Source organism: Mastacembelus armatus, chromosome 13 (genome assembly GCF_900324485.2).
Source record: "Mastacembelus armatus chromosome 13, fMasArm1.2, whole genome shotgun sequence".
NCBI lineage: Eukaryota > Metazoa > Chordata > Actinopteri > Synbranchiformes > Mastacembelidae > Mastacembelus > Mastacembelus armatus.
In genome coordinates this window covers 24,683,681-24,737,098 of record NC_046645.1, presented here as the reverse complement: position 1 = coordinate 24,737,098, position 53,418 = coordinate 24,683,681, and the positions used below count along the sequence as shown (strand labels likewise).

Below are 53,418 nucleotides of genomic sequence, written 5' to 3'. Positions count from 1 at the left end.
TTATTTATACAGGTTTTTGCACCATCACCAACCATGCCATCAGCCCCTGTTGATGATCTTGTAAGAAGTTTCAGTTCCAAAGTTATGACTGTTATTGATTCCATTGCCCCAATTAGGACCAAGGTATTGTCAGCAAGAAAAAAGTCAAAGTCACCTTGGAGAAAAGCCACAGTGGTTAAAATTCAGAAAAGAATATGCAGACAAGCAGAACGCAAGTGGCGAAAAACCAAACTCCAGGTTCATTTCGACTTGTACAAAGAGAGTCTTCACAACTATAACCAAAAACTAAAAAATGCAAGGCAATCATTTTTCCCAGAGGTTATCAATAGAAACAGCAATAATGCCCGCACATTGTTTTCTGTTGTAGACAGACTCACAAACCCAGCACCCTCTCTTCCTTCTGAACTGCTGTCCAAAAAGTCATGCAATGATTTTGCAGCTTTTTTCACAGACAAAATATCAAAGATAAGACAAACTATCTCTAGCTGCAGTCCTAGGAACACGACAATATCACCTGTGCCTCCTTGTTCTCCAGTGAATCTAGAACATTTTGATCTCCTTGATCACAGAGCTCTGGCAGAAACGCTTCTACAATTAAAATCTACATCATGCTGCCTTGATATTTTACCAACAAATTTTTTTAAAAATGTTTTTAACAGCTTAGCTCCAGATGTATTGCAGATTGTGAATAGTTCTCTTCAGTCAGGGCAGTTTCCCCAGGCCTTAAAAACTGCTGTTATAAAACCTCTTCTTAAAAAGCCTAATCTAGATGCTTCAGCAGTAAGTAACTACAGGCCAATATCAAATCTTCCATTTCTGGGGAAAATAATTGAAAAAGTAGTTTCTCAACAAATTCACAGATTTATGGTGCAAAACAATCTTTTTAATGCACTTCAGTCTGGATTTCGCACACACCACAGCACCGAGACTGCACTTATTAAAATTTTAAATGATTTACATTTAAATAATGATGAATCCAAACCCTCTGTTTTAGTACTACTGGATCTCAGTGCTGCATTTGACACAGTTGATCATGATGTGCTGCTTGATAGACTAGAAGCGTGGGTGGGAGTTACTGGCTCAGTGTTAAATTGGCTAAAATCTTACAAGATAGAGACTATTTTGTCTCACTTGGTAACTATGAGTCTGAGCGAACAATAATGAAATGTGGGGTTCCTCAGGGGTCGATTCTTGGTCCTCTCTTATTCAATATCTACAAGCTGCCCCTTGCTCAGATTATGGAATACCACAACATTGACTACCATACCTATGCAGATGACACCCAACTTTATATATCAGTATCATCTCATGATTATAGTCCTCTAATTTCATTATGTGAGTGTATTAATCAAGTCAAAGAATGGATGCGCCAGAATTTTCTCCAGCTCAATACAGACAAGACAGAAGTGATTGTTTTTGGCCCCAAAAATGAAAGGTCAAAGGTCATTGCTCACCTTGACTCCATGTCATTGAAAGCTACAAATCAAGCCAGAAACCTTGGTGTAATCATTGACTCAGACCTGAATTTTAACAACCACATAAAATCCATCACTAAATCTTCCTATTACCACCTGAAAAACATTGCTAGAATAAAAGGTTTTCTGTCTAAACAAGATGCAGAAAAACTTGTTCACGCATTTATTTTCAGTAGGTTAGATTATTGTAATGGCTTGTTCACAGGTCTTAGCAAAAAGTCAATCAGGCAGCTGCAGCTAATCCAGAATGCTGCTGCCAGAGTCCTTACAAACACCAAGAAACTGGACCATATCACACCAGTTCTTAGATCACTACACTGGCTTCCCGTTAGTCAAAGGATAGATTTTAAAATCTTATTGCTAGTTTATAAAGCACTAAATGGTTGTAGACCAAAATATATCCAAGATATATTGGTTCCCTATGAGGTTTCCAGACCCCTCAGGTCATCTGGGACAGGTCTACTGTGTGTTCCCAGAACCAGAACCAAACAAAGTGAAGCAGCATTCAGTCACTATGCTCCTCACTTGTGGAACAAACTTCCTGAACACCTGAGGTCTGCTCAAACTGTCAGCTCATTCAAATCAGGACTGAAAACACTGTTGTTTACTGCTGCCTTCGAATAACTGTTCATCCTTGTTTTCTTAATGTGCTTTTATGTTTTATTTTAATTTACTTTACTTGATTTAAATTTATTTTATGTTAAATGTCTTTATTTTTAAATGCTCTTTTCAATGCTTTTAATGTAATTATATGCCTTGTAAAGCACTTTGAATTGCGTAGTGTATGAAAGGTGCTATACAAATAAATTTGCCTTTGCCTTTATAAGAGTTCATTCAGGGGTGTCCGATAGTCCACCACCAGCTCCTCAGTCTACTCTGCATTGCTCTAGAGATGGTTGTATAGGCACCAGTCCAAAAAGTCCTGGATCAGTCCTCTGGAATCCCCGTTATCCTGGTCTGGGTTGCAGAGTCATCAGAGAACTTTTGCAGTAAAAAGTTCACATTTAAACAGATTTCGCTTCCTGCAGCCTGACAGTCCGACCTCAGGGCTGAGAGGACACGGAAGCGATGACGTCATTAGATTGTGATCGTTAATACGAATGCGGTGTTCCTTGCGTCACGATAGGACTCCGTTTCCCATGAAGCCCTGCGCCGTTACTGCTGCAGCCTCAGGGAGGAGGAGCTGTTTACGGAGAACAGCGAACCTGAAGGAAGACAGGGAGGACGGTGCAGCTACCGTCACAGCGCAGACAGACGGACGGTCAGACACACAGGTGAGACACAGGTGAGCAGGTCACCGACCCTGCTGCAGTTCGCTGCTTTTATTTTCTGATGGTCCGAGGGCAACGCGTCCAATAACAGCACGTGCTTTTATTGTGAAGGACTCACATCCTCAGTTATCTTTTATTCTGGAAGGTTCTTTTATTTTGCAGGGTTTTTCTTTCTGCCTCTGTACTACTAATACTGTCTTTGTAGTATTACTTTGTAGTTGCATTATTTTACAGTGACGTGACATTACTGTCTCTGATCCCGTTTATTGATATGTTCACGTTTTTTATAAAATACTGTTTTACTGCATTATTACATGGTATTACTGTAGTACCCTGTGCAGTAACATCAGCCTTGTTTAGAGTAAAGTACTGGAGAAATGATTGTGTAGCTTTTTTGTACTAGTACATGTTTCCTGCAGTAACATGATGACAGGCTGTGTCTGTCATATTCCTTCAGATAGTGATTGTGTTTTTTAATCAGGACTTTTGTGTATATGTTTATGTACATATAGTCATGTTTCTTTCCATTTGTGTTTCTCTTTATAGTACTCTCCGTAGCTGTCACCTCAGTAGTACTGACAGGAACAATACCTTTAATACTCCTCATATTTGTATGTTAACACTATGTTTACTGATATTTTGTATGTAGTATTATGATTATTAAATGTATCAGTATTAGTATTTGTATTAGTAAAGTATGTGTTTTGTTAGTACTTGGGTAGTATTCCTACTCTACTTGTTGTCAGTATTTTCATACTTTTTTAGAGCTTTTTTATGTACTTCATTGTACTCTAATGTACTAAATAATACTGTAATACAATTCTGCTGTTTGCTGCAGTGGCAGTATTCTGGTGCAGGCTGTAAAATACAGCAGCTGCACTTCTGCACAGGATTTCTATGATGTACCTGTAATATTACTACATTTTCATCTCGTGATCTTATAAATGAACTTTTCACATGTGAAATATCTGAAACCACGTGCTCCTCCGTCATGTGACTGTATCACATGATAAATTCACTGCTTCAGGGACCTGATGTGTTGCTTCAGTTTCTATCTGCACTAATACTTCTAATTTTACTGCGTGAAGTAAAATGCAGGTAAAAATTGATCCTGTTGCTCTGGTGTGTGATGCCCTGATGTCTGTGTCAGTTTGCAGTGAGGGGTCTGAGGTCACAGCTCCATGTGGTCTGATAGAAAATGAGAGAACATGACTTTGGACGAAGCGAGCCGGGGTCTCTCCAACCCCACTGTGTCGCTCCTCTGGGGTCAGAGGTCAAACTGCACCAGGTGAGAGTAGCATCGGCAGCCGGGTGTTTCCACTCAGGTCACATGACTGTGTGACACGTACTTTATGCTGAACAAACACTGTAAAACAATGTTTGAAGAGTAAAAACTATGAGGTGAATTCATACAAGAACTAAAAGCTGGTGAAAATGTGTTAAGTCAATACAGTGAAGAAAAAACAGTATGTTCCTGTTTCAGTGCACAAACATGGTGAGTTCATCAGGGTTCAGGATAAAAGAAAGAAGGAAGTGAGACTTGAAAGCTGAAACTGAAATCATGGAAGAAGCTGCAGCCTCCTCTCACCACATCTTTGTTTACATAATGAAGACCCGCCTTCACTGATGCTGAAGGGATCCAGCCATCTGATTGGCTGAGGTTGAGAAGATGCATGGCACCTGATTGGCTGATGCTTTGAGAAAGTATGGGGATGTGTGTGAGCAACGTGAGCTCTGCACATGCTCAGTAACAGAGGGAACTGAGAGGAGGCTGTAAACACACATGGACCCTCGTTAATATGCAGATGGTGACAGTGAACTGAAAAACTCATTATAAGTGTCTGTTCACTTCATAGTGCTGTTGATGATGTTATTAATCATTTATTTTTCATATTTTGAATTCGTCGTTACATTAGTATAGTTCACTAAACTTTAGCTGGAAGATACCAATCACTTTGTCTTTCTGCACTCCACCCTCACCTGAGATGGTATCTTCCAGCTTCTGATTGACTGAACACACCTGATCCAGGTGATAAGCAGTAAGTAGGGCAGGGATAGCTGAAAAACAGGCAGAGCAGTCACCCTGGAACAGGCCCACACCTGGTTTATAGGATAGTAATTTTATTACTGCTGAATTTTATAACAGGATTACAGTAATGACTGTCAGAATGTTTGTGTTAGTGGTATCGTGGTTTAAATACATTTAAATAAGGAGATGATGACGATTTGTTGTGTGTGTGTGTGTGTGTGTGTGTGTGTGTGGTCAGGGTGCACTGGGTCTGTGTGAGGACAGATCAGCTGGTTGCCGTGGTAAAGAGTTGAAGGAGTTGGAGGATGGAAACCCAAGCAAACCAGATGGAGACACCAACAGGTAACACACAGGCACAAACTCAGATGTCCACAGGTGTGATTGTAGGTCCTCAGGTGTGATTGTGTGTCCACAGCTGTGATTGTGTGCCCTTAGGTGTGTTTGTTTGTTCTCAGGTGTAATTGTGTGCCCTCAGGCGTGTTTGTTTGTTCTCAGGTGTGTTTGTGTGTCCACAGGTGTGATTGTGTGTCTTCAGGTGTGATTGTGTGCCCTTAGGTGTGTTTGTTTGTTCTCAGGTGTAATTGTGTGTCCTCAGGCGTGTTTGTTTGTTCTCAGGTGTGTTTGTGTGTCCTCAGGTGCGATTGTGCATCCTCAGGTGTGATTGTGTGTCCACAGCTGTGATTGTGTGCCCTTAGGTGTGTTTGTTTGTTCTCAGGTGTAATTGTGTGTCCTCAGGCGTGTTTGTTTGTTCTCAGGTGTGTTTGTGTGTCCACAGGTGTGATTGTGTGTCTTCAGGTGTGATTGTGTGTCCTCAGGTGTGATCATCCGGTCGACAGCGCAGGTCTTTTCTCCTTCATGACATTTCATTGGCTGACTCCTTTGGCCACACATGCCCGCAGCAAAGGACAGCTCCTGTTGGATGACATTTGGCCCGTGTCGCAGAAGGAGTGTTGCTATGAGAACAGCCGGAGGTAGGTGGAGCTAATAAAGTTAAACTGTTTACACTAACGCACAATCAGTGTGTTTGTCTGTTAACTGCAAACACACTGATAAAACGTTTTGTTCGGCATGTTTATGTGTTTAGAAACAAGAATTAAGCTGAATCTCACCTGTTCTACATGCATGCTTATTTACATACTGACACGCCCACCCATCCAAATATGGTCATATCATTTCCTCTGATGGCCCCACAGGCCTAATGCAGAGTACCAGAGTCCAAAACAAGCAAAACATCATCAAAAAGGTTCAGCTCCTGCAGCCTACTTACAGTTTTGGAGTCTTATGGACCTCAGGCCACAGAGTGCAGGGCACACTAACATGATGTGTGGATACTGATATGTTTCATCTTTCTCCAACAATACAACAATACAACAAGCGGGAGGCTGCATAAAGCTGATAAATTATGAAATCCAAGTCTTTTTCCTGATTTTTGTGTGATTTCTGTGATAATACGCTAAGAGGCCATCAAATTACCAGGCTAAGAACTTAATCTTCTGTCCCAATTGTCCTCTGTCTGATTCCGGTGCATGAACAAAACGCTGACACTCCAGTCTCTTCGGTGTACAGGGTTCAGTCAGTCAGTCCCTAACTGCTGTGATCCTTCTGTCTGGACTCAGGAGGCCTGAATATGACCATGTCCGCTGTGGTCCTGTCACTGTGTTAGCACAGACTCTGTGTGTCGGAGTGTTTTACTGTAGAATCAGTCTCTTAGTTCTGCTTCATGTGGTCCTCAGGCTGGCATCTCTCTGGGACGAGGAACAGAAGACAAAGGGCAGCAAGGCGTCTTTGTGTTCGGTGGTCTGGTCTTTCTGTCAGACTCGACTCCTACTGTCCATCCTCTGTCTCACTGTCACACAACTGGCTGGATTCAGTGGGCCGGTGAGTCAGGACCGCTGACATTGCTGTGATCAGAAACTAGTACCTGAATGATTACTGTGATTCAGCTGGCCCCCATGAGTCAGACCAGTTAGACCAGAAGATCAGGGAGACCAAGATTAGAATGATCAGTATGACTTGAGTGGTTACAGCAACAATACTCTGACTCCAATCCAGAAAGACCAGTATGACCAGTGAAACCAGTTATATTGAGACTACTAAGACCGGTATGACTAAACCCATGTGATCATGATCACTATGACTGGTAAGATTATTTTGACGGAGACAATTAGTTTAACTAGTAAGAACAGTGTGATCTGTACAACCAGTATCACTACAATGACAGTATGATCAGGAAGACCAGTTCAACCAATAAAGCCACTGTCACCAGCAAGTCCAGTATAGCATTAAGGCCAGCATGACAATAAGGCCCAGTGCAACCAGTGGGACTATAATGACCAGTATACCCAGTAGTAAACCAGTGCTGTCCTCATCCAGGCGTTTGTGGTGAAGCGTCTGCTGGAGTACACCCAGCAGGAGGAGTCTGACCTGGGCTACGGTCTGCTGCTGGTACTAGGTCTCCTTACCACAGAGCTGATCCGGTCCTGGTCTCTGGCTCTGACCTGGGCTTTGAACTACAGGACTGGGTCCCGGCTGAGGGGGGCTATACTCAGTCTGGCCTTTAACAAGATCCTCCGGCTCCGCAGCGTCAGGGACAAATCCATGGGACAGGTACTGGGCTCCTTCAAGGTGTTGGGTTGTTTTTGTTTGTTTTCATGGTGTTTGTTTTATTTGATTGTTATTGTTTGTTTTGCTTCTTTTTTGCTCCTTTTATTTCTTCTTTCACCTCTGTCCTTCCTTATTCCTTTTCTTTCCTCTTTCTTTCTTTCGTTCTTGCCTGCATCCACTCCAGTCTAGTCTTTATTCCTTCCTTCTGTAAGAAAGAAAAGATGGACTTATTTCTGTCTTATTCAGTCTGGGATTACTGTTAGTATGAACTGTACACATTGTAGTACTTTACTAGTAGTTTCTTGTGCCCTCCAGCTGGTGAACATGTGCTCCAGTGATGGTCAAAGGATGTTTGAAGCAGCAGCAGTGGGCAGTCTGTTAGCAGGAGGCCCCCTGGTGGCCGTGCTCGGCGTTGCCTACAACCTTTTTGTACTGGGACCAACTTCTCTACTGGGATCGGCCGTCTTCATCCTCTTCTACCCAACTATGGTCAGTTCCTTTCTCACTGAACATCAGTTGTATGAACAGTCTGCAACGTCTATTAGTTTAATATTTAGTATTAGTTAAAAACAACATTTCTTTAAAGTGAGTCTGGTATGGAGTTTTTTTTTTTCATGGTACATCTATAATGAGAGGACCTACCCGTAGACCAGATTAGGTGCATTGATCATGTTTTCTGATCAGATGTTCAGCTCCAGACTGACGGCGTACTTCAGGAGGAAGGGAGTGGCCGTCACTGACAAGCGAGTGCAGAAGATGAATGAGATCCTCAGCTACATCAAGGTCATCAAAATGTACGCCTGGGTCAAAGCCTTCTCCCAGGATGTTCGCCGTATGTACTCACCTGACACACACTCACCTGGTGGGCCAGTTAGTAACAGGCAGATGGTCTTGATGAGCCCTGTGTTTTCCCTCAGGTATTCGTGAGGAGGAGCGCAGGATCCTGGAACTCACAGGTTACTGTCAGAGCATCACAGTGGGCGTGGCTCCCATTGTAGTTGTGATTGCCAGCGTGGCCACGTTCTCCACCCACATGTTACTAGGATACGACCTCACAGCCGCACAGGTACTTCACCTGTTTTAGGTTTTTACTCTGGTCGTGACTTTTTAATGTTTCTAATGCTGGGAATGGTCCTGTGGGGTTTGTGTTTGTTTTTTGTAAAGTGCCTTGAGATAATTGAACTGGGATTTGGTGCTATACAAATAAAACAACTTGAATTGCATTGAAATAAATAGAAACTAAAAGAGCATATTTTTGTGGATGAATTCTATGTGTCACCTGTTATAGATCACCTGTTATCATCATCTGTTAGCCAGTTAGTCTTGCTACACTTATTTATTGCACTTAGCATTGTGGCTAACTGGCAACTAGCCATATAGCAGGCAGTTGCTAACTGGCTAGCCTAGTATAAGTTTCCTTTGTGTCCGTTCACATTGAAACATCTTGACAGACCCCTGGCTGATCTTTCTATAAATGTTTTCCTTATGCCTGGAAATGTTATGGCAGGTTAACAGCTAACATGACATTAAGACTTCTTTCATAGTTTCTATCTTTAACTGCATTTCAGCCTCTCCTGCGTTTCTTTATGTATTCATCTTTAACAGTGGCCCTCTCTGTAATTATCTACGTATGCTAACAGAGTTTGTTTCCCGTATGTGTCTCCAGGCCTTCACTGTGGTGACGGTGTTTAACGCCATGACTTTTGCCCTGAAGGTCACTCCGTTTTCTGTCAAGTCTCTGTCTGAAGCTTCAGTGGCCATGGAGCGATTCAAGGTCTGATTTCTGACTGCAGTCTCCCCCTGAATATCCAACCACATCCTGACTTCCCATCTTCAGTACATACCCCGTTATCTACCCGCCTGCATACCAACTCTTTACCTACACAAATAGCTACTTTTCTATATACATACTTCCCTTCCTACCCTTTTCATATCTACTTGCCTTTCTTCTTTCTGACTGAGTCTATTTACATATTTACCTTGGTCCTGTTTGTGGTGTTGGGAGTTTGGAGTGCTCAACTGTTCTCCAGCCGCCTGTTGGACAGATGGATAAACAGTTGGATGAGTCAGCCAAACCAAACTCAAATCAAACTCTAACCTCAGTAAAATTAAAGGGCTCTGCCACCAGTTTGATCTGGTTTGATCTGATCTGTCTCTTCAGAGTCTTTTCCTGTTGCCGGAGGTCGACAGTGTTCGTGCGTTACCTGGAGATCCTCAGGCTGCCGTGGAGATGTGTGGGGTCAGCCTGGCATGGGAGGGGGGCGGACAGAGCGCACAGCCCAGCCCATGTGTCCGAACATCCAGCAGAGTCCGACACAGGGACAGGTAAACAGCAGGAAACAGTCAGCAGGAATATGGGTGTTGTACTGGACCTCTGGGTGAAGAGAGTGCTGACCCAGTTAACTTTTAACAGTTGGCCTTTGTTCCAATAGTCATGACAGAAAGAATGACTTTTGAAATACAAATGACTGAAATCCTCAGCTTAAACTGACCAAACGTCTACACCTGCACAGTTTGTGGAGTTTTTTAAAGTTAGGATCTAGAAACCTGCCCGGGTTCCAGACCCCTGAATTAGTGCCCATGTGTATGATTTGTCCGTGCATGTGGAATAGAGTGAAAGCAAATGTCTGATTGTTAGTTCCCTGGTTCCTCTGACATGCTGCTAGTCAAAGGCAACAATCAGTGTTCCCAGTTCATGGCATATGTGCAGCTCTGTGAGAGTCTCCACAAACATCACACCTCCTGTCCTTCCTGGACTGTATCTGGGGCAAGAACTGAACTGTGTGCGATGATTTCCAGAGACAGAGCTCCCGTTCTGCAGGAAGAGGAGGACGAGGAGCAGGAGGAGGTGACTGGCTCTCTGCTGAGAGGAGGCGGAGGAGCTGTAGCCTCAAACCCAGAGGAAGAAGAGGAGGATGAGGGGGAGGATGACACCTCCCCTCCCCTCCTGTCTGTCCCCCACGTTGCCCCACGTCTTCAGAGCACCTTGCACTGCATCAACCTGAGCATTCAACAGGTAAACCCATGATTCAGGTCTCACAGCTGCAACACAGCAAAGTCTAAATATGAGTCTCTGAGTTTACTGTGTCACTAATACCTGTCTGACTGTGTCTGACTGACTGTCTCTGTCCATCTGTTCAGGGGAAGCTGGTCGGTGTCTGTGGCAGTGTCGGCAGTGGGAAAACATCCCTGATGTCTGCCATCTTAGGACAGGTGATGTTATCTTCACCTGTGGTGCCACATTAAGCTGTAGCATTGGTTCTCCTTGGTCACCCCTACATCCTGCAGTCACCTTGAAGTTACTGATTGTTGTTTTATGCACTGACAGATGACAGTGTTAGAAGGCACTGTGGCTGTCAGAGGAAGGCTGGCCTACGTCGCTCAGCAGTCCTGGATCCTGAACGCAACACTGAGAGACAATATCCTGTTTGGACAGGAGTACGAGGAGGACAGGTGAGAGAGGAGCACCTGCTCATGCTCACTAAGACCTGTGACCGTAGCCCTGGAGGAAAGTCTGCTGTTTCCTCTGGTGTACCTCTGAAATGGTGACTGACTCATTGACTTGTGTTGTTCTGTGTGTGCAGATATCAGTCCGTGCTGAGCGCCTGCTGTCTGAGACCAGACCTCGCCCTGCTGCCCAACATGGACCTCACAGAGGTGACATCACTTCCTGTTTGTATCTTAGTATAGACAGTGCTCTGTAGGTAGAGGTATGGGCCTCCACACAGCGCCATCACTTCTACATGTTGCTCTTTTAAAAAATGCACTTTGCCCGTGCTCTTGGTATGTTTGTGCCCTGTGCAGCAAAGATGCGAGGAGAGACACAACAAGATGGAAGTACCATGAAAATCACATAGCACAAAATGAGGTGAGGTGTTGATATTTTACTGACCAATGAGAAGAGACGTCGAAGGAAAAGATCTGTTTCATGCTGGTAATAGTTTAGAGTCCATCAGGAGGCAGATATCTGCAGGAATCATGTAGAGCTATTGATTATTCTACTGCTACAAAGCTACCATTAAAGCACCAGGAACAGACATGCTACCAGTTGCCTTTGATAAAATTAGTATAGATGAGGTGCAAAGCTTGTTAATGAACTCACTGATTCCCTTTTCCACTGCAGGAACTTACCAACCTGTAACCTGGTTCTCCCCTGAACCTCAACCTTGTAAGAACTGTGTGAGTCTTGGTATAAACTTCTTGTGTTTCCACTGTATTGTACAATCCTGAAAAGTGCCTATAAAAGTCAGTAAAAAGGCTGTCATGTTTTCAGCACTGCTCTCTGCCTGGGCTTGCACGAATCCATTGGTGGTCCAAAACTGGATTTGGCACAGTGAACTGCTTCATAATTTTTTTGATTACCTGATTTTTTTTTTTTGACTGCAGCATTGTGTTCCTTTGTTTTTCTATAATCTTCTCCCCTCTCTGTATTGGTTGCACTGTCTTTGTTGGTCTGCTCCAACAATTGGGGCACAACATTATTTAGTTTCCTTTGAGAAAAACAAGGCCAGGTACCAAAACTTGGATTCAGGAGCAACATGACGGATTCTGTTCTGGTTTTGGTACCGTGGACTGTTTGTTTAAACCTGCCCATCTAGTCTACGTGTGTTTTATGTACTTGACAGTCTTTCCAGAAATGACTGTTACTACATGCCATTTGAGTGTTCAGTATAGTGGCCTCAATGAAGGAGTCAATGAAGGAGTTCAGACACCTTGGGGTGTTGTTCATCATTGAGGGAAAGATGAACCCTGCAATCCACAGTGGGATTAGTTTGGATTACAAGTCATGTCAAAGCTGTATCACACTGTTGTGCTGAAGTGGAGCTGAACATGAAGCCTTTGATTGGTTGATCTACTTTTGTTCGGTTTCTGAACAGATCTGGAAATGCCTCAAGATCCTCCAGGAAGACCTGGACAATGTGGCATGTACTTATGGATATGTTTTGCTATATGTTGTGTCTCAAATTCTCCCAGAGGTGGAAAATATTACTGGTCCATCCTTTGATTTCTACCTGAAGGATCTCCTCTCCACATACTACCTTGTCGTAATCCTCATCTTCAAACAATCAGGATCGACAACTCCACCTTCATCCATTGAACTTGAACTTTGATATAGTATCGGCGACTAAACTGAGACATTAATGCAGTGGAGAACAGTGTAACAGAAGCAGAGCCAGAGACAACAGATGCATGTTACACTATGTTTTGAAAAAGTTCTGCAGTGGGAAAGCGCTCGTACTTCATTAACATAACACCTTGTTCTGATCCAAAGATCACCAAGACTTCTGAGCTCATTTTAAATCCTCAAACCCTGATCTTCGCTCTGGCTCCACCACCTACACACCTCCGAAAATCAAGCAGAGTAGTTGAGGGGCTGTATGCGAGGCTTAGCTCAGTAGCACCCCAAGCTGCCTTCATTACCATTATAAGGAATAAATGAAAAACTGATACTGTTGTTTGAGTTCCGGGACAAAAAACTTTTTTGCCACAAAAAACCTTTTTTGCCCCAAGTATAGCATCGAATGAGGCAGGCTCAAATTTTGAATGGTGATCACCTTTCCAAACCAGGAGAGGTTGTCTTGTCCGAGCCTTTACTCTAGAAAACAGCATTTAGTGTTTTTATCTGAATAACTGACTTTAGTTCTTTAGCTAAACTGTTGATACATGACAGTGTGTTAACATCTCAGCAGAATTGCAGCTTACTGAAGAAGTCCATGTGTCCGTCCCATCAGATTGGAGAACGTGGTGCCAACCTCAGTGGCGGGCAGCGTCAACGAATCAGCTTGGCCCGTGCCCTTTACAGTGACCGTGACATTTACATCCTGGATGACCCGCTCAGTGCCCTCGACGCTCATGTGGCCAATCACATCTTCCGCAACGCCATCAGAAAGCAGCTCCGCGACAAGACCGTCATCTTTGTCACCCATAAGTTGCAGGTAAAGCTTCTGACAGCTGCAGCGAGGCTTTCCTGCAAATGGCTACCATGGAGATAACCTGTCAGTGTTTGTATGCAGTACCTGGTGGACTGTGATGATGTCATCCTGATGAGAGATGGGAGTATAGTGGAGCAGGGTAACCATGACAACCTGATGAAACTAAATGGAGACTATGCTGCCATGTTCAACCACTTCCAGCTGGGAGATACTCCACATGTAGAGGTACCTGTCTGACCGTCTGTCTGACCTTCTGTTTGACTGTCTGACTGTCTGTCCGACTGTCTTTCTGACAGTCCGTCTGTGTCTGTCTGTCTGTCTGACCGTCTGAATAATTATCTGTCTGTCTGACTGTCTGACAGTCCAACTGTCTGTGTCTGTCTGACTCTCTAACTGTCTATCCGACGGTCTGACTGTCTGTCTGACCATCTGTTTGACTGTCCAAATGTCTGACTGTCCGACTGTCTGTCTGACTGTCTGTCTGTCCGACTGTCTCTGTCTGTCTGACTGTCCAACTGTCTGTCTGTCCGACTGTCTCTGTCTGTCTGACTGTCCAACTGTCTGTCTAACTGTCTGTCAGTCTGTCTCTCTGTCTGTATGACAGTCCAACTGTCTGTCAGACCGATTGACTAACAGTCTGTTTCAGGCTCCGAGCCGGAAGAAGGGTGGCTCTCAGAGAAAAGCAGCAGACAGTAAACCCGGATCAGTGAAGAAGAAGGCACCAGCCATCAAGGACAACGGTAACCAACCACCCTGCTCTTTGATCTTGTTCTGTTTTGTATTGTATTGTTTTTCACTGTATTTGATCATGTGACATTAAAGGGGAGGAGCAGCAGTGCGGGGGCGTGGCCTGGCCTGTGTTTCGGCTGTACATGGCAGCATGCGGTGGCTTGGCATCCTGCCTGCTGATCCTGCTTCTGTTCATTTTGAATGTGGGAAGCTCGGCCTTCTGCCAGTGGTGGCTAAGCTACTGGATTAACCAAGGCAGCGGGGTAAGATGCTGTTCCTCATCACCTCTTTCCTCCTTCCTCCTCCACTCACCCCTACAGCTCTCCTTTCGTTTTTGTCTTCACTACACTGCTCCTGACTCCTCTTTTCTTCTCTTCCTGTTCCTTGTTTTCCAGAACACCACAGTGGTCCGGGGGAACAGCTCAGAGGTGAGCGTCAGCATGAAGGACAATCCCATGATGCAACACTATGCCACTATCTACGCCTCCTCCATGGGAGTCATGTTGCTCTTCAAAATCATCAGAGGCATCGCTTTCGTCAAGGTCAGGACACGACGAGCGTCACAGTGGCTTTCTCTGTGCACAGGAATTATGGAAATGTACCACCAAATGCATTTGATGTATTTTATTTGTTTCTGCTCCTTACTTCACTTCCTGTTTGACATGGTGGTTCTGATGTGACAATAGAGGAACTAAGTCCTAAATCAGATCTGAGTCCTGTAATATTGAGTGTGTGCTGGTTAATTCAAGCTAAAGGATCTTTGGCTGAGTACAGACAGAATAAACAGTTAGTTTGATTGGCTGTTATTATCCACAGCAGTGCTGCAGCTGAGCTTACAAGCAAAGACAGGATTATTTTTGGCTTATCCAGTAAATTCTTTGTGATACTTTGTCAGGTCAAAATTACAACTTTGCATATGACTTGTCTGGAGTGTGTCATGAGTTAAAGGCCCTCAGTGCGGAGCTGTGCTGAATCTCTGTCTGCTGGTCTTTGCAGGGAACTCTACGAGCCTCCTCTAAGCTGCATGACGAGCTCTTCTACAAGATCCTCCGGTGTCCCATGAAGTTCTTTGACACCACACCCACGGGACGAATCCTCAACCGCTTCTCCAAAGACATGGACGAAGGTGAAAGGCCAACATCACTGTCTGAAAAGTATCTCACTCACTGATGGGGCTTTTTGGAAACTTTGGTGATAACTTCTTCTGTATTTCCTTATAGTTGACACTCGTCTGCCCTTCCAGGCTGAGATGTTCATCCAGAATGTGATTCTGGTCTTCTTCTCCCTTGGCATCATCAGCAGTGTTTTCCCATGGTTTCTGGTGGCTGTGGGTCCTCTCTTTCTACTCTTCGCAGCTCTCCACAGTGTCTCCAGGGTCTTCATCCGAGAATTGAAGCGTTTGGACAATGTGACAATGTCGCCCTTGATGTCCCACATCACCTCGAGCATCCAGGGCCTGGCCACACTGCAGGCCTACGACAGGGGCCAGGACTTTCTCAACAGGTCTGTGTTGGAACCACAAAATATACAGAGTAGAGAAACTATCTTTATATTCAGGCTACGATCCAGCACCTGAAGACCACATCCAGACAGAGTATGTTGTTGTTTATAGGTACCAGGCCCTGCTGGACCAGAACCAGGCTCCATTCTATCTGTTCAGCTGTGCGATGCGCTGGCTGGCAGTGCGTCTGGATGTCATCAGTGTGGCTCTGATTAGCATCACTGCCTTGATGATGGTCCTCATGCATGGACAGATCCCACCCGCCTATGCCGGACTTGCCATCTCCTACGCCGTGCAGGTGAGTTAGTACAAGGCACCTGTAGGTTACCTGTGAGAAACCTTCCAAGACTGTGATATGACGGTGTCGGTCCCTCCTTCAGCTGACAGGGTTGTTCCAGTTCACGGTCCGCTTGGCCTCTGAGACTGAAGCTCGCTTCACCTCTGTGGAGAGAATCCACCACTATATCCAGGTACTGGGAACACACTCATTTCCTGGTGGTTACACTGGTTTTTGATGGTTTCTAACTGGGTCTGGCTGCAGGCTGTTGGAAAATAAAACAGAGGGCAAGTTTTTGTTTATTTTAGTGAAACATCTCATCTTTAAGGACGTGGTTTGTTCACTTTGTGTTTTAGACGTTTTTTAGATTTAAAATAGCTGCTGCACTAACGTCAGTTCTGTCCCAGAATGGAGAACACTATTTCACTAATCACTGCTTGTGATGTTCTATTGGGTCTCAGTCCCTGTCCCAGGAGGCCGCAGCCCGGCTCAAAGATCGGACTCCTCCAGCTGACTGGCCCCATCAGGGAGAGTTAGTGTTCAAGGAAGTGGAGATGAGGTACCAGGAGAACCTGCCTCTGGTCCTGAGCAGGATCTCCTGCACCATCCGGCCCAAAGAGAAGGTCGGGATTGTGGGGAGGACCGGGTCAGGTAGGACGGGGTTCTGGGTCTGCAGAGGTGAAAGTCTGCATTGAAGAAGAGTTTGAGAGATCGTGTTGCTCTCTACCTGTCTTACTCTCTGTATGTGTGTGCAGGGAAGTCGTCTCTGGGCGTGGTTTTGTTCAGGCTGGTTGAACGTTGTGGAGGATCCATCCTGATTGATGGCGTGGACATCAGTGACATTGGACTGGCTGACCTCCGCAGCAAACTGTCAATCATCCCACAGGACCCGGTCCTGTTCAGTGGGACAGTCAGGTAGGTAGCAACACCTGACAACACCTGTTATTTACCACATTTGCTGAAACCACATCGGATCACATCAGTTTAATATTTGGTTTCAGGTCTAATTTGGACCCCTTTAAACAATACAGCGAGGAACAGATCTGGGACGCTCTGGAGAGAAGTCACATGAAGGAGTGTGTGAGTACAAAGACAGATGTTCGCAGTGCCAGAACCGACTTTACACCTGTCCAACTGACATGTCACCTGTCTGACCGACATCTCATCTCACAAACTGACTTTATCTGTCCCACTAACCACCCAGCTGTCCAACTGGCAACTCACTTGTCTGACCAATCTCTCCCCTGTATGACAACCATCTCACCTGTCTGATGGCTTGCTCACCTGTTCAACAGATCAACCACCTATCTTGACTAACTTCCTGTATGTCTATCAGGTATCCCAGCTGCCCCTGAAGTTGGAGTCAGATGTGGTGGAGAACGGAGAAAATTTCTCAGTGGGAGAGAGACAACTGTTGTGTGTCGCCAGAGCCCTGCTGAGGCAATGCAAGGTGAGAGACAGACAGGGAAACTCTGAGGGACAGACAGGTAAATTCAGAGAGATAGATATGTAAACTCTGAGAGACAGAAAGGTAAACTCTGAGAGACAGAAAGGTTAAACTCTGAGACAGACAGGTAAACTCTGAGACAGACATGTAGACTCTGAGAGACAGACAGGTAAACTCTGAGACAGACATGCAAACTCAGAGAGGCAGACAGGTAAACTGAGAGACATACAGGTAAACTTAGAGGTAAACTCTGAGACAGACAGGTAAACTCTGAGACAGACGGGTAAACTCAGAGAGACAGAGGTAAACTCTGAGACAGACATGTAAACTCTGAGACAGACAGGTAAACTGAGAGACAGACGGATAAACTCAGAGAGACAGAGGTAAACTCTGAGATAGACATGTAAACTGAGAGACAGACGGATAAACTCAGAGAGACAGAGGTAAACTCTGAGATAGACATGCAAACTCTGAGAGACAGACATGTAAACTCAGAGAGACAGACAGGTAAACTCAGAGAGACAGACAGGTAAACTCTGAGAAGACAGGTAAACTGAGAAACAGACGGGGAAACTCAGACAGACAGACAGGTAAACTGAGACAGACAGCTAAACTCTGAGAGACAGACATGTAAACTGAGACAGATGTAAACTCTGAGACAGACAGGGAAACTCAGAGAGACATACAGGTAAACTGAGAAACAGACAGGTAAACTCTGAGACATATAAACTCAGAGGCAGACAGAAACTCTGAGGCAGGTAAATTCAGAACTCACTCAAGGAGACAAGCTGGTTCTTGTTTCCCACGCCCCTGGATCCTGACATCTGATTGGCTGGTTCTGTCTCAGGTGTTGATCCTGGACGAGGCCACGGCAGCCATGGACCCGGAGATGGACGCTTTGATCCAGGAGACAATCAGAACTTCATTTCAGGACTGCACTACCCTGACCATCGCCCACCGCCTCCACACTGTGCTTGCCTCAGACCGCATCATGGTGCTCAACCAGGGAAAGGTACTCTCCCCTCTGACCAATCAAATCTCAGCACCTGTACATGGCCATGACTTAATCAGTTACAGCACTTCCAGTTTTATGTTTTTTATTAGTTTTGTCACCACAGACACTTTCCACTTTTGAAAACATAATATTTATTATTATAACAGAGTTACTGCAGACGAAGTGCAGGTAAACAAACATTCCTCTGATGTGATTGATCCAGGTTGTGGAGTTTGACGAGCCATCTAAGCTGCTGGCCAATGAGAACTCTCGGCTGTGCTCAATGCTGGCCGCTGGGGAAAACAAGATCTCTGTCCGAGGATGAGGATGAAGAAGGACGCAGTAGGGTGGAACTGGGTCCTCTTTCCCAGTTGTGCCACTGAAACCAGTATAAACTTCAGCTGAAGAACACTTAGAGAAAGGTGCTGTTCCTGTACTGTTCATGTTGAAGACACAAACTGATCTCGGAGCTGCTCTGGAATCTCTGTGTCATCATCATCTCACTGATCTACTGTTGCTTTTTTGCGACATGAAATCGTTTTTGTTTTTGTGACCTGATATGAAGCAGGTCGTGGTTCTGGTTTTGGTTGTGATAAACAAGTCATGAGATAGTGTGGTCACACCTTTGACGTTTGGAAAAATGAGGCTTAAAGAACGATTAAAACTTAAATCTAATATCTGCTTCTTTAGTCTGAGATTAGAAGATTTTAACCTGATTCAGCTTATCGGTCTGTGCCGTAGACCTCCATTGTTGTCCAAAAACTATTAAAAACACAGCAGGGAGCCACACCGCTGCACTGGCTCACATGGTTCTTCCTCATCAACAATGGGAGGTCCATCTTTTTACAAAAACCAGCTCCAGACACTGAGAGCAAAGGTTACTTTTTACAGTCTCTTTCTGTTGCAGCTTCTCTCTGCTCACAGCAACATCTGGACATGGTTTTTGAAAAAAAGACCGGCCTCCCATGTGAAACCAGCTGTGTGACGCTGCCACACTAGTGGCAGCAGCGAATGTTAACCATCACAACATTGCTGAAAGACACTGTACAGGTGCATTGTGGGAAATGTAGGATCTAGTCTAAGAGTATAACCTCTTGACTTCAGTATCCAGTTAGTTACCAGCTCGCTTTACTTTAAGCTGCAGTCAGAGGTCTCGTTAGTTTTTGGTTCACACAGTTTAGTTTAAAGGTCACGTGACCTAATACGACCTCACTACTGGTATCGTATTTTACGTTCAGCGATAGCTCTGTATACTGTTAGCGTAGCTTAATGTTTCCATGGTGACAAACTGAGACGTGTCAGTGCAGTGATGCAGGATAAAAGCTGAGGGTCTGAACAAAACCTGCAGGTTTCTGCTTTGTTCGGCCGAACGCTAAGTTTAAAATACCACTTTGTGCATACTGTATCATATTATTTTGTAGATAATCTAATTCTGAATGTTTAGCGTGTTCCACAGACCCATGTGACGGAAAGTGGACTGTGTGAAGGTCACTGTGAGAAACAACAGCAGCTGATCCCAGGGTCTGTGTGGACGCTCACTGACCTCATGTCTGTCAGACTCTGCAACAGGAAACTGACAGAAATAAACAGGTTTCATCGGGTTTTCTCTACAATCTGCTCAGTTCATCTGCAGATTAGCTGTTTTACAGTTTAGAGTGTGCGTCAGTGGTTTCAGTCAGAATCTGATGGTCGCAGCTAAAATCTTTTTGATTGAAGTCCCCAAGGAGAACAGTGAAATCTTTTACTCTAAATGTGATGCTTTCTCTCAATCACTGTGTAAACTGCTGTTTGTTGGTTTTAGTTTGTTTGCTGCTGTTCCCTTGTAAAAAAAAAACAAAACAGTGACATTACCTTTTATGTGTTTAAGTAGTTTAAGTAAACACAGATCAGTTTCTGCTCTTGTCAGGATGTTTGGCTTTGATTGTCTTCACAATTTGATGGATGGAGGTTCGGACTCATTTGTCCTTGTGTCCCTGCAGCCTCACCACCAAAATAAAAGCCTGCTTGTAAAGGACGAAGAGTTTTCCTTTGAGAAAAACTGAATGAGGGTCAACACGTGAAAGTTAGTTTGATTGTCACATGAAAACCTCTTTTTTTTTTTTTTTTTTTTTCTCACTGATCATTTAACAAACAGCCTTGTAAGAAACTGTGTTTGCTGTGTTTTCCTAACAGCCTTATAGCATGACTGATAACTGCCTTGTTCATGGTGTGGGGGTGGGGGTATGTCAATAAAACTATTTTAAGATGAAAAACTTGTCACTTCCTGTTGCTTCTGCTCACTGAACTGTGGGATTTTAGCATTTCAAATGTTTCAGTGGGATGAGACACACTTCAAAATGCCCTAAAATTCATTTCCTCCTTTAATTGTTTTTTTAATTTCACTTAGAAGAAACAAATGAGTGATAGATTAAAAACATGACTCCACTTCTTTGGTCAGTACTCAGCTTTAAAAACCTCCTTTCAGACTCTACAGTGAGAAGTTTTTCATAAGGTGTCCATACATCTGCAGGTCCTTTTATTTGTTGAATCAATAAACGCATGTTAACATGGTCTGTTTATTGCCCCTGGGCCGGGGGAGATAACTTGTTAGTGAAATGCATGACCTTTGACCTGCCGGCAGCTCCGCAGCGCCCCCTCCGGCAGACACAAACTTTTCTGGTCTTGGGACTTCCTGTTTGTCCGGAGCTGATTCTCCTCTGTCCCCCCAGGTCTCCTTCGCTTTCTTGGGTCTCTCTCGGATTAAACTCCCCCGTTTCTCCTGGTCTGTCCTCCGCACTCCCACTCTTATCACCATCATTTCACTGTAAACACACCGGGATGACCTGAGCTCAGTGACCGGGACTCAGAGCAGGGAGCCGGGCTGATTCCACCGGAGGAGCCGGCGTTGGTCTGGTTCTTGTGCTCCGGGTCCTGATGGATTTTACTTAAACTGTTTATCCTTTAAACGACCAGTAATGCGCTCTCTGGTGCTAATGCTAATTAGACTACCTGCTAATTAGCCGGCTGTGCTAACCGAGCTAGTTCCATTAGTGAACGCTGTTGACCTGCGAGTGTTAAAGTGCCTGATTTTTAAAGCGACTGGTCCTAAAGCTAAAGGTGCTAATTCACGGAGCAGCTAGCCCCGGCTAAAGCCGGGTTTAAATGTAGTCCGAGTTTGGTTAAAGCGAGTTTTTAGTGGGCTAAAACTGGGGCCCAAGCTGAGAGTCTGGGGAGTTAAACTCGGTTTTTGACTTAAGTGACTTCTTTTTAGGGTTTGATTCAGGTTTTGTGCTCAGTTGAACTTTTGTGAAATTTTGAATGCAGTTTGGCCTGTTTTGCACAGAGTGGGATCCAGTGTGTGGTTCACAACTGGGACTGAATGTGGATACATTTGGTAAATGTGCTAAAACTGGGCTTTAAATGCGGCTCCTGTGCTAAATTAGCGATTAAATGTAATTAATAGTACCAGGTTTAAGTTTAGTTCTGGGTGCCAAGTGTCCTTATGGGTGTTAATTTACCATTAGAAGTTAAATTAGACTTTTGTTTAATGGAGTTTTGAATTTAGCTTTACCTGACAAAGGGCTAAATTTAGTCAGGTTTAATTGTAGTTGAGGTTTAGTTATATAGAGTTTAAATTAAGCCCTGGGCTTAAACTTTGTGTTGTGTGTTAAACTGGGTTATAAACGTGTTGTCTGCTGGGTTTACTGGGAGTCCGGAAGAACATAGTCCCAGATTAAACCCCACTTACCAAGTGTCCTTACTGGTGTTTACTACTGGTTTTAAGTTCAATTAGACTTTTATTTAACAGTGTTTTGAATGTAGTTGGACCTGGTTATTTCTAATTTAAATTAAGTCTAAAGTCAAAACTAGTCTAGTGTTAAACTGGGTTATAAATTAGTCTTTACTTGGTTTGTTCTGGATCACGTGTGTCTTCCTTTTGTTAGACTGTAAATGGGACTTGAAGGCCAGAGCAGCACAGTTTAGAGTGTTTGAATATGGTCTGACCTGGTCTTGTCGATCCCTGTAAAGACAGTGTCGGGTCTGAGGTTTAAAAAGTCCTCAACTGGTTCTTGTTAGATGCAGTTAGTCCAGGTCTAAGTGGGATTTAGTCCCAGGTTCAGCTTGTGATGGCAGAGCTCCATCAGACTCCGGCCTCTCTGTGCTGCTGCCGTAAATCCCTGCCTGTCTCTGGTGCACGGTGTGTCGGGGACTCTAGCCAGCCCTCAGCATGTCCAGGTCCTGGGGCCCCACGGTGTCCCCTCATCGATGTGGCCTCAGCATCCAACTTCCGGTGCTTCCAGCTGAGACACTTCCACCTGGACCTGCGACTTAACTTTGCTGTGAAGGAGATGAGTGGCTGGCTGGTCCTGGACCTGGTCTCAGTCCAGCCCGGAATCCATACCTTGATCCTGGACTCCCACTCCTCCCTGCTAATCCACTCCATAGACTGTAAAGTTCCTGGGTCTGGACAGGAGGAGCCTGTCTCCCTCACGTACCGGGTCGACCCATTCACAGATTACGGATCAACGCTCAACATCAGCCTGCCAACATCTGCTGTGAAACCGGGACAGCTGATCCAGATCACAGTCCGCTATACCACTACAGATGGACCGGCGGTAAGAGGACCCCAGGATACACCTGCTCCTTTAGATGTTTCCATTATTGATTAATCTGCTGATGGGTTCCATAGTGATTGATCAGTTGTTTAGTTCACAAAATGTGAAAAATGTGATTTTCCGTTTCCTGAACACAAGAGTCCAAATCCCAGAGACCTGCTGCTGCAGTCTGTTCTTGGACTCAAGGAGAAACACAGCAAACGCTCCAAAGGAACAGACGGTTTCTGTTTTTGTTTGAAAGTGAACTGAAATGATTATTGATTACAGCTCCACATAAATCACACGTCTGCCAAACACCCACGATATCACGTCTACAGTCCGTTCTCGACTCTCATCCAGGGTTTAAGGGTCACGTTTCACTAATCTGCCAATTCTCTTCTCAGATGATTAATAGTTGAACTGTAAAGTGTCGGTGAACTGTGGAAATCATCCAAAGTGACGTCTGCAAATGTCTGAGTCCACAAACCACAAAATCTGCAGATTTCCTGTGACAGAAGAGAGTCACTGTTGAATAATGATTATGATGATGATGATGATGATGATGGTAATACTGACGATGCTCCTCTGTGTGTCTGTAGATCTGGTGGTTGGACTCAGAGCTCACCTGCGGTCAGTCCCGACCTCTGGTCTTCACTCAGGGTCACTCGGTGTGTAATCGCTCCTTCTTCCCCTGCTTCGACACACCTGCCGTCAAGAGCACATACAGCGCTACTGTCCGGGTGGGTCATGACCTCAGACCTGTAATCCTCACAAGCCCTCTGTCACCTGGACTGTTTTTCTTTCCCTCTTTTGTTTGTACTTTCAAATGTTCACACCCTCATCAATCAGCTCGGGTTTGAAAAATGAGGGAGGATTTGAGCTGTGGCAGGTTAACGAGAAACTCTCCTCCTCTTCGCCTGCAGGTCCCAGATGGAGTGACGGTCCTGATGAGCGCGTCTCGGAGCTCCTACTCTAAACAGGACCGGGTCTTTCAGTTCTCCATGGAGTTTCCTGTTCCATCCTACCTGGTGGCGCTGGTGGCCGGTGAGCTGCAGCATGTAGACGTTGGCCCGAGGTCGGTGCATTATGGGAAATGCAGTATACAACATTGAACACAGCCTAAATGTCAGGATGTGTCTGGTCTGCCTGATGTGACCTTTGACCTCTGCTTTTTTGCAGGAGTCGGTTGTGGGCAGAGCCGTGTCTGTTGTCGTGTGCGGTGAAGAAGCTGGGGGGCAGCGTGGAGCGTTGGCTGGGCGTGGCCGAGGAGCTGTTTGGACCGTACCTGTGGGGCAGGTGAGTCAGCATGCTGTGCTGTTCATGCTGTGAGGATTAAAACCCACCTGCCCATCTGACTCACCTGTCTGTCAGGTGTGACATCGTCTTCCTCCCCCCCTCCTTCCCCATCGTTGCCATGGAGAACCCTTGCCTCACCTTCATCATTGCCTCCATCCTGGAGAGCAGCGAGTTCCTGCTGATCGACGTCATCCACGAGATCGCACACGGCTGGTTCGGAAACGCCGTCACCAATGCCACCTGGGAGGAGATGTGGCTGAGCGAAGGCCTGGCAACCTATGCCCAGAGGAGAATTACTACAGAGGCCTACGGTAAGAGTACTGCAGACAGTACCACATGCTACTCAGCCCTGCAGCAAGAGTACTACAGGAGGTAGTACTGTCAGTGAGAGAATTTATTCAGTTTTATTTGCAATAGATTCAGAAGTATTTATAGTATTAGTACAATTTCATTAAAACACCCCATAAAAAACCTTAATTCATTCATATCTATAATTAGGAGGCACACGAGCAGCGCTCTGTCCACATGCTTTGAATGTATCAGTGTAACGTATATGTGTCTGAACAAGCAGTTACTCAGTAGTACTACCGTAATTTTCTCCTCCTCCTCCTGCAGGTGAGACGTTCACCTGCCTGGAAACTGTTGTCCGATTGGATGCCCTCCACAGACAGCTGCGTCTCCTTGGAGACAACAACCCTGTGAGCAAGTTACAGGTCAAGTTTGAGCCAGGTACCCCATCAACACACACACCAACACCAACACCAACACCAACACCAACACCAACACCAACACCAACACCAACACCAACACCAACACCAACACCAACACCAACACCAACACACACACACACACACACACACACACACACACACACACACACACACACACAGGTGTGGTCACAGCAACACAGGTGTGTTTACATCAGTGTTCCCTCCTCCAGGTGTGAACCCCAGCACTCTGATGAACCTGTTCACCTATGAGAAAGGTTTCTGCTTTGTGTCGTACCTGTCACAGGTGTGTGGAGACTACAGGCGCTTCGATGGTTTCCTACGAGTACGTAAACACACACACACACGCTAGCAAGGCTCCGTCCTGTCACATGTAAATTTATTTGAATGAGTCTCACACACACTCATCATGTTTTACATAAACGTCACAAACCTGGAGTGTGAGCAGGTGGATGTGCTGATCACACCCAGTTCCACCTGATGAAAATGTCATTTCCTCCTGTGTAATCCTGTGCAGCTCTGAAACTAAAACACGCTCCTCACATTTTCTTTTCATCCAGACCTTTGGTTCTTCATCGCAGAATCAGCAGTAGAAATAAATACCTGCAGAAACAGTTTTTATTCTTCACACACAGCCTTTTCAAAGTGACTCGGGTCAGAGCTTAGTGTGACAGTCTCTGTCTGCTGTGGTTTCAGGATTACATTGCACAGTTTAAATTTAAGAGCGTGGTGGCCCAGGACCTCATCGACTACTTCCTCTGTTATTTCCCGGAGCTGAAGGACGCTGCAGTGGCTCAGAGAGAAGGTGACCACACCTACAGGAAAACTACAGTACTGCAGTACATCCAGTACACATGTATACACTCAGTGTCATAGTTAGGTACACCTGTACACCACTGCACCAGTACACCTGAATGGGATCCAGCATGTAACATCTGTCAGCAGACCTGTTTGTGACAATGCTGTTTTGTTGACACCCCCCCCCCCCACTTCCGGTCCTGGTCTCAGGTCTGGAGTTCGAACGCTGGCTCAATGGCTGTGGACCTCCTCTGTGTGAACCGGATCTGTCAGCAGGAGGCGCTCTGATCCAGCCAGTCCAGGATCTGTGTGACCTGTGGAGGACTGGAACCCCTCCAGACCTGCAGTCCTTGATGTCCTTTGACCTCTCAGCCTGGAGCACCTTCCAGATTGTCCTGTTCCTGGATCGTATGTTGGACCACTCGCCACTTCCGCACGGTCAGTACTACTGCTACTGCCACACAGTACTCCATTATAGTACTACTAATATTAATAATACTATACACAAACCCGGTACAGAGTATGAAAAGACTGATGGAGACAGCTGTTAACTTTAAATGATTAGAAAACAGTAAAACTTTAATTCCAAAAGTATTGTAAGATACATGAGACTAAATATTTGTAGTTTTTGTGACTGAAACTGAAAAAAGTCTAATTTGATGAAAACAGACTGAATCCAGTTCCTCTATGACCACAGGTGTGACCAGCTGTGACTCTGAGCAGATTCACCTGGTGATGTGTGTTTACCTGTGGAGTACTTCCTGACTTTTCCTTCTGTCCACACCTTTCTAGATGTGATGTTGAGTCTGTCTAGCTGTTACTCGTCTCTGTTTGACGGTCTGAATGCTGAGATTCAGATCCGTTGGCTGCAGATGGTGGTGAGGAACACGTTCCACCCCGACCTTCCCCGAGTCCGAGCCTTCCTGCACAAACACGTGAGAAATGAACTCGTACTGCTGCCAGTGTTGCTGCTACTACTGCTGGCTGTGGCATCTTTCTCTCAACGAAATTTAACCATTTCCTGTCCACAGACATCCAGGATGTACACGGTCCCACTGTACGAGGACCTGGTTGCCGGAGTGATGAAGTGTGTTGCCGTGGAGATTTTCTACCAGACACAGCGTCGCCTGCATCCAAACCTCAGACGGACATTACAGCAGATCCTGTTTCAGACTACCGCCACCCCAACCAATCAGAATGGCTTGACACTCTCCGTCATGCCCCCCTCCCCCTCCTCCTCACCTTCTACCTCTGCACAGGTGCCTCCACCTGCTACCACAGCAACCGCCTCCACTGCTGCTGCCACCAGCGCCGGGACAACCGCTGCCATTGCTCTGAGGGATGTCAACGTCTCTGCGTGATGCCCACCTGTGCTGTCACATGATTAGTTGGCTGGTGACAGCAGCAGCTGGGTGAAGCCTACTGATGCAGAAAGTTGAAACTCTACTTCCTCTTAACAGGAAGTTCACTCCAAGGACGTTTAAAGTCCGAGCTATGGCAGGAAGAGCCTGGAGAGATTGGGAATAATGAGGACAAGGGGTCAAAGGTCACGAGTCAGATCCACCACTTCATCACATGACTCTTTTTAAGATGTTCACCTGGAGCCTGGACTTCCTGTTTGGACCACAGCATTTGTTGTCCTTTAAACCCACTTGCTGTTCAAGCTGCGTCTGGCGGCCCTATCACGGGCCTTTCACGATCGGGTGAATTTACACATTTTTACTCCTCAGTGCAATTTAACTGATAACTTGAAATCAGGTGTTTTATTTTATTGGTCTCATCTGCAATTTTTCTCTTCGTCTCTATGAACTGAAATTTTCACCGAGTAGCTGCAGTTGACTGGAGGCTTCTCTTTTGGTTCTGCTGCTCTGGTGTATCTGTGAGCTGTGGCCATGTTGCCTGTGGAGATTTATCAAAGCACATTAAGCCCCACCTGCACATGGCACAGTCCAGTTTATTGGTGACCTGTTGGTCCCTGTTCTACCAGTCTCTGTTAGCCCTGAAAGTCCTGTATGTTGTGAGATGGAGCTGCCGTGGATGCAGCACATCCCACATGCCCTGGCGTGGGGAGTTTAGAGACCAGAGCAGCACTTTGAAGTCTTCATCATGTCCCTCAAACACTTCCTTAATGGCAAGACGTTTCATCTAGCTCGGGCCATGAAGGGTGCACCTGTTCTGGAACAGAGCATCAGATTGCATCCTGGTTCCACAACAAGATAACACCACACACTTACCTGAAGGTCCACAACAAGGAAAACAGGATTTACTGGACGACATGATGACATGATGAGTGTAGGAGCCGTCACCAGGGGGCAGGTTTTAGTATGCACTGGTCTGTGGTCTGTACTTCCTTAGAGCCCTGTCAGTAGGTCCTGACCTTGCCCCCCACAAGTCTCTTGTTCTTTGGTCTTTGTCAGTATGGCTCAGGTTTTCAAAGCTGCCCCTCTCTCGAGTGCGGTGCTACGGTTGGTCAGTAACTGTGATGGTGAGATCATATCAGTAACAGAGCAGTGACGTGTGAGGAGCTGTTTCCTGTTTCTCGTAGTTCAGTGATCGTCTCCTGAAACTACAAAACATGAACTGTGACAGAGAACATCTAACCCATTAACCTGAGGACACAACTATAACTACAACTCCAACTCCCATGGTGCATTTCACACAGCTGCCATTAGCTCTGTTTAACACTTCATTGACCTACAGCAGCTAAGGCTTGTGGGTAATGAGGTATTCAAAGACATTTCTGTTGTGGAGCTGTCAGATGAGCTCGTTTAAACTTTCATCATCCTATCCTGGAAACTAGCTGCTGTTCCCATGACAAACTGGAGGAAGTCTGTTTTCCTGGAAACATCCTGGTAATTTACACCTGAACTGCACCTGGATTTTGGAAAAGGTGAACGTTTCTGGGCAGAAAGTCTTCAGGCTGGTGAGGCCTTCCTGTCCGTTGACTTTAGAGACTTCACACTGTTTCACAACATGTAGCTGAAAACATGCAGGCCTTCAGGACCCTGACACACCTGCAGACCTGGAACCACTAACAACCAGCAGTCACCTTAGTGGCCTTAATGTTGCCTTCACTGCAGCTGGGAACTGAGAGCTTTATGAAAGAGTTCATCTGGTGCTGTTTTTCTTCTGTAGTGCCTCCAGCAGTGGAGGAACATCTGTACAGGTACAAGTGTAAAGTTTAGTGGGACGAACCAGAACATTTCCTCTAAAAATCACAGATAAGTTCAGTTGACACTTTAAACTACTAAAGTTAAGAAACACAAAAACTTGACCAGAGTATCTGACAGGAAGTGACTTCATTTTGTTAATTGAATAAATGTTCTGATCCAGACTGAATGACATTATCGCTTGGGCAGTGTGGGATCACTTTGAGTTAAAAATCTAAACAAGAAAATACATTTTATTTTTACATTATAGAGACAAATTTATTTTAGCTGGAACATGTGTATCTGTCACCATCCTGTCCTCGGCTCTGAAAAGACCCACTGTTTCTAGCTGACCCTGAACGCCTCTTGGATGAACGTATGGTTTTAAATAAAAACTGTAAACTAAAAACTTGTTTGTTCTGGGTTTTTCTGCGTTGTTTTAGTACTTTATTCTACAGCTTCTGAACATTGTCAAAACAAAACATTAAAAATGAGTGAAACTTTTTTTTTATGTTGTTCAATTAGTTTTCTTCTTTCTTTCTTTCTATTATCGTCAGTTTGTTGGATACCAAAGCACAGGATTTGTAGTCAATAAAAAATAATTTAAAACAGGAACTAAACTGTACATGTATCTTTTACATATAAATAAAAATATACATTTTGCTTCTAGTGTACTGGGAACATTCAGATGTTTTGGACTTTTTAAGTTAATTGTTCGAGGTGGCAGCTGAGACAAAGAAATTTGATTTTGTTTGGTTACAGCTGGAGTTTCTGCTTTTATTTCCAGAGGCGTGAAATAAAATCGGAAATGTAAAGTCAAGAATGTTTTTATTTCGCAAAAACACCGGAAATTAGGTGTGACCGTTTCAGATTAAAAGTAGAAGCTGCGGCTCACACATGAAGTAAACTTGAAATCATAAGCACATAATAAGACTGAGGTAAAAAGTTGGGAAACGTTTTCTCTGATGTTTCGAAACGTGAAAAATGCAGTCACAATAAAATTCTTAACTCTGTTTTAGTTGTAAATCGGCTTTTGTTTTGGAGGGCCCCGCCGGAAGCAGTGTATCTTATTGTGGTATAATTGACAGCGGTGTGGCATCCGGAGGAGACTAAGCGCATCAAAGACCTGCGGCAGCTGGACCCACACATCTGGACCAGAACAGGCCTGTATCTCCCCGGCGGGACAGGCCCTGGCGGGACAGACACCTGCGGGACAGGGGCCGGCGGGACAGAGACCGGTGGAACAGAGACTGGAGGGCGGACCGGCTGCATCCCTCTCTCCCGTCGTCTCGCCTCCAGGCCGGCGCGGCGCTCCGGGCCGCTCCAGGCTCCATGGGGGACAGCATGGCGGAGGGGACCAGGGTCATTTACCACCTAGATGACCAGGAGACCCCCTACCTGATCCGGATCAACGTGCCCGCGCAGCGCGTCACCCTGGCGGACTTCAAACAGGTGCTGAACAAACCGAACGTGAAATTCTTCTTTAAGTCCGTGGACGACGACTTCGGGTGAGTCATTGGATCGATACTGTGATCGATCCGTGATCAGGTGATTTGAACATGAGCTCAGTGAGTGTCAAATGTTTATTGTCGAAAAGGGTTTATATAATAGCACTAATAAGTAGTATTTTTATAATACACTTTATACTTTATATATCAATAACACTAATAATAATACTATATTTTATATATTAATAATACTAATAATAACAATATTGTATTTTATATGCTAATAATACTGTATTTAATATTAATAGTTGATCATTACCTATTAATGGCCATGGATGGCCATTCATATCCTCAGTAATATTAATTAATATTATTAATATAATATTGAAAAAATATATTTGAAGCCAACATTAGCTTAATGTAAACGTAATTATAATATTATATTTTTTTAATTTTTAATTTTATATTATTATTTTATTTCAGGCCAATATTTAATAATAAATTAAAACAATTAGATTCATTATTTATGAAATTTACTTAATTAATATTAATATTAATATACAAGTGGCCAAACATGAATCACAGTAATCCCTGTTATTGATCATCATATTCATTGTTAACATTACAACCTGACCTGAAGTGGAAGCACCTGATGACATTAATCTGATAATTTATTGTCATTAAAATAAACAAACTATTTATTGAAGTTTATTTTACACCATTTAATGTCTGTTCATAAACAGAATCATGTTGATTATATCATTAAATCATCGATCAGATCTGGATGTTACCCGACAATATTAAAATATTAATATGAGACTGAATATTGTAGGGTGACTTCTATTCTGCAAAACTGATGAAATTGAAATGAAGCTACTCTGAGATACTGCTTATTGTGTTTATCACTTTCAGTGTAAACATCTGATGCTGTGTCTGTGCAGCTTTTTATTCACTTTCACTTTTATTCTCTTTGAATTATTTATAACATCTGCAGGATGATATTCACAGCCAGAGGAGATGAAGCTGTTTAATAATCAGATTTTATATAACACACACACACACACACACACAGTGTAGTTACGTAACAGGGTGTATCTGCAGACAGAGAGTTCATGTTTGACTCAGAAATCTATTTAAACACATGATGATGATGATGATGATGATGATGTGCTCACAGGGTGGTGAAGGAGGAGATAAGTGATGAAGATGCCAGGCTGCCTTGTGTGAATGGACGAGTCATCTGCTGGGTCAGATACACACATACACACATTTGTCTTTCTGCACTTGTGAGGACCTGATGTATTCAAATGTCCTCACAGTAATAGAAATGTCCTCACTATAACTGAAACTTGTCCTCACAGATAGAGCAGATACCTAAGTGTATCTCGTCTTTCAGGTGGTGTCCTCTGACACCTGTCAGTCAGATATCCAGTCAGTGGCCACGCCCATCAGCCTGGCCCCACCCCCCATAGAGAGGACAGGTGTGATTGGAGACTCCAGACCGCCATCCTTTCAGTGAGTACCTCAGTTTACCTGTTTACACTGGATCATCCCTCCCCAACTGTTCTGTTCTGCTGTGTCCTCGTTCCAGACTCCACAGGAAGTCTGAGCAGTTTTTGAATCTGTGTTAAGTTTACGTTTGTCCTGTGGCGAGATTCCTGACAGGAGTACCAGTAGTTAGCTGCAGTTTCAATATGAGCGACAGAGCCCTGGAGAGTTCAAGAAAACCAGGATCAGGTCTAGATTATTGAAGCTGGACCAGGACGTCAGATAACATCTGGGACAGATAAACATTCTTTGTGTCTGTATCAGCGCTGCAGCTGCTGGCAGCCATGATGGGCTTCAGGGGTCAGAGGTCAAACATGTCGGGCCACCATCAGAGAGGAGAGATGTGAGCAACCAAGGTAGTAACCAATTAATTAAATTAGTTCCACAGCACTTAAACTAGAGACACGTCTAATCCTGCCATCTGGCTCTCTGATTGGTTGCTGACTCTGCAGGTGGGTGTCAGAATGGACACACCCACCGCCTGGCTAGTCAAAACGGGGCAGGGCCAACAGCTCAAGGTGACAGCTCATCAACTCAACAGAGCAGCGAGTTGGAGACGACCAGCTTCTGTTCATCTGAGGAAGACTCAGGAGGAAGGTCAGACACACACACACACATTTGTACTTCTAACCCTGAACTTGGTCCGGTGTGATGTGGATCCACCTGAAATTCTTTCTTCAGTAAATGAAAAAAAAAACAAAAAAAACATGTACATCAGACACATTTGGGGGGGGGGGGTTAACAGTGATGACCAGGAGGTTTATTGGAAACACGCTGTAGATTTGGGGCTTTGATGGAGGCTAACAGTTTCCCTCTGCTTCCAGTGTTTATGCTAAGCTAGGCTAATCATGACCTAGACCTGTCTCTGCTCCTTTAAACACTCTGACCATAAACACAGGAACCTTCTGTCATGTGACTCACTCACATCACCAGCAGCTCTCACTGCGATTGGTCAGTTTATTGTCACACACTCACCTGCCCTCAGGTCGTCTTCTGCTCCAGTAAACCTGTTCTCCTTTGTCTGTTCTGATTGGCAGCTGCAGATCATGTGACCAGTGGTACAGTTTGCATTGTCCTGCAAATAAAAGTGTACCTGCTGCTGCCTGGTCATCCGTCAGATGACCAGGGCTCATTTATTCGGGTGGTTTTAGATGGATTTGTGTTTTTAGTCTTCTTTACAGTCAGAAGACATTTTCAGGTTGTAGATTTTCAGTTTTTAATGTGGTATTTGAATTGTTCACATAGTTTTATTTTTATGGCTGTGGTTGGTGCATTTGTCAAATTATATGAATAGTTGACCTGCCCTACATTTCCTCTAAATTTAAATTTTAAGAGCTGAACTCAACTGAACTGAACTCTTATCAATATTAGATTAAATTTATTGTTACATAATATTGTACATTATTTATGTACATGTTATATGTTATAGTTTTAACCCACTGATGGGTTAAATCACCTACTGTGATCTTTTGTTTAAATTTAAACTTTAAAAACTACAGTCACAATTTTTGGATATTTTATTTGAAATATTTTTTATATTTGTGTTATCTTTCTGTGTTTATTTGGGCATTTTTTAATTTATTCTCAGAGTTCAGGGTCTAAGCTAACCCCAGCAGGTGGTTTAACAGCAGAGTCACACCTGTTTCTCCTGTGACGTATTAACCTGAGCCAGGTGTGCTTCTTTCTGTGATGTCACACCAGATTCAGCCAATCGACAGAGCAGAGCAGCTCCTCGCCGCGTCTTGTCCGTCGACAACGGCGCCGCCATCGAAAACCCAAAACGGCACGCATGGAGAGGGTAAACACACGCACGCACGCACGCACACACACACACACACACACACACACACACACACACACACACACACTCATTAACAGGTGAAACAGTCCTTCACTTTCTCTTTTACCTGTCGGTTTATGTGTTTACCTGTTTACCTGTCCATGTCAGTCTGTGTCTTTCAGCAGTGTCACTGACTCCACCATGTCACTTAACATCATCACTGTGACTCTGAACATGGGTGAGTACTGTCGGACACTGCTTCCTGTCATTACCCAATCTGTTCCAGCTGCCTGGTCTATTTCTGCACATGCACTGATGAATTCCTGTCATACACCTGATTTGTAGCACACAGGTGTCAATATCTGATGACGTCTACGTGGGTACCACATGGTGGACTGCCGACCATTATTCAGTATACAGCTTTTGTACATATTTATAGAGAGTAGAAAATACTTTTAAAAAGTGATTAAATGAAAGGTACAGTGGTGTCTCACTGTCTCCTCCCAGCAGCAGGTTGTGAGTCTGAACCCCGGTGGACCAGAGGCCTTTCTGTGTGGAGTCTGCATGTTGTCCCTGTGTCTGTGTGGGTTTTCTCCTCCCACAGTCCAAACACATGCAGGTTAGGATTAGGGTCTGAACCCCGGTGGACCCGGGGCCTTTCTCTGTAGAGTCTGCATGTTGTCCCCCTGTCTGTGTGGGTTTTCGCCTCCCACAGTCCAAACACATGCAGGTTAGGATTAGGGTCTGAACCCCGGTGGTCCCGGGGCATTTCTGTGTGGAGGCTACGTGTTTTCCCTGTGTCGGTGTGGGTTTTCTCCTCCTACAGTCCAAACACATGCAGGTTAAGTTGGTTGGTGACTCTAAATTGCCCGTAGGTGTGAATGTGAGTGTGTCCGTCTCTGTGTGTCAGCCCTATGATTGCATGCTGGAATTGGCTCTAGCCCCACCACATCCTGAATTTGAGTAAGTGGTATAGAGTAGGGGTGGGTAATCCATGGTCCTAGAGGGGCACTCTCCTGCTGGTATACCAACTATCCCTGCCCTGCCCACTGCTGATTAGCTGGATCAGGTGTGTTCAGTCAAACACAAAGTGGAAAACTGCAGTGGGACTCAGTGCCCACCCCTGGTCTAGACTCTAGAGGATGGATGGATGACGTTTAAAAAACAAAACATTCACAACATAAGTTGTTTAAATACAATACAAAATACTCAACAGACAGTGACACTATGAAGCACTCAGGTGATTTTAACAGTCTACATTGTGTAAATAATGTTATAATATTTTGTCTTGCATAATAATCATAACAGTCAATATTAAACTTAGAGTGAAGGAAACAATGAGTTCCTTTACAGTAAGTTTTAAGTTAGTTGTTCTGGTCTGAGGACACAGGTGGACTCATATTCAACCACATGAAAAAGTACTGATGATTTTTCAGAATGACAGATCAGGAAATGACACTTCGGACTTCATATTAAACATCAGCAGGTGTTTCTTTGCATCAGTACGATGAAGGAACACCAGTGATTGTCTTTGTCTCCGCCTGTCTTCTTGTCAGAGAGGTATAACTTCCTGGGGATCAGTATCGTGGGTCAGAGTAACGACAGAGGCGATGGTGGGATTTATATCGGCTCCATCATGAAGGGAGGAGCAGTAGCAGCAGACGGACGTATCGAGCCCGGAGACATGTTATTGCAGGTAATACTACAATACTAGTACTACTAGTGATATTTATGATTGTAGTAGTCATGAGTATTTTCTTGTGTTTTAGGTGAATGACATCAACTTTGAGAACATGAGCAATGATGATGCTGTTCGAGTCCTTAGAGAAATCGTCCACAAGCCAGGGTCAGTGTCCTAGTACTATTAGTACTCTACTGCTAGTATTGCTGCTATTACTATTACGCATACTACTACTACTAGTTTTAAGGTCACTAGCAGTGCTTGTTCTTGTTGTGCCCCCCTGTGTTCTGTCTCCACCCTGTGGTCATCAGTGGAACTGCAGCCTCAGGTGAATAAACAGCTGAAGATCAGGCAGCTGAAAATTCACAACCACACTTTCACTTTTTTTTTTGTTTGTTTGTGTAGTTTAGGGTCCAGTGCACAGAACAACATGTTCAAGGTTTTTACCTAAAAACCAACTGTATGTTTTGTTTGCTCTTCATAGTCCAGTGACGTTAACGGTGGCAAAGTGTTGGGATCCAAACCCACGAGGCTGCTTCACACTGCCAAGGAGTGAGTCAGCAACGATACTTTCCATACTGCAACTACTACTACTCTAATATGAAGTACTTTATATACTGCTGGGTAGCTGACGTTAACTACCTTATATACTTCTAATTTGAAGTACTTTATATACTGCTTGGTAGGTGACATTAACTACCTTATATACTTCTAATTTGAAGTACTTTATATACTGCTGGGTAGCTGACGTTAACTACCTTATATACTTCTAATTTGAAGTACTTTATATACTGCTGGGTAGCTAATGTTAACTACCTTAAATATACTGCTAATTTGAAGTACTTTATATACTGCTGGGTAGCTGATGTTAACTACCTTATATACTGCTAATTTGAAGTACTTTATATACTGCTGGGTATCTTGGGAATTTCCCACCAGGGATCAATAAAGTTTGATGATCAGTCTGTATTTTGTTTGATCCATCTGATTCTGAAAATGAACTAAAGTTATCAGATAAATGTAGAGCAGGAAAAAGTACAAGGTTTGGTTCTGACATGTAGTGAAGTCCAAGGATGAAGTAGCATTAGTATTAATACCTCAGAAATGTACTGTGTTAGCTCAACCCTGCAACATTAAAGTGATCAACACAATAATAATCAATAATTAGAATCCAATAATATCAGATACATTCATGTGCAATGGGCCATTCTGCACAATGACTACTTTTACTTTGGATACTTCAAGTACATTTGAATGATGGTACTTTTGGACTTTTACTGCAGTAACATTTTCACACTGTGGTATTTTTACCATTACCTATTGTTGGATCCAGTCGACCTGTTGTTTTTCTACCTTCTGTCACATGAAGGCGAGCCGGTCCGTCCCATCGACCCCGCTGCCTGGGTGTCCCACACAGCCGCCATGACAGGCAGGCTTCTCCCTCACTATGGTACGACTCCCATCAGCCACTGCAGCATTGTTCCATCCATCACCTGTTCAGCCAGGACTCCAACCATAATCCAGCTGTGCTCTGGTGTTTCTCAGGTGTCCACGAGGAAAACCAGCTGAACATTCACAGCGACATGACGGCTGTGGTCAAGGCGATGGCCAATCCCGAGTCAGGTTTGGAGGTCCGGGACAGGATGTGGCTGAAGATCACCATCCCCAGTGCCTTCATCGGTAAGAAGTCCAGTCTGGTGTGAGTTCAGCAGAACCGGACTCAGTCTCTGGACTTGGGGACAGCGGTACAGGGTGTTTATGGTTGAAGCTCAGAGCAAAAGTGGAGATTCCACCACCTTCATAATGTGTTCATTTACCTGACCATGCTTTCCTGTATTTTACAAACTATGTCTCAGTTTTAAAGTAAAGGTCACTTCTGTATTTGGTTTATTTCAGTGACGGTTTCAGTCCTTGGTTGTGGTGATCAGCTGCAGCCACTTCCTCTGCAGACAGTTTTAAAAAGGTGGTCATCCTGTGCTGTTAGGTTGTCATGGACTTTGCTCAGTGTGACATCATAATCAGCTTCTCTTCAAAAAATGTTTTCTTACCAGTCTTCACTTTGGATTTACAGAATGTCGTACTAGCTTCTTCCAGCAGAACTGTCTCCTGGACCTGGAGTTAGAGGTTTTAGTTTCCCATAAATCACTGTGGTTGTCCACATATCTGTCCATGTCTGACACAGTTGTGCCGACGGCTTTGTTGTCTGTCTTCCCTTCAGGTTCAGACGTGGTGGACTGGCTCCACCGTAACGTGGAGGGTTTCACTGACCGACGCGAAGCTCGGAAGTACGCAGGAAACCTGCTAAAGGCCGGATTCATCCGACACACGGTCAATAAGGTCACCTTCTCTGAGCAGTGCTACTACGTGTTTGGAGACCTGTGTGGAGGTGAGGCCAGTCTGAAAAGAGTCTATCACACTGTTCTGGTCATTCTCATACCTGGTACCTAAAGGGTCTGAGGCTGCACCACTTCAAAGCACCAGTTATAAAATGGAGTGAACCACCTCGTTCTTAGTTATTTTATTTGTATGTTTCTCTGTACTGTAATTGGCTTTTGATCAGAACTCCTGGGACTGTGACACTGATGTGGTTTCTCTGTCAGATCTGGGTCTGATGACTCTGCTGGATCATGAAGGAGCCTCCAGTCGAGCAGGAGGATCAGACTGTGACCCGCTGGCTCTGGCTTCAGGCCCCCAGTGGCCCCCAGCTTTTCCCTACCAGTACCCCATCCCCGACCCCTACAGCTCACCTCAGCTGCCGGCCTGGGGGGGTGGAGAAGGAGGAAGTCAGCACAGTGAAGGTGAACAGGTGTTTTCTGTTTAGTTTCTGTAGTGATGAGCAGTGCTGTTAATATTTAATGCAAACATTGTTTTGTTTCCTTAAAGGTGGATTAAATGTAAATAACAGCTGCACCTGCTGAATCTGACATTATTTCTCCTGATACAGATCCAGTTAAATCCAGGTGCTAGATTCTACATGTCAGTATCGGGCCGATCCTGACATGTAGAATCTAGCACCTGATATATTCTTTATTGTCTTTGCCTTCAGGATCAGTAACACAACAGTCATTTAACCTTCATGGATCAGGTGGTTGATCTAAGTACTGGTCACGTCTTTGTTGTCGTGGTTGTGACTGAATGTTTTGGGTCTTGGGGAAAATTGTTGTAACTTAAGAATTGAAAACAATTGTTTTCCCTCAATATCGTTGCTGAGGTCAAACGTTGTGGGTTTAATGAAACCAGGTGTTAGCAGGGCTGATGGCTTTAGAACCGTTGAACTGATGATGTCATTCCATGTGATCGGACAGGAAGTCGCAGCAGCGGATCAAACTGTAGTGACGCTCAGAAAGAAGGAGGAGGATCAGAGCCGACCAAACAGCTGGAGTCCCCTGGCAACAGCAGCATATGTAGACCCCAGATCTCCATCGCTGGTCTCCATGGTAATAAAGACTTAAAGGACCCTCCATCACCACCTCGGGGTCAGCATCAGGACCTGTCCTCTGCCCCACCTGAAATCTCCACCTCCAGACAGTCCTTTCGTCTGGCCATGGGAAACCCTGGTGATTTCTTTGTGGATGTCATGTGACTTCCAAGGTGATGTCAGGTGGTCCTGGGAACGCCTGGATTTGCTGCTGCTGATGGAAGAATCACATCTATGGACGTGTCAAAGACTGAGGGTGGTTAATTTTCTCTTCAGCTGAAATGAAAACCTCAGAAGTGAATTCATGGGCCACGGGCAAAACACCTCTCAGGCTCTGGCCTCCTTGTTAACGCAACTAAATGTCTGGGTCTGGGTCCAGAGACTCCAAGGCCGTATTAAACACCACCAACAGTCAGAGCCGTCCTCTTATCAGGTCCCTAGATGTGGATTAGTAGGCCCTGCTCCACCTCTAAAATCAATGCGCTGGACCTTTGTTGTCATTGTTACTATAATAAACCCAGAATGTACAGAACCGGTTTGGTTTAAGGAAAAGGTCATGGTATGGGTTAAAATGTCGTGTGTTTTGTCGTCCACCACAACCTACTCCACCTCAGAACACCTCAGCAAAGCTTCCCTCTGGAAGGTCCAACTGGTTCCAGGCTAGACTCGTAGGGAAATTAAGATCCTGTCACCCCTTGGGAAAGTCCTGGAATCCTGCTGGACAAGCTGGAGGATGTGGCAGAGGATCTGGACTGAACCTGAATGCAGACTTTGACCAGGACAGAGGGATGTGGATCCACTGAAGGGAAAACCTCAAGGATACTGTTGTTGTGGAGTTGTAAATAGACCAGTTTTTGCGGGACTCAGGTCTCAGTGGAGCCAAATACAAAATGACCAAGTCAGAGTTTGAACCTTGTTTCACTGATTTCTCTCTTGATTTGGTTAATGTGGACGTTTCCTGATCACACATGTCATCCTGATTATTGTTTTCACTGATGAACATGGTTTTATTTTCTCTGTCATCACAACTAAACCTCAATTAAAAATGTTTGACGTTTGTTGAATTTCTATGAGTCTTATTCTCAAACTGCTGCTGATGTCCAGTGTGTACATACTGGGTTACATGAGCCACATTTTTCATAGTAAAACTGACAAAAAACAATTATTCCCATCCTATAATAGAATATCATGATATATATTATTTATACGTCGGTCTATTAAATATACATTTCACGATATCACAGTCAATAAGCTTTTAATCATTAAAAGGCTTTAAAGGAAAAGGACAAAAGCTGATCAGTAGGATCTTCTCAGGTGTGGAGATTCACTGATTTCCCAGTTTTCTGTGACAGCGAACTCAACATCTGTATTTTTGACTTGTGACTTTGGAGAATAAACAGGAATTTTCCACAACATCCTGACAGTTTATTCATCGAACAGTCGACTGATGAAGAAAACAACTGTCAGACGTACTGATGTTTGCTTGGAGCCTTGTGGTTGTGATGTCTGTTCTTTACTGACACAAAGAATCAGGAAATCATTTGATAAAACTCAGCTTTAAAACAAATCAGGGGGCCTGTTCTATAGCTGCTGTAAATGTGATTAATGAAATGAAACAGTAATCCTGGGACAGCTGGTGATCCGGTCCTGGTCCCTGTAACTGGCTCTGGTTTAAATTTATCCAACACTATTTTAAAAAACTCTTGGGTGCCCCTCCTTTTCATGGCCCCTGGTTCAGTTGTTAATAATTATATAATAAATAATTCATTTTTATAAGATCAGGCTTTAGACACACAGTGAGTCTTGTGGGCCCCTGCAGACCTGAACCCCTTAAACATCAGACCAGGCTCTGAAATCCTGGAGTGGAAACGTGTTTGATGCAAGGTCTGGTCTGGTCTTTGGACAGGCCTGCTGATCATGGATTCAGGGACGCGTCCCAATCCAAAAACCTGCTGCCTCAGCCTCGGTGGAGGGGGGCACGGGACGAGACCACAGCCTGGATCCGGTCAGGGAGGACTGGACCCGCATCAGTGTGGAGCGGAGAAAGCGAACATCTGTGGTAGTTTAAACCCGGTGCAGTGCTTCAGGACAAGTTTGTGTGTAGGACGGTTCCGGCTCTGAACCGTACGGGGCCGCGTCGGGCTCCGTCAGCTGACTGTCTGCTGCTGCTCCGACATCTTGCCTCCGACCGCAGAAGACAGGGAGCCCGCTCCTCACGGCCAGATGCTCTGATGGAGTGAGGCTGGGCCCGGGTGCTTCCTGCGGGGCAGGCCGGTGACACAGCAGCCTCTACGGGGCCGGTAAGAACCCGGAGCCCGCTAACACACCGTCCGTCCGTCCGCACAGCAGCAGCGCCGGACTCGTCACCGTCTCTGCCGCGGGATGTTAGCAGGTGTGGCTAATAGCTAGCCATCTCCTCCGAACTGCAATAAAAAAAACATCATTTTCGGTGATATATAATCAATACCAGATAATCTCGTGTGAGTCACTGTTTGAAATGTTTTCCCAGTCGGTAGGAAACACATTTTAATTCGGCGCCTCCAATTTTAGTGAAAATATGTTAAAACTAAAAGGTTTAATCTTTTTTTTTTATTATAGCAAATAACGATATTTTCTGCGAACGTGACTGAGCCGTAACTTCAGCTAATGGGTGGTGCGACGTTTTAAAGCTGAAATATTACAGAAGTAAACGCTGCATGTGTTTTTGTCCATACGCCGAAGGGCCCACCGTTACCGGCTGATGAAAGGTCCTGATGCTCACGTTTGTAACGGAGAGAAACGACATGAAGTTTAATAAAAACCTTAGATTTCTTAATGGAATTCTGAACGTGCCAATCAGCGTCATCAGCGGGGACGAGAGAGCGACGAATTTAGCTACAAACACAATAATAATATTTACTCTGTGTCTAAAAGGTTTAGTTTAACATTTATTTTATTTTTATATACTTGAACAGGCTACAGAGGATAGCAGCAGCTAAGCTAACATGCTAAAGTCTCCAAAACATTTTTCTCTTTTAATGTTGGGAAAAAACCACTAAAACCAGTTTCCACATTTGACATGTTTCTATGGAAACGCGTTAAAAGGGAAGGTCAGAAATGATAAAAATACTCGAGAAACACGTCACTTCACAGATATGTTTTTATTTCAATCAAATCAATTGATTCCAATCACAACTACATATAGTGCTCTTATAGATGACTGACATGATCACTGCTAATGAAGAAGAGAGAATTATGGAAAACAATTCAAAGAATAATAGATAAAGTACAGATGGAGAAAACATTGAAATATAAATATGGCAACACAAGTTTAATAATAATAACTAATAATAATAATAAAAAATAACTACTACTAATAATAATGAAAATACTATTAATAACGGAAGTGACAGAGAAGCAAGGAGGTTTTGAAACATCACTCTCTGTAGCCACACAGCTCTCTCACTGATCAGGCCACATGTATCTGCTGGTCCAGGACCAGGTTTTAGTTTAGGTTTTTTTTTTCCAGTCGACTCCTCTTCCTCTTCCTCCAGTGTTTATGTTTTATGACACTAGGAAACTAAGCACATCATGTCGGTGTCTGTGCTGCAGAGACTCTTTGTTACCATTGGCTCTGACTGACGCCATCGGCCATGATTGGTGGACTCTTTATCTACAACCACAAAGGGGAGGTGCTGATCTCCAGGGTTTACCGTGACGACATTGGGTGAGTCCTGAACCAGATCCACAGCCAATACTAGTGTTAGCGCAGGTTTGTGAGGCCGTACATCATCCTCCATGTAGAAGAGCCAGCTCAGGTCCAGTGTAGCTGGTGGGACAGCGAGAAACCATCTTCTGCCAGGAACAGAAGAAAACAGACTGAAGCCTTAAACTCAGATCCAGGACTTGTTTCTCCAGGCATCAGGTTTTCAGTCTCTGGCAGACGTGGACTTCCACCCCCCAGTGCTGCTTCAGCAGTGGGCTAACTCAGGCTGTGAGAGGTGGATTTATCAGACATGTAGAAAATCACATGAGTAGGTTGGCTTGATAAAAGTAACCACAGGTATCTGGGATGAGGATTTGCATTTGAGCAGGATCCAGGTTTGTGCAGCAGAATCAGATCTCAGAGGACCTGAGTCTGTTTCTGGACTGAACCTGGTGGAGACAGCATTAACCGGCTTTTTCCTGTTCTCAGATCAGTTTAAATCCATCTCTTGCTGCTGAGGCGCAGGCTGAATGTGACCTGCTGCAGTCTCTCTGTTGCTGGGATGCAGGGAACCTGTTGCTAAGCAACAGCAGCATAGCAACAAGCCCTGCAGTGAGTGATGAGGTCATCACAGCTGAAAACAGAGGAACAATGAGACAGAATTTAGGCGACAGTGTGAGACATCTGTCTGCTGGTTGTTTTGTTTTAGTAAGTGTTCACGCTGAAACTGATTTCAGCCCATGGATCCTAATGATGTGACTGACTGAAACTAAACTACTGTTAATATAAAAACTAGATGCTGGACGAGTCCCAGAATCCTGTAGCTCACGGGTGATGACTGCACCCAGACTGGCTGAGGGGACATATGCACTGCTGTGTTTGTTGAAAGGACAAGCTGCACAGCGATGATGCAGATTTCCATGTGGGACGTTTTCAGGCAAATTTGATTTGTGGTTGTGATTAAAAATATTACAGAGAAAAAAACTGAAAGTGATGTTTTTAACTTTTTCATGAATTAAAGTTTAGTTTGACAGGTTGTGTTTGTTACATGCACCTGAACCTTCCTGCAGATAGATTAAAAGAAAAGCTGTTAGTCGTCACAGTTCAGACTTTTCTGTGAGTCAGACAAAGTGTGTCTGAGCAGCTACATATGAAACAAGTATAAGAGTTCAAATCAGACCAAGAGCAGGTCTGTGGATCCAGGAAGCCACCCTGAAACCACTAGACCAGGAGGTGTCCCCTCTGTCTGGCCTCCATGACGATCTGTGTTTTTAACCTGCTCCCATCTTGTCTTCCTGCAGGAGAAATGCGGTGGATGCGTTTCGTGTTAATGTCATCCACGCCCGGCAGCAGGTCCGCTCTCCGGTCACCAACATTGCCCGGACCAGCTTCTTCCACATCAAACGCTCCAACATCTGGTTGGCAGCTGTCACCAAGCAGAACGTCAACGCCGCTATTGTGTTTGAGTTCCTCTACAAGATGTGCAACATCATGACCGGCTACTTTGGCAAGATCAGTGAGGAGAACATCAAAAACAACTTCGTCCTGATCTACGAGTTGCTGGACGGTAAAGAGGAGTAGGAACAGTTCAGTCTGTTTGTTCTTCTGCTTCAGGAACTCCAACAGGAAGTGTCACCTCTCTGCCGCCGCTCTGTGGTTTTTTTAGGTTTTGATTTTCGTAAGCTGTGGACTAGAAAATCAAAACCTAAAGAAAATACAGTGCTGACGGGAGACGCCTGAGAGGGACAGGATGACGATGATGATGACAATGATGAAGATGGTAATGATGACAGGCTGTATATAAAGATGGCTGACGTGATAGCTCATAAACCCCGCCCCCTCCATATTAGCAGCAGGGACATGAGCCAATTCAAAATTCAAAGTTCAAATCAAAACATTTTCCAAAAGCTGGTTTGATGTTATCACACTGGTCTGTGTCATTTTCTGATCGGTTTGTTCTGAATAAGTAATAAAAACACCTGGACTTCAGATGATTGACAGCTTTGATTGGCAGCTCCACCTCTGGTCAGTGCTGCTCAGAATCTGGTTGGAAAATGAGCCACAAAAACAAGATGGCCGCTGCTGTATTTGTGGTATTTGGACTTCAGGTCAACACAGTAACGGAGTGATGATGTCGTCCACCTTTACCTACAATCAGTGATGAGCAGGATGATGATGATGTTGATAGTGTTTGTGTCCTGCAGAGATTCTAGACTTTGGTTACCCTCAGAACTCAGAGACTGGAGCTCTGAAAACCTTCATCACTCAACAAGGCATCAAAAGCCAGGTAGGACTAGGTTTCTGTTATTAACATGAAAATAATAAATAATAATAATAATAACAATCCATTTTATTTGAAGCGCCTTTCACAAAACTCAAGGTCACTTTACAAAACAGACAATAAGAAACAATGATAAAACGCAATAAAAGAACAGTAAACATGGAGCAGTGCAGGTACAGGGAATATGATATTTTGAACAGGTGAGTTTTGAATCTGGATTTGAACAATGGAAAAGAGTCGATGTAGCGGATGTCCGAAGGTAGTGAGTTCCAGAGTTTGGGAGCAGAGCCATGGTGATGAGGTGAGCCGAGGGCACGGTGAGGTGGAGGGAGGTGGAGGATCTAAGGGAGCAGGAGGAGGTGGTGATATGGATGAGGTCAAACTGATAAGGGGGTCGAGGTTATGGATGGCCTTGAATGTTTGGAGGAGGATTTTGAACTCAACTCTGAATTTGACCGGTAGCCAGTGCAGATCTTGTAGGACGGGGGTGATATAGTGAAAAGAGGGGGTTTTGGTGACGATACGAGTGGCTGAGTTCTGGACTAGTTGAAGCTTATGGAGGGATTTGTGAGGGAGACCACGGAGGAGAGAATTACAATACTATACGTGAGGTGACAAGGCTGTGGACAAGGATAGAGGTGGAATGGACAGTGAAGGAGGGGCAGAGACAATTAATGTTTCTAAGGTGGAAGTATGTAGACCAAGTTATATTATTGATATGTGACTGAAATGATAATGAGCTGTCAAGGATGACACCCAGACTCTTAACACGAGGGGAGGGGGAAACTGAGGAGCTGTCAATATTGAGGGAAGAGCTGTCAAGTTTAGTAAGTGTAGATTTAGTACCAACAAGAAGAATTTCTGACTTATCATTGTTTAATTTTAGGAAGTTTGAAGTGAACTAGGATTTTATTTCAGATAGGCAGTTGGTGAGAGAGGAGGGTGGAAGTGTGGAACTGGGTCTGCTGGATAGGTAGAGCTGGGTGTCATCCGCGAAGCATTGGAAATGGATGTTGAATTTGTGGAGAATATTATCAAGTGGGAGCAGGTAGATGATGAAGAGAAGGGGCCCGAGGACTGAGCCCTGGGGAACACCTGTGGTGACGGGGGGAGGGCTGGGATCTGAAAGTTTTGAGTTGGATGAACTGAGTGTGACCTGAAAGATATGAGTGAAAGCAGTCGAGTGGGGTGTGAGTGATGCCGATGCAAGATAATTTGTTGAGAAGGATGGAGTGAGAAATAGTTTCGAAGGCTGCACTCAGATCAAGGAGAATGAGGATAGTGATTAAACCAGAATCAGCTGCCATGAGGAGATTGTTTGTGATTTTGATGAGAGCTGTTTCTGTACTGTGACAGGGCCAGAAACCAGACTGGAATTGTTCATAGAGGTTGTTTTGAGTTAAGTGGGAGTGGAGTTGAGTGGTGACTATTTTTTCTAGTATTTTGGAAATGAAAGGTAGATTAGAGAGGAGGTTATTGTAATTGTTGGGATCCAAACCATTTTTTTCAGAATTGGGGTGACAGCTACAGATTTGAAATGTGAGGGAACAATTCCAGTGGTGAGAGAGGAATTGATGATGGCAGATATGAGTGGGAGCAGAGAGGAGATGCAGGATTTGTCCTGCATAACATAAGGCTTGGATTGATGAATGAGGTCTGCAATCACTGAGGCATCAGGAAGTTGAAAACTGGAAAACGTCTGACTGTGCACATGTAGTTTAGAGTGGGGGAGAGGCGGGGAAACAGGTCTTAGGTATTGTGAATTTTCTCAATGAAAAACTGCATTAGGGAATTACAAGTGTCAGTGGAGTACAGGTGAAGGGGTAAGGAGTCAGGGGGTTGAAGAATTTTGTTGAACAGTGAAAACAGTGCCTTGGAGTTACCTTCGTAGGGGCAGATTAAACAGATTAATATTTTGAAATGAGATGAGGCGAGGTGGCTTGGTTATGGAGAGTGTTGCATTGAATGAGACGAGGAAATGATCTGTCAGGTGGAGTTCATCAGCTGTGCAGGTGGAGGGGTTTGAGACCAGAACAGCAGATTAAGTCCAGAGTATGTCCTTTAGTATGAGAGAGATCACAGTATTGATGGAATCCAAAGCTTTCAAGGCAAGAAGAGAAGTCTCTAGTGAGAGGAAGATTAGCGTTGTCCATGTGTATGTTGAAGTCCCCCAGCAATATTACATTAGGTGAGAGAGTGGAGAGATGAGTGAGTAAGGCAGCAAAGACATTTAAGAAGTCATTGTGTGGTTTAGGGGGACGGTAAACTGTAGCAATGATGGTGGGAGTGGGTCCAAGGAGTTTAGATACTAAACAGTCGAATGAACTGTAGCCAGGCACGGACACTGGCAGGACACTGCCAATAAAGGCTGGTGTTCAGAAAGAGTCCGGGTAGGAATCATGTGGAAGATTTTTAATGTGAAACCTCAACAGGAAGTCTGAGTAGTGAGTGAATGATGCTTCATTAACTGTTTCCTGTTTCTCTTTGGCCTCGTTTGGATCTGGATCCTGCAGCACCATGTGAGTCCACACGAACTCGCTGCAGATTCCAGAGCTGTAGAGTTTTAAGGCAGATGTTGGACACATGCAGAATCTGGCACCGACAACCAGGAGTTAGTTTAAAGTGTGGGAGCTGGAAAACATCAGACCCCACAGCTGTAGTGGCTTCATGTGAACAAAGCTGGAGTTTAAATGACACCTAAGTAAAAACAACGTGTCATGTGTCAACATGACAACATGACACGTGTGTGAGTGAATGTTTCACCATGTGTGTTTCACCGTTTGGACACAACACAGTCTGCATGTTAGTTCAGTAGGAAGTCTCTGTGCCCAGAGTTTTTTTTCACTGGGGGACAAAAATCCAGACCTAAAAGGGTAGAAAACAACAGTTGTGTGACCCTCTTTCTTCCTGTGTCGCCCCCAGACCAAAGAGGAGCAGTCTCAGATCACCAGTCAGGTCACAGGTCAGATCGGCTGGAGGAGGGAAGGAATCAAATACCGACGGAACGAGCTCTTCCTTGACGTGTTGGAGAGCATCAACCTCCTCATGTCTCCGCAAGGTACTGGATAATACAATACTACTAATGAGGTATTGGGTAATATGTGCTGTATTACCCAGTACCCAGTACTTCAATACCTTACTGCAGTGACATGGTAAATGGTCTTATACTTGTATAGTGAGTTTCTACACTCAAGTGTACTCAAAGCGCTTTTACACTATTTGTCCATTCACCCACTTGCACACACATTCATACACTGGTGCCCAAGGACATTTTGGCCTGTGGACCAGGGAAGCCAAGGATTGAACTATCAACCCTCTTGTTCATGGCTCTACCTCCTGAGCCACAGGCGCCTTGTAACACTACTGAGGTACTGGATAATACAGTACTACTGAAGTAATACTACTGAGGTACTGGATAATACAGTACTACTGCAGTAATACCACTGAGGTACTGGACCAACAGTGCTATTGCAGTAATATTACTGAGGTACTGGATAATACAGTACTACTGCAGTAATACCACTGAGGTACTGGACCAACAGTGCTATTGCAGTAATATTACTGAGGTACTGTATAATACAGTACTACTGCAGTAATACCACTGAAGTACTGGGCCAACAGTACTAATACAGTAATATTACTGAGATACTAGATAATACAGTACTACTGCAATAATACCAGAGGTACTGGACCAACAGTACTTATGCAGTAATATTACTGAGGTACTAGATAACACAGTACTACTGCAGTAATATCACTGAGGTACTGGGCCAACAGTACTATTGCAGTAATATTACTGAGGTACTGGATAATACAGTACTACTGCAGTAATACCACTGAAGAACTGGGCCAACTGTACTATTGCAGTAATATTACTGAGGTACTGGATAATACAGTACTACTGCAGTAATACCACTGAAGTACTGGACCAACAGTACTAATGCAGTAGTATTACTAAGGTACTAGATAATACAGTACTACTGCAGTAATACCACTGAGGTACTGGACCAAAAGTACTAGTGCAGTACTGGATTATACAGTGGTTTCCCTCTGTGTGCAGGTCAGGTGCTCAGTGCCCACGTCTCTGGTCGCGTGGTGATGAAGAGTTACCTGAGCGGGATGCCCGAGTGTAAGTTCGGGATGAACGACAAGATCGTCATCGAGAAGCAGAGCAAAAGAGGGAGCTTGGAGGACTCGGCCAAGAGGTCAGAGGTCACAACGAGACATCGCGGTGACACGTGTGTTACCTGTTGACTTTCTTATCAGCAGCTCACAGCGCAAACACAGTAACGAATCCTGCTCGTCATTAGACTCATCACATCTTTCCCCTCTGCACTTAAATAGAAACGTTACTACATTTACTGGGTAACAATTAAAGCTGCAGTTTATCGATGACTCTGTCTCTTATTTACTTTAATAGTTCAGAAAATAAATAATAATAAACAAATAGGCTTTGTTAACATGATGAATTTAGTTTGGTGATGTTCCTGTCAGTGGACCAGTCTGTGTAAATTCATACCTGTGTCAGGTTCTCACCTCTGACTCCTGCTGAGTTTGTTTGTTGTGACTGAGCCTTCCCCTCTGTCTCCTCAGTGGGAAACAGTCGATAGCGATCGATGACTGTACCTTCCACCAGTGCGTTCGTCTCAGTAAGTTCGACTCTGAACGCAGCATCAGCTTCATCCCCCCGGACGGAGACTACGAGCTCATGAGGTCAGAGGTCACGCGGCACAGAAAGCCTGTGGTTAACAGAGACAGGAAGAGGTGTTTGACTCGATGTGTGTGTGTGCACAGGTATCGGACCACCAAAGACATCATCCTGCCCTTCCGAGTCATCCCTCTGGTCCGAGAGGTCAGTCGCACCAAGCTGGAGGTCAAGGTGGTCATCAAGTCCAACTTCAAGTCATCGCTGCTGGCCCAGAAGATCGAGGTAAGACTGGCTGATCCTGATACTGGAGGCATCCAGTGTCAGGTGTGAGACGTGACATCAGTATGTCATGGCTCATCTCTGCTGAACGTTTGGCTTTATTTATTTATATGAGTGTGTGAATTACAATGAATTTCAATTAAAAACTGAATGTGAAGTTTGACAGACATCTCCTTCATCTTTTACATCTATTTATTTCAAAACTATTATCCGACTGTTGTCATGGCAACCGTTTACACTGCAGTCGGACAAGTGAATAAAGTTAGAAACTAAGAAAGTTCCTCTTAAATATTTGAGTAGTACCATTGTCACTATCTACATAACATAAAGAGTTTTAGTGTTTTTTAAAACGGGAGGTGCCCCTGCACCAACATGGTAGCTGTAGTGACACGAGGTATCTACAGGTGGAGCCTGCGCTGCAGTTCAGTCTCAGCTGGGACTAAACCTGTTCAGCTCCATGTTTTTCCTCACACACCACAATCCCACACTGGTCTGTGTGAAGTCACTTGTCACACACCTGGAGTGCTGTTTTGTGTTGAGTCTCATGTGGCTGATCTGACCTCTGTACCCCCACAGGTTCGTATTCCCACCCCTCTGAACACCAGTGGAGTCCAGCTCATCTGCATGAAGGGGAAAGCCAAATATAAATCCAGTGAGAACGCCATCGTCTGGAAGTAAGTCCTCAGAGGAAGTAGATGTCTGGGTGCTGACAGGATTCTATCTACCAGAGTTCAGGTCTGTTCAGGTCCTACTGGAAATAGACCAGTCAATTCAAACCAGCATGATAAATATTCAGTCAGAACCTTGTGAGCCTTTAAAATATGGCCCTTTGGTGTTTCGTCTACAGCAACTCAAACTTCACACAACCCTGACAAATTCTACACAGTTTGAAAACTCCCGATTGTGTCTGACCCCCCCATCAGCAGCTGGCGAACCTCCCATTGTTGGTAAGGAAGAACCATGTGAGCCAGGTCAGCGGTGTGCCTCCCTGCTGTGTTTTTAATAGTTTTTGGACAACAGGTTGTAGATTCACACACATTATGCTGAGGACACCACATTTATTGGTGCTGCCAATCTCTGGATGGGACCTGGACTCAGTGACACACACACTGAACCAACAGCTGTGCCTTTTCTCCATGATAAAGCATCCACTACCTGGTCAGTTGAAACGTCGCCTGACTGACTCTTGTTTAATTGCCATTTTCTCGTTTTTCTTCCAGTAGTTTCCTGGATACTCAGATCCTCAAAACACAATTACTTTGTTAAATGTCAGTAATCCTCCAAATTTTTTCGGGCCTGTGAACCTGGTGACTCTGGTCCAGAAAAGTCTCAAAGCCTGAGCAGCTTTGTGATGGAAACTTGGTTGTTTCCAGGTGTGTGTGTGTGTGTGGCAGCTGGACCTGAAGCTGCAGCAGGTGATGGGGGTGTTCTCAGTGTCCTGAGTCTCTTTGATGATGTCATCTCTAATGTATTGATCCTGAGCTGATCGATAGTTCCACCTCTGAGCTGAGCAATGAAACCTGAGACCTGAGTGCTGACACAGAGCAGTTCTGCAGCATCAGCACCTCCACCTCCTGCTGCTGCAACGTCAGCTCAACGTGTGCATCACAGCAGGTCAGACAGGATCTCTGGACAGCTGCTTTTGGACTGGGCTCTCCTGCAGCAGGTGAACCTCACCTGGTGTTTTTATACCTGTTATGTGTGTCTCAGGATAAAGCATTCCCTGGGTGTTTCACCTGTCGCTTGTGTCTCAGGATAAAGCATTCCCTGGGTGTTTCACCTGTCGCTTGTGTCTCAGGATAAAGCGTTTCCCCTGTCGTGTGTGTCTCAGGATAAAGCGCATGGCGGGGATGAAGGAGTCTCAGATCAGCGCAGAGATCGAGCTGCTGCCAACAAACGACAACAAGAAATGGACACGACCTCCGATCTCCATGAACTTTGAGGTGAGTGTTGTCAGACTGAAGGTATTTATTTATTGATATATTCAGATATTTCAGATCTCAGATTATTGATTATTCATTTCCAGTAATGACCTAGCAGTGAGCAGATACAAAATGACGTTCAAGAGTCAGTAAGTCACTTCAACCTGTGTGGACTTTGATGACACGTTGTTGTGTTTTTATATGTGTTGACATGGACATTTATGAAACATGAACATTTGTCGACTCACTGACCACAGCTGATGTGTAGCAGCATATGTTTTTAGAAGTAACTATCAAAAATGAAAAACCTTTGTCCTCCTCTCCTCTCCTCTCTTGTCCTCCTTTCCTCTCCTCTCCTCTCCTCCCCTCTCCTCCTTACCTCTCCTCCCCTTTCCTTTCTCCTCCTCTCCTTTCCTCTCCTCTCCTCAGGTCCCGTTTTCTCCCTCAGGTCTGAAGGTGCGTTATCTGAAGGTCTTTGAGCCCAAGTTAAACTACAGTGATCATGACGTCATTAAATGGGTTCGTTACATCGGACGCAGTGGGATCTATGAGACCCGCTGCTGATGAGGAAGGAGGGATGACCTGCTGCTGGAGTCATCCCACCTGCTGCTACAGGTTTCTCAGCTGTGGATCCAGGTTTCAGTCAGTTCTGGTTCAGGAGACAGGGACTGAATCGGATACCTGTTACTACCGAACATGGATGTGGAGCATCACCTCAAACACCTCAGATCTGACTGAAACATCAGATGTGAGCTTTAAGGTGTGACATGTGGGCATAGCCTTTGTCCTTTGATCTGTTGTGTTTTTAAACTACAAAGATGGCTGACAGGGCACTCCGGCAGAAATTGTTTCTTGTTACAGATCAAATCAGTGTTCATTAACAAATACTGTTTTTAAGGAGGGAAACAAGACTGAAACTAATCAAAATAAAATGTGAAAATAAGAACTCTGATGAAATGTTTTACTGTTAAGTAATGATCATCTGCTGTCATCTTCTGTGGAGTCAACTGTGGCTCTTTATCATTAAAAACAAACTGTCGCTCCTTCAGTACATTCCCATCAAAGACTGAACCTGTTTAAGCCCAGAGGCAGAGTGAGCCCTAGTGTCAGAGACCAGAGCGTCCACAACAGGACTTGACCAAACCATAGAATATGAGCATCTTTTTTTCTCGAACTACTATACAATTGGCTAAAGAAATTTTTCCTGCAGCCAGGTGTACAGGTTTACCTGCTACAGTGTCTGCTGAGTGTGTATGTAGTTGTACTCCTGTGATGCGTGATTACCCAGCATGCCTCAGACAGTGTAATTTTTTTTTACTGTTTTGTACCCAGTCTGAAAATGATGTGTCTTAGTTGTTTCAGTTTAATGATGTTTTCCAATAAAACGACTCAGACCGACTGTTTCTGCTGTTTGTCGTCAGTGCAGCTCAAAGAATCCACAGTTTGGATGTTTACAGAAAACCATCCGTTCTCACATGCAGTAGATTCGACTCTGCAATCGTGTCCATCATGAATCAGAGCAGCAGATAATAAATACAGCATAGGGTCACATGAGCAGTTATTGGGTAAACCTGCAGCGCTTCTGAGATATGCTTTGATCTGTTTTGCTTGTTTATTCCTCATGTAGCCGATACAACAGACTATTCTGTTATCTGGGTTTTAGTCATCAATGGTCACATTTAAGCATCAGCTGTTGAAAAGTCCAGATCTTTACAGAAAAATGAATAATCTCAAAGGGAAATTAAAGTGTTGGAGCAGCACAAGAAACAATGGACGACAGTAGAAACAAAAATCATTTAAATGAAAAAGTGCAGAGCTGATCCTGGTCCCTGTTACATTTGCAGTCAGAGTCAAAGTACAAGTACCTCAGACTGAGTACATTTACTTCGTTACTCTAATGGTTTGAGTTTTTCTGAAAACTGG

At 44.5% G+C, this 53,418-nt stretch overlaps 4 protein-coding genes across 17 annotated transcripts; all 4 read left to right on the top strand.

The window, feature by feature from the left end:
• Positions 1-2,606: 2,606 nt before the first annotated feature.
• Positions 2,607-20,099, top strand: abcc5 (ATP-binding cassette, sub-family C (CFTR/MRP), member 5). Of its 2 annotated transcripts, none has more exons than XM_026316573.1 (30): positions 2,607-2,749; positions 3,897-4,034; positions 5,014-5,117; positions 5,591-5,746; positions 6,509-6,653; positions 7,149-7,382; positions 7,695-7,868; positions 8,064-8,211; positions 8,297-8,445; positions 9,046-9,153; positions 9,541-9,704; positions 10,179-10,395; positions 10,521-10,592; positions 10,708-10,832; positions 10,964-11,036; positions 13,112-13,315; positions 13,394-13,537; positions 13,959-14,052; positions 14,135-14,304; positions 14,437-14,583; positions 15,038-15,167; positions 15,262-15,544; positions 15,654-15,840; positions 15,923-16,012; positions 16,281-16,470; positions 16,575-16,734; positions 16,821-16,899; positions 17,156-17,269; positions 18,114-18,278; positions 18,484-20,099. In XM_026316573.1, the coding sequence occupies exons 2-30, from the start codon at positions 3,945-3,947 to the stop codon at positions 18,583-18,585; spliced, it is 4,218 nt and encodes a 1,405-aa protein (XP_026172358.1). In that variant the 5' UTR covers positions 2,607-2,749; positions 3,897-3,944; the 3' UTR covers positions 18,586-20,099. The 2 variants fall into 2 exon arrangements, with proteins under 2 accessions (XP_026172358.1, XP_026172368.1); XM_026316583.1 differs by having other exon boundaries at positions 2,642-2,760.
• Positions 20,100-20,929: 830 nt separating this feature from the next.
• On the top strand, positions 20,930-29,351 carry rnpepl1 (arginyl aminopeptidase like 1). The gene is made up of 11 exons (XM_026296591.1): positions 20,930-22,855; positions 23,434-23,574; positions 23,758-23,909; positions 24,014-24,130; positions 24,206-24,441; positions 24,746-24,859; positions 25,071-25,183; positions 25,555-25,663; positions 25,867-26,094; positions 26,449-26,591; positions 26,688-29,351. The coding sequence occupies exons 1-11, from the start codon at positions 22,367-22,369 to the stop codon at positions 27,015-27,017; spliced, it is 2,172 nt and encodes a 723-aa protein (XP_026152376.1). The 5' UTR covers positions 20,930-22,366; the 3' UTR covers positions 27,018-29,351.
• Positions 29,352-29,908: 557 nt separating this feature from the next.
• dvl3b (dishevelled segment polarity protein 3b) lies at positions 29,909-39,667 on the top strand. Its single transcript, XM_026330914.1, has 15 exons — positions 29,909-30,313; positions 31,431-31,500; positions 31,650-31,768; positions 32,066-32,157; positions 32,254-32,398; positions 33,503-33,599; positions 33,750-33,819; positions 35,138-35,277; positions 35,351-35,427; positions 35,747-35,814; positions 36,632-36,712; positions 36,808-36,942; positions 37,481-37,648; positions 37,863-38,060; positions 38,568-39,667. The coding sequence occupies exons 1-15, from the start codon at positions 30,138-30,140 to the stop codon at positions 38,843-38,845; spliced, it is 1,914 nt and encodes a 637-aa protein (XP_026186699.1). The 5' UTR covers positions 29,909-30,137; the 3' UTR covers positions 38,846-39,667.
• A 1,044-nt stretch (positions 39,668-40,711) lies between these two features.
• Positions 40,712-52,894, top strand: ap2m1b (adaptor related protein complex 2 subunit mu 1b). 13 transcript variants are annotated; one of them, XR_003297056.2, is made up of 13 exons: positions 40,714-40,980; positions 42,272-42,386; positions 43,667-43,932; positions 44,570-44,652; positions 47,569-47,704; positions 48,707-48,851; positions 49,240-49,359; positions 49,441-49,576; positions 50,150-50,247; positions 50,421-50,520; positions 50,947-51,239; positions 51,405-51,516; positions 51,925-51,945. XR_003297056.2 is itself a non-coding variant. In XM_026329389.2 (11 exons), the coding sequence occupies exons 2-11, from the start codon at positions 42,313-42,315 to the stop codon at positions 51,947-51,949; spliced, it is 1,176 nt and encodes a 391-aa protein (XP_026185174.1). In that variant the 5' UTR covers positions 40,712-40,980; positions 42,272-42,312; the 3' UTR covers positions 51,950-52,894. The 13 variants fall into 13 exon arrangements, 4 of the variants coding, with proteins under 4 accessions (XP_026185174.1, XP_026185160.1, XP_026185167.1 ...); XR_003297053.2 differs by having other exon boundaries at positions 50,594-51,239; XR_003297059.2 differs by having other exon boundaries at positions 40,715-40,980; positions 50,150-50,308; positions 50,594-51,239.
• The last annotated feature ends 524 nt before the right edge of the window (positions 52,895-53,418 follow it).

Excerpts from the sequence above, each read along its gene's own strand:
- abcc5 (XM_026316573.1), top strand. The coding sequence starts at position 3,945 with ATGAGAGAACATGACTTTGGACGAAGCGAGCCGGGGTCTCTCCAACCC. Across the intron at positions 10,396-10,520 it reads TCAACCTGAGCATTCAACAG|GGGAAGCTGGTCGGTGTCTG; the intron begins GTAAACCCATGA and ends CCATCTGTTCAG. Across the intron at positions 16,013-16,280 it reads GAATCCACCACTATATCCAG|TCCCTGTCCCAGGAGGCCGC; the intron begins GTACTGGGAACA and ends ATTGGGTCTCAG.
- dvl3b (XM_026330914.1), top strand. The coding sequence starts at position 30,138 with ATGGGGGACAGCATGGCGGAGGGGACCAGGGTCATTTACCACCTAGAT. Across the intron at positions 33,600-33,749 it reads AAACGGCACGCATGGAGAGG|TCTGTGTCTTTCAGCAGTGT; the intron begins GTAAACACACGC and ends TGTCCATGTCAG. Across the intron at positions 35,278-35,350 it reads CCGGAGACATGTTATTGCAG|GTGAATGACATCAACTTTGA; the intron begins GTAATACTACAA and ends CTTGTGTTTTAG.
- ap2m1b (XM_026329375.2), top strand. The coding sequence starts at position 42,313 with ATGATTGGTGGACTCTTTATCTACAACCACAAAGGGGAGGTGCTGATC. Across the intron at positions 43,933-44,569 it reads GATCTACGAGTTGCTGGACG|AGATTCTAGACTTTGGTTAC; the intron begins GTAAAGAGGAGT and ends TGTGTCCTGCAG. Across the intron at positions 47,705-48,706 it reads CCTCCTCATGTCTCCGCAAG|GTCAGGTGCTCAGTGCCCAC; the intron begins GTACTGGATAAT and ends CTCTGTGTGCAG.
- rnpepl1 (XM_026296591.1), top strand. The coding sequence starts at position 22,367 with ATGGCAGAGCTCCATCAGACTCCGGCCTCTCTGTGCTGCTGCCGTAAA. Across the intron at positions 23,910-24,013 it reads CATGTAGACGTTGGCCCGAG|GAGTCGGTTGTGGGCAGAGC; the intron begins GTCGGTGCATTA and ends GCTTTTTTGCAG. Across the intron at positions 25,184-25,554 it reads GCTTCGATGGTTTCCTACGA|GATTACATTGCACAGTTTAA; the intron begins GTACGTAAACAC and ends CTGTGGTTTCAG.